The following is a 71,280-nucleotide window of genomic DNA, read 5'->3' as shown; positions in this document are numbered from 1 at the left end:
GGAAAAGGAGCATAATCTGATATACCACAGTGAAAAGCTTGCTCTTGCATTTGGGCTGCTACATTCATCTGAACCTACATTAAGGATAATGAAGAATTTAAGGATTTGTCAGGACTGCCACCAATTCTTTAAGCTTGCTTCAGCAATTTATGAAAGGAATATTGTTGTTAGAGATATAAAGCGCTTCCATCATTTCAGTGGAGGTCTTTGCTCATGCAAAGATTATTGGTGATACCTAATATATAGGTGATGTTATGTCGTTTGGCACATTAGGAGCACTTAAAGCACAGAGACCGGGCAAATTTTCACTGAGGATTTCATGTCTCATTTATGTAGTCAGCTTTTGCTTTGAGCTTCAGGAAATGAAGTGAACTGAGAGGTCTCAGAATCTGCCATCGGATTTTGGGAGTTATTTCTTCTTTTTATGGATGGATAACTGGAGATATTTTAGCTTTTTTCCTGATATATCTGACATAGATTAGGATGACATGGATAAAATCCAGAACGATTTTTTGTGTTTGATACAGCTGCTCCTGCTCAGATAGAGCATTGGCTTGCTGTCGTGTTCAGAATCTTTTGAGGCACTTATGGACTTTTATTCTATTTGGGTAGTCATGATGCCAATATCCTTACAGCTTCTGGAGTTTAGTTTTCTACACCTATCTTTGTGAAAGTTTGTCCTTGATATCTGAGAAATATTGGACTTGGGCTCAACAGATCCTTTTCATTTTAGCTCTGTCAAAGGACGAAAGATTTCATGAACTGCGAATGTGTGCCTGACGAAAGATTTCATGAACTGCGAATGTGTTCCTTGGAAGCTATCAAGTGTCAGAGTCACTTGTAGTATTTTAGCTGCGTTAAGCTGATGTGCTGACTGTTTTCTATCCCTGATCTTAGGTAGTAATGGCATATCTCTGTTAGACGACTAATTTTCATGTTTGTATTTCTTGAGCACGTTAGCTGTTTTGTCAGGCGAGACACATTTTGTCATGTGTAATATGTGGATTGTGCACTCTCACAACAAGGATGTTGACGTAAAGTATCTAAATCTCTGCTGGAAAATGCGTATACCGAAGGTACGTCGGGTTCTACCCTAATTTCTCACTATGCTTCTTTTCATAAGGTCTTCAGCTACAAGTTCTGTATGACTATTGAGGGCAGAATATGTTAACAAATGCATTGCTTCTTGACCTCTTCTTGGGCTGGCTTTGGCAGCAAGGTTTTGTTAGCCCAAAAATCTGGCTGTGCCTTTTATCCCTGAATAATTCGCATTCATCGTATAAATCCTTCACTTGAGGAGCTATTTAAGTGCAGGAATCTCCAATAGTTCCATGAAACCATTATGTCATGCCTCATTTTCATTTTCATTAGGTGGCAATGTACTGAGGGGTGAATATAAAATTCTTTAATAAAAAGGAAACAAAAATTCTTCAATGAAAAGAAAACAAAAATTCTGTCATGAATATAATCATCTTTCTTACAAAATCGAGCATTCAATCTACCTTTCTCAATTTTCATAGGTAGGGATGAAGTCGAAAGTAAATATATAGAACTTCTGCTAGAAGCTAGTAAGTACTAAATAGCGGAACAAATCTACTTCAGAAAATAAATGAATTAAAATTGGTTGCACTCTATCTTTATTTATGCTTTCAGATTCAAAAAGCCTTGGGACCAAGGTGAGTGAAATGTGGGCTTTGATAAGCTGCTTGTAGCATTTCACTGTCATTGTATGAATCTCGATATGTATCCAAGTTTTTATCTGCATTTCTGAGTGCTGATAGGCAGAGTTCTTTCCTCCATTCTTCTAAATGTGGGAATCCTATGTAGTCTGCATACTTGTCACAGTACTGCCAAGGAAAATCGGTCGAACACAACATTTAGTAGGTTTTCCTAGTGCCGTGGCTTAAATGCTCAAGTCAACTTGTGACAATTGGTTTATAAGCAACTTCAATAACTTTACCTCAAAATTAGCAAGATCATGGGTATTGTGCTTTGGAATGCCAGCAACTTCTCGTGAACAATAAAATTCCTTGATGGATTGCATCATCTCATCCCATGAGGGGAGTGTTCTTTTCCCAGACAGCAGCTGGGCAATCCATTTTGCTTGTGACTCAAAGAAAGGAAAGCCTATGAGCTACATTATAAATAAGAAAAGATCTATTAACAGATACTCCATCTCTTAAAAAGGGATAATGATCTATTTATGGACAGTAATCCAAAGTAATGATAGAAGCTATTTTTTTGTAGAATATAATTATGACGAAAGCTATTTCTTAAATTTGAAATTAAGGCACAATTAATTATTGGTTGATTAATTGTTGTACAAATATGTAGGGGTTAACAGTGGGAAGTGGTTGTGGTTAGGTGGTATCCGGGAAGTATCTCTTCATCTTTAATTAGAGGTCTCAAGTTCGAGCCCGGAGAATGGAATCGCCTTTGGCAATGGGCGTTTTACCCGAAGTGGAACTTCCTGGCACGAAACCGGATTAGTCAGGTGCCATAACGTGACCAAACACCGAGGAAAACCAAAAAGAAAAAGTCAAGAAGTGGTTACCTTTCTGGGTACACCAATGAAGGAGAGAGAGGGAGCAAGAGAAGGGGGGAAGGTATGCTCATAAAGTGGGCCCACTCTATCATCATCAACTACTACCATTCCTTTGGTATCAAGAAATGGAAAGGAGTAGGAGTACCTGTACAATGCAAAAAGAAAAAAGAAAAAAAAACACTTTTATTTGTCATTATCATGTTTTCACTTTAAGACAAAACCACGTCTAGGCACTTTCTAGTTCAATCTCACTATTTCTGGTGAATTCAAACTATAAAAGTCAAATTATTTAGTAATTTTTAACTACACTCTTGGGTTGAGTGTTAGAATATCTGGTCGATGGATGAAGTTCCCAAGCTAGTTATAACATCACTTGGGTTTTTTGTTCAGCCCTGCTTTTAAGTTTTCTTTTTTACTAGCAGAGGCAAGTCAATGAGAATAGAGCATTTTACCCTGTACAGTATATGATCGTGTCTGCAACAGTTGAAGTGCCATCTACGAACGATACCTTCCCATCTTCATGTAATGAATCTATCTGCATTTTCAGCTAGATTAGTATATTATCGAATATGAAAAATGTCTTGGGTTCTATGCGTAAGGTAGGGAATCGAACCCTCACCAACAAGGTGAAAGTTCAGGTAGCCCTACCAACCGAGCTACTAAGATTTCCCTATGGGGTTTTCATGTTTCAGTTAACTGCATCGTCCAATTTTTAATTTGACATACCTGAGGACGAAGATGTAAAGTGTGGTGCTTGGATATAACTTTTGATAATCCTTCAGAAACATCAAGAGATTTGGCACTGAGATGTATCTCCTTTGCCACATCTACAAGTTCCATTCCTATATCCTGACCACTTAGTGAGTTTCCAACCACCACAACTAACTGCTTAAGTTAAAAATAGTTAGCTGAGTTGTACGGATAAGAGTTGAAGTTTGTTTCAAAACAAAGTCTACACTTCTTTAAGAGAAAACTTAGATGATGTGGTCATCTGGTCCAATGTTGGCAATTCTGAATTTTGTTTTATTTTTTTGGAATATATGACATGCACTGGATTTTGAATCATGACAACATGAGATGTCATAACTTATAAATTAATTATGTTTCTGGATCTTGCAACACAATTATTATTTAAACTAGAAGTAGTAAAAAGACATCCTGTCGACTATCATTCATCTCTATGATTGTAGAGATTTTTGCATTACCTCATTCTGAAAGGGTTCTGGAACCCTGTAAATGTGGCTATGCATCTGTTTTCTCCTCCATGCATCCATTCCTTATCAAATTGAACAGATAAAAGCTTTTAGTGTCACTCTTATACTATTGGGTAAAAAGAACAAAAGTAGTTTGCAAACTCTAAATTATGTGTTTACGCAAGTATATAATACATGCTGTATTTAACTTTAAAAAGGTCTTAGGATTTTCTTATTCAACTGTACCTTGACATGACCTGGTTATGAAGGAATTGGTTTGATTGATAAGTCAGTTGTAACTCCGGGATCTTTTTTCTACGTCATCAATGCAATTTAATTGACTTAGTTGATTATTATTTTATTTTCCTGGTTGCCATACTAAGCTTGTTATGATGATCAGTTACCTGTTGTTTTAGATCAGCTTTATCTGGTGATATTCACTATCATTCTATCAATGTACAAAACTTAAACTCGAGTGAGAAAAGATATATATGGAGAATTTGACAAACCTTTAATGTTAGGCAACCTTGGTTGAGAGTAATGACCAGTTGCAACAACCACAGCATCAAAAACTTCCTCCACCCCTTTCTCAGCTTCCTTCTCTTTGCTCTTCACAATCCATCTCAAGTCCTTGCCAAATTCAGGATAATTCAGCATCCCCACATACTCAACCTTAGTATTGAACCTTATCATCTCCCTCAATCCAAAATATTCACAAAAATCTTGTAAATACAAGAGAAGCTCCCTATGGCCAGGAAATCTCCTTGGATCCCTCCCTTTCTTCACCACAAAAGGAAAATCAGTAAACCCCATGATCTCTCTTGGTGAAGTGAGCCTTAATGATGCATAAATACTGCTATGTACATTTTGGACATTAGTCCTTCCTAAAGGATCTTCATGTTCAACTTTAGGTTCATATAGCCATTGTCCTCCCACATCATGGTTCTGTTCAAAAACCACCACATTGTGCCCTTCCTTCCTCAGCTCCCTAGCAGCCACCAACCCTGACGGTCCAGCGCCCACTACACACACATTCTTGGACAAATTTCTCTCAGAAACCATGGTTGATATTAGGAAAAACTTCTGGAAGCAATGCAGTATCTTTCTTGTGTTTTATGTTCTTGAAAGTTAAAAATGGTGTGTGTGTGTGTATCGGGTTGGGGGTGGGGGGCTAGGAATGAGAAAAATGAGACTGACTAGCTATTATATATACTACTATCTTATAAGGGAGAGTTTGCTGTGGAGATGATACACGTGACCAAGTAATAATTATTAATTTAGTTGGCGTATGTCTCCATGAATTCCCATTCTGGAAAATATACTCTTGTTTCAATAAAAAGTTTACCTGTTCATTTGATTTTTTTTAAAGTGGTAAATACCTACCGTACCTGGTGTTTACACCAAACCGAACAAATTGACCTAGTCACATATATATTAGACGTGAATAGCAAGCACTTAACTATGGTTGAGTGATAACTATGTATACATGCAAGAGATATATATGTCTTGCATTCGTTGTTTTGGTTAAAGTATAAGCACAATGTGTGGGTCAATATTTACCTCTTTTAAGTTGCCTTTAGTTTTGAGTCATCTGCCATTCTTATTTTTTAGTAGTTAAAATAGAGATCAATTCTTCTACCTTCTACCTTAAATTTTTCTTTCCAAGTCTTCTACTTTAATTAAAAGAAAGAATTGTTTCCACATAATGCATGTCAGGGGATCTTGGCTTTAAGCAGAAGACTCCCCTTTGGATAACTTTCATCCAAAGGTGGACAAATCTACCAAAATAATTGACCACTTGTATCTCTTAGCTGTCTTTATGATTTCTCACTAATAGTTCTGTATGACGTGCATGGGGTGCGACCTATTTCTTTTATATTACAATAGTAATATCTTTAAGACTTGTTAGTAGGTGATTTGGTTTGGTGGGATAGTTTAAACATTCCTTAGAGTCTTTCTAAATTACACTTAATAAGTAGTTGTTAACTGACACATTCACATCTAATATTATATAAATCAACAAAACTGTATTTGAGACGTTTGCGGTGACGTAGATATATATAGTGAGTTTGATTTAAAAAATATAGATTATGTTTATATGTTCTAATTTCCTAGAACTCTCGAGCCATGGGATATATAGGTCTACTGTGCCATTGCTGCTATGATCATGAAGGAGTTGTGATCATTTCTGGAGCTCATGAGCTGCTATTGTCGGTTAGAAAGGAGTACTTTGTTGCACTCATGAGATGAGTGACCTAGTGGTCAATGAAGTGGCTTTGAACCTAAGGTCTCAGGTTCAAATCCCATAGTTTCCTAGTGTTGATGAACAGAGTTTCTTGGTATCTATTGCTGGTGGAGGTGAGAGGTACACTTGGATTTAGTCGAGGTGTGGAAAAACTGATTCACACACCACAATCATAAAAAGAAAGGGGGGTGGGGTGGGGTGTTGTATTTCGCCATTGATGCACCGTCCTTGAGAGTGGACGAAGAGCTGTCCAAGAGCCTTTGAAGAGTTGAATTTATCTAATCTATATACAATACACTTTTTTAGTGGAAGGATTTGAATAAACTCCTTGCACCCCCACCTCTGTCTCGGGGGTATAATTAAAAAAAAAGGAAGAAAGCGAAAACTTGACTCTCTCTCTTGTTATCATATCAACTCATTACTTTCATTTCATATTAAAACCTCTAATCTATCACAATGAATATATTAATTAAATTTATAAATTCTCTATAATAAGACCAACAAGAGAGAGTGTGTAATCGATGCTTGACTTGGAGGCTTGGACAAATAAAAAAGGAAGGCATTAAAGCTTCTGTTATGCGCAGGGTTCGGGGAAGAGCCCTACCACAAGGGTGTAATGTACGCAACCTTATTTTGCATTTTCGTCTGAGGCTTAAAGTATACATTTAAAAGGACAAATTGAACCTATATAGTATTACTCTTACCCGGTTAGTGGACCAAATAATTTATGCTTAACTTGGTTAAAGTAATAAACTTCTCAAGTATAATTACCTACGTGTAGACCAGACTATATTTTTAAGGCACTCATAATCAGCTGTATTTGACTTGCTCACTAATTTTTAACTCCCCACCCCACCCCACCACACATCATGGAAAGATTTTAAAATTAACTTTCCATATTGACATGCATGTTACCGGGTGGTTTATTTTAGAGATAATACGAGTTCAATATAATTGGGTGATCTAACAAAATAGTCAGAAAAATATATAAATTTTTTGTGTGTATATATAGTTTTGTATATTAACGCTGGCATTCGTAATTAAGTTTGGCTGACGCTGACGGATCAAAAATGAAAGCAGCTCTTAATTTTACTTTTTAAAGCCTCACACATCACATTTTCTCACGAGATAATACAATACTTAAGCAAATAAACAACAGAGTTAGTTGCTAAACATAATTAGGCTATTATATATAGTTACTATATATGGGATCAAATAAGAGAAAATGATGGTAAATGCCAGTCTTTTTTTAGTCAGCATTTGATTTCCCCCCTTCTTGAAGCCAAGGGAACAATTATAATCATGGCATGGTGTTACCAATTCACCATGCACGTTCATCATTCAAATTTTAGCCTTTTTATTTTTGTCCTCTTTAAACAAAAGCTAAGTAAAAATAATTTTTAAAAAAGGGTACATTTCCATGACACTCATGAATCTTCTAACTTCTTTTTTCTTTTCTCTCGTGTACTTATTTCGGGATCCAACTAATTCAGATTTGTATAGTCTATGACCCAATAAAGTAAAAGGGAGAAATTTACTAGATCGAGATCTCTGATTAAAGATGAAATGATTGATATTCATTTCACTATAACTTTAATGATAATCTTCCAGGAGAAAGTGATTTCAATTAATTTTATAGCTAGTGATATTTCTTCTTGGGGTACAATTCAAGTTTAACAGGACTACAAGTATGACTCACTTAAATAAAGTGAAAATTAGTAGGACTAGTAAATTATGAGTCATTTGGTTGGAAACTTTGGAGACAAACATCATTGGTCGAGATGATGTGGAAAAAGGCAATTATATAGAGTACCATCTTTTTAAATATACTTCCAACACCAACTTTACTATGTCACAAGGACCATATTTTTGTTGAATTGAAACTTAGAAAGCAAGGTTCCAAAAAAGGCTGTGTCACCTTTCTCATGCAAATGTGTAATTATTGAAGTCTCGAGCCTTGGAATTTAGTTTCTTTTATACTTGTACAGTGTACTACGCTTGGCCTACAAGTTAGAAATTTTGCATTATGGAAATAATATTTGTGACATGGGATGTTAAAGTTGATTTTCTTTTTATTAATAACTTTTCCTTTTTGTGTTGGGATGTTATTATTTTAATCTTTTATTTTGCTCTTTTGACTGGTTATTATTTTATTCATACATTTAGACCAAGCAACTTGACTTTTTGGTAACTTCTCACTATGAGCTCTATTCCTCACTAATAATAGTGGAATCAATGGCGCAGAGTCAACTATTAATAATCAATTCAATAAATTTGCTTATTTTATAAAAAAAAAATATTACTATATGATTTCTAATTGGGATATAGATTAAACACAAACAAATTTCGCAATAATATCTCAAGGGAATTGTACTCCACAATATGAGGTCGCAAATATTTATTACTTAAGCAATCCTCTTTTGTCGATCGAGCAACTAACTTGATATCCTTTTTGGCTAAATTTGTGGATACCAAAAGTTCACATGATTTATAAAGATATCCACTTTTAACACTGTTGTTTAACTAAAATATAACCAGCATGCACAAGTTAAAGCTCCAATTCTATTTGGCAGAAGGGTACTAATAGAAGGATCTATTTATTTAGGAACTTATTCTTTTTATATGATCTTTTTATGAACGAGAAATACATTTGGAGTCAACTCTTAGGACCAACCGCAACCCATAACCAAGATTTTATCTCTATTTTTTCGTAGTGTCAAAGCTTTATCTATATCCGTTGCATTAATCACGCTTATTCTTACAATTACAAATGTCTATGAATGTTAAAATCTTATTGTTTTCTCAATTTTTTTTCTTTCTAATTTTGCTTGTCTTTCTTTGCAATTTCAGAAAAAGGTATAATTTCAACTTCGACTTTCCACCAAAATTTCCTTTTTTATTTGTTGATGTTAAATGGTTCTTGATTGTGTTCATTGATCTCTCTAATTGAAGATGAAAAAAATCCACGTTAATGAAATCTTTTCAATTCTTGTCTGTATTTACGTTTTGGTTTTGCTTCTTGACGTAATATTTGAATGATACAATGTAACATTACAGCCCCAACACGAATTCAACGTACCTTTTAATTAAAATTCTCTTTCAATAAGGTGAAGGAAACACAAATGTCTAAGGTACTATTATCCCCTGAATTCGTTGCAGGATAATGGACATGATAATTGGTATGTAATATATTGGTGTAGGAAGTAAACATATTTATTAATTTGGATCAAACGATATTAGGGAATGTTTTATTAACGAAATGCCTTTTCTTTTTCTCATCGATTCTCATAGGTTTCTATTTTTGTATGTATAATAATGGAAAAGGAAGTCACAACTTATTTTCATTTCTGAATTGTTTTGTTCAAATATATTATATGTGCCAGACCTCTATATATCTCTATAATCATATGAAATTTAGTACTTATGTGTTGATGAGAATTTTCTCTACATTAATTTAGGTAATAGGAATGAACAGTACATTTTGAGGAATAATGAGATGGAGGGAGAAGCACAATAGCATTAAATTGTTGAGGTAAGTACTTTCATTCTTTTACAATATTGTTCAATTCAATTGTTGTCTTGTAACAGCACAATAGCATATTTTGTTTAGCTTTCCAACTGTTGATCATATCCTTTGAATTATCTTGATTACCATAGGTATTTTAATCTATGTTTCTCACTCTGACAAAAATGTTGTTGAACACGTGCCGGATCCTCCAAATGCACTACCTCTGGAAGATCCAATAAACACCCATCAGCAGCATTTTTGAAGAGTCCGACAACATACATATTAAGTACGGGTGATGGACTGGTTATGTTTAATCATATACCGGAAGAGAATGAATAAGATTAACTGCCACCAAATATTTACCTTATTAGAATCAGTTTTCTCACAGGTCCTTGTTTTTTCCCCACTAGGATGCTGCACTTGTGAGGTTGAGGTTTCAATAAAAGGGTCTGCTTGTTATCACTTTTTCTCAGTAAGCGCTCGAGTTTAACAGTTGTGAAAACATAAAAGGAAACAAGCAAGTTGAGATTCTTTACTGAACTTCTTTGTATCTCATGGTACATCTGCAGTGGTGCTAGTTTCATTGCTCTAGCTCAAAATGGCTGATATGGTTGTCGCCGTACCTGCACATCTGGAGAGAATTGAGCGTGAAGGTCGCTTTTTGAGAAGGAACTCAACTGGCAGCTTAGGCATTCCAATTGCTAAATCCAAGGTCTTGTCACGTTATCTGAGTGATCCAAAAGGTTCTTGTCATGACGTTTGCAAAGGTACTGAACGTGATCTTCAAACATCAAAAGCAAGGACTTCCCTGCTGAGTAGAACTGTAGCAGCATCAGAAAAGATCCCAGAACTGGTTGCAACTGTGCAGGTGCAGATAAGGAAGAAACCACTACGTTCGAGTAAGCTACCTGTGAATTTCAAGAGGTGTACAGCTGGTAAAGCCCAGAGACAGGAAAACCCAGCAAACACCAAAAGATTAGCTGTTTCTGTAGAACAACAAAATGGTTTGAAGATGAAGTCTTTGCAGGAAAATGCTAATTCTATGTCAAGAAGCTATAAGCTGAGGATAAGAGGATACAGCAGCACTATCATACCAGGGGGATCATCAATTGCTTGGGATTCTCCATTGGATGGTGCAACCAGCACACCGAACAAAGGAAGAAGGATGGACAAGAACACTGGATCTTCTAAGTTAGGCAACAAGAAGGCTGTTGGAAAACCTGCAAACTTGGAGAAAATTGAGCATGAACTCAGTTATTTGAGAAGGAACTCAACTGGAAACTTAGGTATTGAAATGGATGACTCCAAGGTCTTGCCACGTCATGTGAGTGTTCCGACAGGTTCTTTGCTTAATGCTAGCAAAGATGGTGCAGAAAGTAACTGTAAAACAAAGGAAAGGACTCACGTGTCCACAAGATCTGTGATATCATCAGGAGAAAATTCAAAACTGGCTACAACTGTGAAGTGGCAGATACGGAAGAAACCACTACGCGCAAATAAACTACCTGCAAATTTCAGAAGGCTGAAAACTACTCATGGAGAGCATATGCAAGCACGCACCAAAAAATTAGCTGTTTCTGCATGTCATCAAAATGATTCGAAGTTGAAGCCTCTTGAAGAAAATGCTTATTATGTGTCGAGAAGCAACAAACCAAGCAGAAGAAGATACAGTGACAGTCTTATAACAGGGGGTTTGCCAACACTTCAGGGGTCTATATTGGATGATGCAATCACCAAAACAAACACGAGAAGCAGGATGGATAAGGACATTGCATCTTATGAGTCGAGCAAGAAAACGGATGTTGGCATGCCAGCAAACCTGGATAAAATTGAGTCTGGAATTGGCTATTTGAGAAGGAACTCAACTGGCAGCTTAGGTATTGAAATGGGTAAATCCAAGGTCTTGTCATGTTCTCTGAGTGTTCCAACATGTTCTTGCCAGGAAGTTTGCAAATGCAAAGTGGAAAGTGATCTTAAAACAAAGGCAGGGACTCTCCAGCCGACAAGACGTGTAACAGCATCAGGAGAAATCCCAGAAATGGCTACAACTGTGAAGATGCATAAAGGGAAGAAACCCAGCCCAACAACTTTTCGAGCCCAGGCACAGAAAAACCCAGCATCCACCAAAATAGCTGTCAAAAGGGGATCCTCCAGATTGAGCAAGAAAAAGGATGCCATAAGTATTTCCAACTCTACAAGAACTTCTGTGAAGAGGGCATCAGGCGAAAAGTTAACTAACAATTCCATGAGAATGGTATCTCAACGAAATAAGAAGATTAGTCTTCCTAGCAAAACAGGCAAAGTGATTCATGAAGATTATCCAAACAAGGGATCTCTAATTGATAATTTGACTAGACTTGCACGAACGAAAAAAGTGCAATCAAGTCATGAAAATTTTCCAAACAAGGCACCTCAACTGAGAGAATTGGCTAGTCTTAAACGAGGCAAGGCGGAGCCAGGAAGTTACGGGGGTGTTCCAAAGGGGGCATTGTACATCAGAGAATCAAAGACTAAAAGCCAGACCAGAAAGATCACTTCAGAAAATCAGAACCCCAGAGTCTCGTCCTTAGATAGGCATGGCCCAATAAGAGGAAAGAGATCATCACCTCTTCTCTCACCATCATCTTCCCAATATTCTGATGGCAGTAGCTCCAGAAACATTGGCAACAGGAAATCCTCCCTATCATCAACTTCTGCATCCGAGTCTGTTAATGGTGATGCAATAGTCAGCAGTTCCAAGAAAAGTGGAACAGCAACTCCAAACCAATATATAAAAGCTGGAAGGGCTGCAATTGGCAGTCCTAAAAATCTCAAGTTCAGGAAAGGAAAAATAATTGATTTTCAGTCTGAGAAACTCAGTCCAAGGAGACTAAAATTCAGGCCCGCCAAAATACTAGAGAACAACGGAAATGAAATTTCTCATGTTAGAGGAAGAAGCTCTCGGAGACTTATTGCTTATGGAAAGTCAAATTCTGCAAAAGATGAAACTATGAAAGTTAATCTTCGGCACCAATCTAGAGGAGACAAAAAAGAGGCTCCAATCTTGTTCAACAATGTGATCGAAGAGACTGCAACCAAGCTTGAGGAGACCCGGAGAAGCAAGGTCAAGGCTTTGGTGGGTGCTTTTGAAACTGTAATCTCCCTTCAGGATCCGACATCCTCACCACCAATACTTATTTGGAGATGATAACTATGTGCTTTGACAGAAGGAGTTTGTATATATTATATTAATAGATAAACCGAGTTACGTAACTGAAGCAGTAGGTGCGAGATTTCAAGCAGTACTCTGCTTGGTTATATATACTTTCTAACTGATTCCATATACTCCGTAAATGTCATTGAAAAGGTGTAATAGAGCAGTTGTAAGTTATTTTTGCAATGTGACATTACATTTTGCATTTCTGCACAATAATCATACTTGTATATTCTTTGTCCAAGACAATTGATCATAATTAGAACATCATAATTTGTCCTCTGTTGCAGTTTAAAAAGATAACACTCATAACAACAGGATTTTATAGATACCAATGAACACTAATACTGTGGTAGATACAATCAATAATGGTTTCTTAACTCTTTAGATATTCTCCTAGAGTTGAACAACAAGGAACATAAACTAGATTTTTCACTCCATCATTGCTTGATGTCTCTAATGTACAACAACATACACAATATTAATCCTAGAAGCGGGGTCTGGATAGGGTAGGATGTACGCATACCTTACTCCTACATTTGTAGGGTAGAGAGGCTGTTTCCGCAGACCCTCGGCTTGATATCTCTAATGTATCATCTACAAGCAAGGGAATAGTAACTGAGTTGTATCCAGATGAGCATAACTATATTAAAATACATAGGAGGTGCTTCACATAACCAAAACAAATGAGAGCTAAAACAAAAAGGGCAGAGAAACATGCTTTTCCTCCAGAAACTAATAAGAAGCAATTGCTGAACTTATTTATTCGGATAGATTTGGGTGCAAAATTATCACGTTCAATCAAAGTCGACGAAGCTGAAAACTTACCTATAGTAAAGTATAAAGTCATCTAGCCAGCAAAAGAGAGTAAACTGTTTTTATTTCTATTAATTACAGAAAAACAATCTTCACCCTTATTATTGTTATTTTTTGAAGAAAAAAGAAATCATAAAGAAGTCTTTACATTACTTGATATATATGAAAACACAAAAGTCTTACAACATTATTTCTAGCCATCAGACAAAGAAGGGCTCCTAAATCTACAAAGCTAATAAACATTAGAAGCAGTGTCACTCAGAATTGCTTTAAAATGGAGAGATTTCTCTACAAAATCAAGACTTAGCTTCCTTTGGGTGTGCATTTTTACAACAAGAAGATGCCTAGTGAACTCCCACAAGTGAGGATTAGGGAGGGTAGAGTATGCGCAGACCTTACCACTACCTCAGAGAGGTAGAGAGACAGTTTCCAAAAGACAGTTGGCTCAAGTATACAAATCCAGGTACAAACAAGAAGGAAATAATGAAGAAAATGCAGCAACTAATAAGAGAACAGTGCAAAGTCTAAAAGAAAGAAACAATAATCAATCACAAAATAATGTAATAATCGTAACACAATAAACAATACATAGATATCAGAAGTAGGGATCAGCTCCACCTCCATATTTATGACAAAACCTTAAACTATCATACTATGACTAGTGCACAACAAACACCAATAAGCTTAAAACCTCAAAAAGCGACACACAACACTCCACCCAATTATCACTCTATTCTAATACGCGTCCTTCATACATATCCTCGATGACCTGAAATTGTATCATGTCCTATCTAAATAAAATTAGTGGGAGCAGTAACAATTCTAAAAATTCAGCAGGCAAGAAATTGGAGCAAATAGGAGGGGGCAATTTTCCTCTTTTGATTAATTAATTTGTTGCTTAATTATACTCTACTGTTTATATTTTTTATTTTTTTGGAAAATCAAATCATGAGTTCAGTGGAGGAAAGAAACTTTAATGGTGTCTTTGATCTTTTGATATTTTTTCAATAATTGAGTGACTTTATTGTAATAAATGTTAAATTGTTTTTGACTGTTTTTTAATGTGAATCAGTGAATGGGCTTATGATTTCATTGAACCTTGGATTAGACTCACTTTAAAGAATTAATTCATGTACCTCTCTCTTTAGAAAGTACTCCCTCCGTCCCAAATTTTCTAATTTGATTTCCCATTTTACTTGTTTTTTTTCATTCATCAAGAAGAAACAAAAAAAATTTTCCATGTTAACCCTTTGCATTACTTATTTTTTCTTCAAATTAAAATGTAAACATCATTTAATAGAGGTATTATGGTAAACTAGGCATGTTATTAATTATTTTTCTTAATCAATGTGCCATCTCAATTTGTGACGGGTAATTTGGGACGGAGGGAGATAATTTATTGTATTTTGAATTAAATTTACTTTTCTTTTATAGATTATATAAATTTACAATAGTTTGTATTTTGATAATTTATTATTGCTAAAAAAAAAAAAGAGGTTGGGGGGATGAGGCCCTCAAGTTCGGGGGCCCAAGAAATCACTTTTTTTTTTTTTTATAAAAGGGTAGAGCCGCCGCCCTTGATCATTGGAAAAGATATATTTTGGTTAGAAAAACCTTTTACTCACATAGAAAAGGAAGAATTCCAACACTATAAATTTCAAATTTTGATAGCAGAATTAGGAAGTCAAATGCACTTTGTCTTATAAAGATAAAGAAGAAAATTTGCATATAGTTTAGATAGAAAGTTTTGAATCGATCAATGGCGGCACATTCTCATGGAGAATTTTTGAACGGATCCCGCTCCCCATCACCTACTCTTCCCTTTGCCCATGAAAGATCACCATCCTCTCCAAAGACCTTTTCACCACCAAAATCCTTCTCTACAAAACCCTCATCTCCAAATTCGTCCTCGCCAAAACCCTCCGATTCCTTGAATTATAGTTGGAGCTCAGAGGAGGAGGCAACTGCAGAGACTGAGAACCCTCCCCAATCAACCTTTTTTTCACCAGCGTATAACTCGCCCAACAATGAGGATGATCTTTCCTTTGCCATTATCCACAAGCCCAAAGCCACCCATAAACCTAAGAACTCTGTCACCCCCACATCTCCAGTTCGTATTCATCAAACCCGCAAGCGCACAACAGAACTCAAGGTAGCTGCCGAGTCAAGCAAAAGGGCGAGATCCTCAGAGACTAAAGGGGAATATATGATTGAGGAATCTGAAGTGCCCGCTGAGATTGAGGACGACTCTGAGCAGGAGAAGTATGTTCCTACTCATCCAAAGGTAAGACGTTTTAACCGAAACCTTGAAAAGTTTCTTGCTATGGGTAAAGATGATTACTATGGTTCAAAGTCTGTGCTGAGGGGAAGGGTCTTTGACCCTAAAGTTATGAGCAATCCCATTGTTCAAAAGTTGTTAGATAGGCTTAACTTTCAAGGATGGGCCCATTTGTTCAGGGATCTTACGATAGCTGTTTATGAGGAGGAGGTTGTTGAATTCTATGTCAATTTGAAAATTATTTGTGAATCAGTCATTTATTCTTCAGTTGGGGGAGTAGAGATTGTGTTCGATTCTGCTAAATTAGGAGAAATTCTGCAGATCCCTGCAGAAGGACTGGAGAATTACACATGGAAGAATGATGAGGATTGCACCCTCCCCAAGAAATTCTCTGGGGAGAGAGTAAAGAAAAATCATAGGAATGTTTCAAAGAGTAAACTACAACCTTTTCATAAATTGTTATTTGAAATTGTGAAAAATGTAGTGGTTCCAAGAGATGAGAGGAGGCAGGATGTATCCTTAAGGGATATTGGGATCATGCATGCAATTGAGATGAATTGGAGGGTCAATTTGCCAGCCCTCATGATCAAACACATGAAAAGAATTACCTCTCCTGAGATTGGTCCTCATGACTTGGCCTATGGATTTTTACTGACTACAGTGTTTGAGAGCTTTGGGGTTAAGTTAAGAAATAGAAAGGTAGCCACAGAGGGTGACATGATTAATATAGAGACCCTGATAGAGTGTAACTGTTTGACCACAAATCTAATCACTCAACTCATGTTTGACTTGGAAGCTGCCCAGGACGAAAATGCTAGGCTCAAGGATGAGACAACCAGGCTGCAAAATCAGCTAGCAACTTCTCAAGCTGAGGTGGTTCAGCTAAAGGAGGTGGTTCAACTAAAGAATGATATGCTCATGCAACAAAATGCTCATCTTGCTGGATTTGATGCCATGATGCTTCAACTAAAGGATGATATGCTCACACAACAAAATGCCCATTTTGCTAGATTTGATGCCATAATGCAGCTTATTCCCAAGTCCCCCCCTCCCCCATCCTAGCTATTCCCAAGTCCCACCCTCCTCCATCCTCCCCTTAGCTCTTTATGGCCCTTGTCACTCTCTCTTCTTATTTTGGATCTGATTGATGTCACAAACAATTATTGTTGGTTTTTGTGACTGCTTAACTCTTTTTTTTTTATTTAGGGCCAATTTGGCTTAAACTCGTGCATGCTTTGAATTCTTATTGCTCCTTCTTATGTTGATTGTTTTAGTTCCATTGTGAGATGGCTGATATCCTCAGTATCTATAGATTATTTCCTGTTAAGTATGCATTAGTGTTGCCTCAGTGGTCATGAACATTTATCATTGCACTTTAATTATGTCTTTGTTATATCCTTGATTACCTATTTTTTATGATGCTAAAAAAGGAAAGCATGATATTGTTGAAGTTATGATGAAGTTTGTTGTTGTGGTGGTGAATTATGATTTGTTGATCTCATTCAGTACTCACTTATTAATGCGTTATGAATTCATTTGACTTTTAGTTTATTTCACGCACACACGAGTTTGTCATCATTAAAAAAGGGGAAATAGATAAGTGTAGCAACTTGTGTATGATTAAGTGTGTTTACTCTTGATTGTGATTTTGATTTTGATTTTGATTATAGACAAAGTAAACTTAGCTCCTAACCTTGCACACGTGTGATTGTCACGTGAAGTGTCAAGTGTAAAAAAGGAAACAAATCAAAACATATCACTATGAGAGGAAACTAAATTGCATTAGGACTTTAGTAGTTTTATCAATCAAGGAATGTATGACCTTATCTGTATAACTAAGGTTGTGGAGCAACATCCCACAATTAGCTACACTCAGTGGCGGAGCCAGGATTTTCGTTAAGGGTTTCAAAAGTAAACATAAGAACTAATCGAAGGGGGTTTAACCTCTACTGTATATATACGAAAAATAATTTTGACTATGTATAAATAGTAAAAATTTTTGCCGAAGGAGGTTCGGATGAATCCCCTCGGCCAAGTGTAGCTCCGCCCCTGGCTACACTATATAAGGAAGATCTATGTCAAATAATCCGCCATATATTGCATACGAGAACAAGGTTTTATTCAAGGTAGTAGAGCATCCTGGCAGCTGTGTGCGAAGTACTGAGAACCTTCAGAGTAATTGATTGTTCTTAGTAGGCGTTTGGCCATAAGAATTTTTCACTTTTTTTGGAATATTATTTCGCTTTAATGAAAAAAGTGAAAATAGTAGTGTTTGACCATAAGAATTATTTCACTTTAGTGAAAATTATTTGGAAAAGTTTTCACTTTTTTTACTCTTATTTCTCTTACAAAATTTCAAAAACAACTTCAATTTACGTCATGGCCAAACACAATTTTCAACTCCAACTTCAACTTCAACTTCGACAAAGGCCCCTTCAACCGACAAAACGTGTAACACCATCAGGAGAAATTCGAGAAATGGCTACAACTGTGAAGATGCATAAAGGGAAGAAACCCAGCCCAACAACTTTTCGAGCCCAGGCACAGAAAATCCGAGAATCCACCAAAATATCTGTCAAAAGGGGATCCTCCGGGTTGAGCAAGAAAATGGATGCCATAAGTATTTCCAACTCTGCAAGAACTTCTGTGAAGAGGGCATCAGGCGAAAAGTTAACTAACAATTCCATGAGAATGGTATCTCAATGCAATAAGCAGTTTAGTCTTCCTAGCAAAACAGGCAAAGTGATTCATGAAGCTGATCCAAACAAGGGATCTCTAATTAATAATTTGACTAGCCTTGCATGAACGGAAAAAGTGCAACCAAGTCATGAAAAATTTCCAAACAAGGCATCTCAACTTAGAAAATTGTACATCAGAGAATCAAAGACTAAAAGCCACACCATACAGATCGCTCCGGGAAATCAGAAGCTCAGAGTCTCGTCCTTAGATAGGCATGGCCCAATAAGAGGAAAGAGATCATCACCTATTCTCTCCCCATCATCTTCTCTATATTCTGATGGCAGTAGCTCCAGAAACATTGGCAACAGGAAATCCTCCTTATCATCAACTTCTGCATGCGAGTCTGCTAATGGTGATGCAATAGTCAGCAGTTCCAAGAAAAGTGGAACAGCAACTCCAAACTAATATATAAAAGCTGGAAGGGCTGCAATGGCAGTCCTAAAAATCTCAAGTTCAGGAGAGGAAAAATAATTGATTTTCAGTCTGAGAAACTCAGTCCAAGGAGACTAAAATTCAGGCCCGCCAAAACACTAGAGAACAACGGAAATGAAATTTCTCATGTTAGAGGAAGAAGCTCTCGGAGACTTATTGCTTATGGAAAGTCAAATTCTGCAAAAGATGAAACTATGAAAGTTAATCTTCGGCACCAATCTAGAGGAGACAAAAAAGAGGCTCCAATCTTGTTCAACAATGTGATCGAAGAGACTGCAACCAAGCTTGAGGAGACCCGGAGAAGCAAGGTCAAGGCTTTGGTGGGTGCTTTTGAAACTGTAATCTCCCTTCAGGATCCGAAATCCTCGCCACCAATACTTATTTAGAGATGATAACTATGTGCTTTGACAGAAGGAGTTTGTATATACTATATTAATAGATAAACCGAGTTACGTAACTGAAGCAGTAGGTGCGAGATTTCAAGCAGTACTCTGCTTGGTTATATATACTTTCTAACTGATTCCATATACTCCGTGAATATCGTTGAAAGGGTGAAATAGAGCAATTGTAAGATATTTTTGCAATGTGAAATTACATTTTGCATTTCTGCACAATAATCATACTTGTATATTCTTTGTCCAAGACAATTGATCATAATTAGAACATCAAAATTTTTCCTCTGCTGCAGTTTAAAAAGATAACACTCATAACAACAGAATTTTATAGATACCAATGAATACTAATACCGTGGTAGATACAATCAATAACCGTTTCTTACTCTTTAGATATTCTCCTAGAGTTGAACAACAAGGAACATGAACTAGATTTTTCACTCCATCATTGCTTGATGTCTCTAATGTACAACAACATACACAGTATTATTAATCCTGGGGTTTGGGAAGGGTAGGATGTATGCATACCTTACTCCTACATTTGTAGGGTAGAGAGGCTGTTTCTACAGACCCTCGGCTTGATATCTCTAATGTATCATCTGCAAGCAAGGGAATAGGAACTGAGTTGTATCCAGATGAGCATAACTACATTAAAATACATAGGAGGTACTTCACATAACCAAAACAAATGAGAGCTAAAACAAAAAGGGCAGATAAACGTGCCTTCCACCAGAAACTAATAAGAAGAAATTGCTGAACTTAATTTTTCTAATTGATTTGGGTGTAAAATTATCATGTTCAACCAAAGTCGACGAAACTGAAAACTTACCTATAGTATTGATTTGGGTGTAAAATTATCATGTTCAACCAAAGTCGACGAAACTGAAAACTTACCTATAGTGAAGTATAAAGTCATCTAGCCAGCAAAAGAGAGTAAACTGTTATTCTTTCTATTAATTACAGAATAACAATCTTCACCCTTTTTTTTTAACAAAAAAAAAAAGTAGTAATACAGAATTCTTTACATTACTTGATATATAAAAACAAAAAAGTCTTTTAACAGTATTTCTAGCCATCAGACAAAGATTAGAAGCAGTATCACTCAGAATGGCTTTAAAATGGAGAGATTTCTCTGCAAAATTAAGACTTAGCTTCCTTTTGGTGCACATTACTACAACAACAACATGCCTAGTGAAATCCAACAAGTGAGGACTGGGGAGTGTAGAGTATACGCAGATCTTACCGCTATCTTGGAGAGGTAGAGAGACAGTTTCCAAAAGACAGTCGGCTCAAGTATACAAATCCAGGTACAAACAAGAAGAAAACAGTGAAGAAAATGCAGCAACTAATAAGGTAACAGCGCAAACTCTTAAAGCAAGAGACAATAATCAATCACAAAATAGTGCAATAACACAATAAACAATATCAGAAGTAGGGATCAGCTCCACCTCCATATTTATGGCTAAACCCTAAACTATCATGCTATGGCTAGTGCACAACAAACACCAATAAGGTTAAAACCTGAAAAAGCAACACACAACACTCTACCCAATTATCATTCTATTCTAATCTGCGTCCTTCCTACATATCCTCGATGACCTGAAATTGTATTATGTAACGTCTAAATAAAATTAGTGGGAGCAGTAACACTTCTAAAAATTCAGCAGGCAAGAAATTGGAGCAAATAGGACGGGGCGGGGGGTTAGGTCAATTTTCTTCTTTTGATTAATTAATTTGTTGCTTAATTGTACTATACTGTTTATATATTTTATTTTTTGGGAAAATAAAATCATAGGCAGTTGAGGAAAGAAACTTCGATGGTGTCTTTGATCTTTCGATGTTTTTCAATAATTGAGTGATTTTATTGTAATAAAGGTTAAATTGTTTTTAGCTATTTTTTAATAGAAAATGACAGAAACAACACTTCAAATTAAACTATTTTTATGAAAATGACCATGAAATTTAAGTTTCACTTTCTAATCATTTCAACTTATTAGCTTGTTGTATATTATTTCTACACACCTTATGTACAATTTTTATACAAATCTTATGCATATAAATATTCTATACGAAAATTATACAATTTTGATAAATAATTTATACAATAACTATATTTTTTTTTACACGTTTTATACAATAATTATATAATGTTCATACACTTTCTATATATTTTTTATATATATTTTATACATATACATATTTGATAGAACTATACAATTTTTATACATATATCTTATATAGATACATATTCTATTTAACAATTATATCGTTTTTATATAATTTAATTATTATTTCTTAACAATAAAAAAAACAGAATATTTGATTAGTTAAAAAATTTATAGCAAAAAAAAAAATTGAAATATTTTTAAAAGGGTCGAATTGCCCAAGTTGAATATTGTATCAGTATTGTATACGGACTGCGTAGGTCAAAAAGGACCAAAATTAGGAATGGCTATAAAGTGGAAATAGTATATCCGACTGACCACTTTTTGAAAAAAAAATAAATTTAGGTTATTTGCTTTAAAAAGTATTATAGAGTGGTCTTTTCCCTTTTTTTTTAAAATGTGAATGGGCGTATGATTTCATTCAACCCTGGAGTAGACTCACTTTAAAGAATTAATTCATGTACCTCTCTCATTAGAAAGTATAATTTATTGTATTTGGAATTAATTTACTTTTCTTTTATAGATTATATAAATTTACAGTAGATTGTATTTTGGAAATTTATTGTTGCTAAAAAAAAAAGAAGGTCAAGGGAGAAGGGGGGAGGGGGATGAGGCCCTCAAATTCGGGGGCCCAAGCGGTCACTTTTTTTTTTTAATTTATAAATGGGTAAAGCCGCCGTCCTTGATCATACGAAAAGATAGATTTTGATTAGAAAATCCTTTTACTCACATAGAAAAGGAAGAATTCCAACACTATAAATTTCAAATTTTGATAACAGAATTAGGAAGTCAAATGCACTTTGTCTTATAAAGATAAAGAAGAAAATTTGTGTATAGTTTAGATAGAAAGTCTTGAATCGATTAATGGTGGCACATTCTCATGGAGAATTTTTGAACGAATCCCGCTCCCCATCACCTACTCTTCCCTTTGCCCATGAAAGATCACCATCCTCTCCAAAAATCTCTTTACCGCCAAAATCCTTCTCTCTAAAAACCTCGTATCCAAATTCATACTCGCTAAAACCCTCCGATTCCTTGAATTATGGTTGGAGCTCACAAGAGAAGGCAACTGCAGAAACCGAGAACCTCCCCAATCAACCCTTTTTTCACTAGTGTATAACTCGCCCAACAATGAAGATGATCTTCCCTTTGCCATCATCCACAAGCCCAAAGCCACCTCTAAACCTAAGTACTTTGTCACCCCCACACCTCCAGTTCGTATTCATCAAACTCGCAAGCACACAGCAGAACTCAAGATAGCTGCTGAGTCAAGCAAAGTGGTGAGATCCTCAGAGACTAAAGAAGAAAATATGATTGAGGAATTTGAGGTGCCTACTGAGATTGAGGATGACTCTGAGCAGGAGGAGTTTGTTCCTACTCATCCAAAGGTAAGACGTTCTAACCAAAATCTTAAAAAGTTTCTTGCTATAGGTAACGATGCTTACATGGTTCAAAGTTTGTGCTGATGGGAAGGGTATTTGACCCTAAAGTTATGAGCAATCCCTTTGTTCAAAAGTTGTTAGATAGGCTTAACTTTCAAGGATGGGCTTATTTGTTCAGGGATCTTACAATAGCTGTTTATGTGGTTGAGGTTATTGAATTCTATATCAATCTGACTATGATTGATGAATCAACCATTTATTCTTCAGTTGGGGGAGTAAAGATTGTGTTTGATCCTGCTAAATTAGGAAAAATTCTATAAATCCCTGCAAAGGGACTAGAGAAGTATATGTGGAAGAATTATGAGGACTACAGAGTAAAGAAAATTCATAGGAATGTTCCAAAGAGTAAACTACAGCCTCTTGATAAATTGTGAATTGAAATTGTGAAAAATGTAGTGGCTCCAAAAAATAAAAGGAAGCAGGATGTATCCTTGAGGAATATTGGGATCAAGCATGCAATTGACATGAATGAAAGGATCAATTTGTCAGCCCTCATGATCAAACACATGAACAGAATTATCTCTCTTGGGATTGATCCTCATGACTTGGCCTATGAATTTTTACTAACTATAGTGCTTGAGAATTTTAGGGTTAAGTTAAAAAATGGAAAGATAGCCACAGAGAGTGACATAATTAATGTCAAGACCCTAATAGAGTATGATTGTTTGACCACAAATCTAATCACTCAACTCATGTTTGACTTGGAAGTTGCCCAGGCAAAAAATGCTAGGCTCAAAGATGAGACAACTAGGCTGCAGAATCGGGTAGCAACTTCTCAAGCTGAGGTGGTTCAGCTAAGGGAGGTGGTTCAACTAAAGAATGATATGCTCATGCAACAAAATGCTCATCTTGCTGCATTTGATGCCATGATGGTTCAACTAAAGGATGATATACTCACACAGTAAAATGCTCATTTTGCTAGATTTGATGTCATAATACAGCCTATTCCCAAGTCCCACCCTCCCATCCTCCCCCTAGCTCTTTCTAGTCCTTGTCACTCTCTCTTCTTATTTTGGATCTGATTGATGTCACAAACAATTATTGTTGATTTTTGTAACTGCTTAACTCATTTTTTTTTATTAAGGGTCAATTTTGCTTAAACTCGTGCATGCTTTGAATTCTTATTGCTCCTTGTTATGTTGATTACTTTAGTTCCATTATGAGATGGTTGATATCCTCAGTATCTATGCATTATTTCCCGTTAATTATGTGTTAGTGTTGTCTCAATGGTCATGAACATTTATCATTGCACTTTAATAATGTCTTTGTTATATCCTTGATTACCTATTTTTTATGATGCTAAAAGAGGAAAGTATGATATTGTTGAAGTTATAATGAAGTTTGTTGTGGTGGTGGTGAATTATGATTTGTTGATCTCATTTAGTGCTCACTTATTAATGCGCTATGAATTCATTTGACGTTTAGTGTGTTTCATGCATACATGAGTTTGCCATCATTAAAAAGGAGGAAATAGATAAGTGTAACACTTGTGTATGATTAAATGTGTTTACTCTTGATTGTGATTTTGATTATAAACAAAGTGAACTTGGCTCCTAACCTTGCACACGTTTGATTGTCACGTGAAGTGCCAAGTGTAAAAAAGGAAACAAATCAAAGCATATCACTATGAGAGGAGACTGAATTGCATAAGGACTTTAGTAGTTTTATCGATCAAGGAATGTATGACCTTATCTGGATAATTAAGGTTGTGGAGCAACATCCCACAATTAGCTACACTATATAAGAAGGATCTATGTCAAATAATCCGCCATATATTGCATACGAGAACAAGGTTTTCTTAGAGCATCTTGACAGCTCTGTGTGAAGTACTGAGAACCTTCTGAATTGAATGTTCCTAGCTTTTTTTGCCTAAGTTGTGTAATAAAAAAATAATTGAGTTGTAAATTTTCTATTATGAATGCGTTAGGTGTGATTTGTGAGGACGGTACGACAAGAGGAGTTTACCTTGTTAGAAATTAAAGTTTGTCGAAACAGTTGGGAGTTAGGGTTGAGTTGAGGAACTACTAGATTTAGTCCTTTTGGTCATAGAGTTTTAATCAAAAATTATTCTTTGAAGTTTGTGAAAGTTTGGTCGAAAGTACTACAAGCTATAGGTTGTGGCTTTTACTCTCTTGAGCAAGGAGTTTAGTTTTTTAACTTTCTTGTTTGTTACTTTTCACAATAACTTGGTTCTTGTGTTCAAAGTTGGTACTATTTCTTTTCAACAATTCCTCAAACATCAATGCTAATACATTTAATACCTTACTCTTATATCATACTTTTCAAACTTTACTTGTACGATTATTGGACATGCTATGTTGTTGTTAAAAGGCCCTAAGTTGATTCATGATATCAAGCCTTTTTGAAAAATCTAAATATTTGAAAGAGATGACTCGTCCAATTATTCCTAGGCATGCAATGTCAAACATTCATACATAGTCCCCCGATACAATAACGATGGAGAGATCAGACCAGCAAAAGATGTGGTGTGATGGATGAGATTGCTCCTACCTTTATTATAGATCTTGGTTTCAAGTTTTGAATATGAAAAAGTTCTTGACAAGGAGTGCTTCTCCCAAATAAGCTATACGCGTGATATGAATTTGAATTAATCAAACTCCAATATGAATATCCAATAACAGATGATTTTTTTTTTTTAAATAGAAATTTCCTTTCAAATAACGCACACACAAAAAAAATTCAATCATTTGTATTAATTAGGTCCAGCCTGTTGACAAAAACGCATATGGTCCAAAATTATCAATGGCCTCAACTTCACCTTCATGTTCATTCATTAAATCATTATTAAATACTTAAATGGACAGGAAGATTTAGCTTCATTTCTTCAATTTAATTTATCCCAAGTAAGTGATTTCTAGATAGTCCTATCGTGTCAAGTCATGACAAGGTTGCTTCGTGTAGAACCCACAAAAAATCTTTGTTAAATAATGTATCAATATCACTATTCACTAGTCCTCCTTTTTTTTTTTTATTTATTTATGTTCTATTGGTTTTCTTTTATCACTTCCTTTCAAGGGAGATCGAGGAGAACAATTTAATTATATTATGTTGAATTTTCATATACAAAATCCAGCGTTGCAGTGGATTGATAGAATTCATCCGTTGTTAATCATATGTCTTGATTTTGAGTTTTGAAATAGAAAAATACTAGCAAGAATTAGCACTCCGTTTAATAAGTCAACACATAATACGAATTTGAATTAGTCAATCGAATCTCTGATCCAAAGTGAGTACACTGAATGTTGAAAATAGCTATTACGTCGGGTCCACCCATAATGAATGCTAATCAGCCCATTAACTTGCACCTTTCCGAACCCTACTTATATGGTACAAATAAATTACTATTATGAGTCCTTAAAAAAAATTCTTTTCATAAAATAATATGATGGCTAGGGTTTACACAAAATACAACATCTCCTCTATTTTATGAACAAAGAAAATCCGTCTAATTCCTAAGAGTTCATGACGATCGATGACATGAGTCATGACTCACAGTGGCGGAGCCGCATTGATTCAGGGTTCATCCGGATCTCCTTTGTCAAAAAATTATACTACTTTTATATAGTAAAAAATATTTGTATGTATATATAGTAGATGTTAATCTGTATCTCAATAAAAATTCTGGCTCCGCCAACTGTGACTCGTGATTATTACAAATTTGCTTCCGTTGAAAGAGAAATCCTCAATTCAAGATCTATATTACTTAATATTTTATGATTTAATACCTACAATGGGAAATCGAAAGAAAAAATATTCATATGGATGACTTCGACCTATATATCTTTCGCTGACATATATAATTCTAAAGTCGCAGATCTCGTTTGCAAAATTAAATACTATAATATGCTTGGTGGTACATATTTTTCCACTGGAACACAGTCTTAACCTTCGATGGAGGGGTGGGGGTGGGGCATCGACTAAGCCTGCCTTTTCAATCAATCTCAAAGAATTGATCTCTAAAAATGAATAATGCTCGTTTTTGTCCTACGTGCATGTATCTGGTTTAAGATGTTACTATTAAATAGAAACATACTTCCTCCATCCCATTTTATTCATCCCAAATCTCCTAATCTGATGTCTTATTTTACTTTTTCTTTTTTTTCCATATTTATTCTTTGCATTAATTACTTTTTCTTTAAATTAAAATGTAAACATAATTTAATAGGGTACTATGATAATCTAGTCATGTTATTTATTATTTTTCTTAATAGTTGTGTCATCCCAATTTGTGATGAGTAAAATGGAACGGAGAGAGTATATTAGAAAATATTGAAGTAATGATCGGTTAAAAAGTGAGCGTGATAGAAAATATATTCCAAAATAGAGAGTGAAACACACAGGGTTGGTTGAGAAAATGAAATGGGAGGCGACAAAAAAGTCATTCATTTAAATTGTGATTAAGTTAATTGTGGTGTAAAGTATATTTTTTTAAAAAAGTCCTCCAACTTCAAATTTCAAATTTTACAATTTCCCCCCTTTTTTTATTTTTCAATCTTTCTTCTTTTATTTTTCTTTCTCTCTCTAAATTTCTTTCTCACCATCTTCTTCTTATTTTTTTCTCTATGTAGATTTTCCGCTTCTTCTATCTTCTCTTCTTCTTTTTCTTTCTTTTTTCATTTTGTTCTTCATGGAATATTTTTTTAAAAAAAATGAAAGTTTGAAAAGAAATTTTTTGATTTTTTTTAAAAAATGAATGAAGAAATAATTCAGCAAATTCAGCAACTACGAGAGTTGCTTCAGCAACTAAGATAATTGTTGCAACAACTACTATTAGTTGTTGTGTTACAACAATTATCGAAGTTGCTGCAGCAACTTCGATACTTACTTAATTTCTGAAAAAAAAAAACTAGTTGGAGGAGGAGCCCACAAAAAAGTGATATTTATGATAAAAATGAAGGTGGTGGTGTTGGTAGTGACGCCTAATGAGAAGATCACATTTGTTGTGGTATTGATAGCGATGATGGTGGAGGAGGAAAAAGAAAAATAGGCGATAATTATGTAGAGGAAGGAAATAATGGTGAATCTAGAAGAGGTGACATTGATAGTGATAATGATAGTGAAGGAAGAGGAGGCGGTGGCGGCATCAAAAAGGATGTGGAGGAGGAGTGGTGGTGATGGTGTAGGGATCTTTGTGTAAATATGATGTAAGAATCTTTGTATAAATAATAAAACTTGAAGGTTTTAAAATTAGTGTCATTAACATTAATCTTAAAATTATCACCTGTACTCAATATTTTGTGTCACTCTATTTTAGTTTTGAAACTTTTTTGTCACCCTTAATTAATTTGCCCGGGTTGGTTTGTACTTGTCACTTATTAAAAAAAAAAAAACATATTTTATTATGTTATTAGTTACTTATTCTTCAAATCATTTCTTGACCTAAGACTACATCAACTAATATAAAAATTATTGCAGTAAAATACTCATATTATAATCTTTTTAAGAGACATACAAAATTTAATATGGACAAATAAAAATGAATAAGGAAGTAGTATACAGATTGGAATGGAAAATTAAAAGAATAAGTTTTTAAAATATCCCTAACAGGATGTACGGACAACGATTTCAATCAAACGGGACATTATCAATAGACTAGTCAATCAAGAGTAATGTTTTCATTAATTAAATTTGATATATACTTAATTCTTGTGAGTGGAAAAAGAAAGAAATAAAAGATGGAGAATTCGTGGAGAACGAAAATCATTTGGTTATTCAAAATTGTGAAGACCCATATCGTATAAGTTGATAACTTGGAGGCCATTTTGATAGGCGGAATGGAATAAATAAGAATATTACATGGATTGAAATCGTACGTGCTGTTTTAATATAAATAATAAATAAAATAATTTTAAAATTAATAAATATCCATAACCAAATGGAGGAATAAAATAATCACTTATACTATTATTCTTGATTGTTTTGGTTGAGAATGACCTTCACCAAACTCATTTAAGAATACCTTCTTCTCACTTGAAAATTTATTACTTTAACTAAGCTTTGTCGGCATAGTATTTCTGATCTAATTGTCTCGATGAATTTCAGATCATTTATTAAGAATATATATTTGTTATTTCCTCTTTAGAAATTACAAGTAATATTTATTTCTCCTATAGATGAAAAAATTTATTTGAATTCTCACGATGTAACAATTCCACATTGAAGATAGTAAATGATAATATTCTAATTTCAAAGTCATAGTAACCTACTATTTATCTTTTTCTATACTTTTAACATGAAATAATGTGTCCCGGTTTGCTTAGTTTTGCTTTTAAATTGCTTCAATAAAATTCTAACTGTCATTTTTTATGAGATGTACTTATTTCTTTTTTATAAGTTAATTTTTAATTCGCCTACAAATTAAAAACTCATTTATACATATGGTCTATGTTGTATTATTCTCACATAGTTTCTATTGAAATCGGTACACTTACGTACATGCATTAAATATAAAATAGTATCCAACGTTTATACAACTACAGATTAATTCATATACATTCGACGATAACCTTGCAATTCTTTGATACAAACAATAATAAGTACAAATAATATAATGGAATAACAAAACTTTCAATTTCTATTCTGTTTGGTCACCCTGGTTCAACTTGCTGCCTGTTATCTGCGTAGATTGATTAGCTAATTGCTGTCGATACAAAGCTGCCATGTTGTTGAAGTACTCCATGTCCATCGACTGTACGTCGTGCCAAAAAAAAAAAGAATCAAAATTTAAACATAATAGATCGTCCAACTTAATTAATTTTGTACGCTAACAATGTTAACTTTACCTGTTGCAACAGATTGTCTGTCTTAATTTTTTTTCACTCTAGACTAGTTAACTAGCTTAAATGTTATAATTGGTGTAGTAGTGTATAGAAAAAGTCTAATTTGAACCAAGCATAGATTACTTACTTGAGGTAGATACGCGCTATAGGGGTTAGTAAAGGGGGAGGGATTGGTGGTGGTACTGGTGGCGGCAGGGCTAACAGTTGTAGCCCTCACGACAGTATTTGCTTGTGTGGCGGAAGGAATATTAGCCGGGGCAGGAGGCAGGGCGAAAGCTCCTGGTGGGATGAATGGGATATTAGTGGGAGCTGTCATTTGATTTGGATGAATGAGGGGATGAGTTGTAAGAGACTGAGGGGTAGTTGTGGCGGCAGCAGCAGCAGCAGCAGCGCGAGCTAAAGCAGTCATGTCAAACATTCCCATGCCCATGCCAAGACCAACTCCAACGCCCATTCGTGCTAGTAATGACATCTGAATATGTTGATGCATTCCAAGAGGCATCATCATTTGTGGTGCCAGGTTTCTTGCACTACTGCTCATGAACTGAACTTGTGCTTGTAGCTGCTTTAAGTAGTCTATGACTTCATCAAGCATTGATGCTTTATCTGTCTGCAACATTCAGCATTAAATTGTATCAATTATCAAATATGTTTGTGCATGATGAATGAATTTTCACCATTTAGGGAAAGTTGAATTATTTTTTTTGTTGTTGTTACGTGCGTGTAGAAAAAACACACCTTACTTGCATTTGGTACCAATCTCTGCAGAGCTTTCATCCTTTGGTTAATTCTGTCTCGACGTCTCTGGACCAAATAATAAAACAACACAATACATGCTATTAGTAGCACTCCACTAGCCATGCTATTGGTTAGACGTTAGTACTTCACTAGCTAGCCATGTTCTAGCCAGAGCCATGACTTTTACTAAAGGGACCAAAATATAAAGAAGTAAACATATAAAAAAATCGAGAGTCAACTCTACTGTAGATACATAAAAAGAAATTGATTCTCAATATATGCCGGCATCTCCTTATCTGACACTCTAATCTGGTGTAAATGATGCAAATTGTACCCGCTCTGACTGGTTATGAACAGCTGCTGCTCGGCTGCGTCTTGATGAGTTGGACCTTTTTGTTTCATGTTCTTCCTCCTTGTTTTCCTGGTACAATCAATTCTAGCTACATGACAATTTTTCTATGAATGACAAAATCTTTAATTAAGGAAGCATGTATTATGTATATGGGGTGTATACGTAGTTAAATACGAGTTAAAAGTCTGTTGTAAGAAGAGATTAATACAAGCATTTCTCTAATTTGTAGTGGTAAGAAAAAAGAATTACCGAGCCACCACCATGACAAGCAGAATCCTCATCACAAGCCGTTTTGGACTTGATGCTACGCGAAGACTCATCAAAGGAAGGCCATGTGACCATGGTGGTGTCGTTCTCTCTACAGAAGGTAGCGCTGGCACTTGCACACGCGCTGCGTTCTGTATACCCATGATCTTCAGCTCCGCCATATTGGGGGTCAGATTCTGATGGTCTCATCCTCTTTTTTGCCAACACTGTTGCTCGAGGAGGGGCCATATGTTGCGAACTCTCACCCCATTTTCCTCCACTACACATCCTGAATTTCAGATCCTGATCATTTTGGTCATAATTTTGAAGTGAATCCTGATTTTGCCCGTGGTGTGTAGCTTGATGCACGATGGACTCTAATGTATCGCCGGCTCTTCCCAGTGTCTGTTTTGCTTGTGAGATGGAGAGGATGCCCCCTAGTCCATGCATTTCTAATTGCCCCTTTTCCCATGTTAGTTCTGCTACTTCTTCAAACTTACTAGGCCTGAAATTTTTTGATAAAATTAAGCATATGTAGTCACCACCAGGAGGAAAATCTAATAATATTGCTAGGAATATTTCATTAATAATAAGACATCGAAATTAACTAAACAGTGTAATTCATATCAAACCAGTAAAGGGAGCTTCTCTTCTATTGATCGATCGATAAGAAAACAGAAGAAACATGATTGAAGTTATGGTTCTATATATGTAGTTTTTTTCTAATTCACTGAAAAGCAGTACAAGAAAACTGTTTGATAAAAAAAGTCATACATGGGCAAAAAATGATTGATTTGATTCTGCTGGTTATGCACGTGAGGATATTTGTTAGCCTCTTCTGTATCTACGACTCGTTCTTGTCTTTGGTGTCTTGGATTCCATGTTGGTACCGTACAATGACTCATGATGATGAATTTGATTATTCAGTAATCTATTCCTTTTATCTGTGCAAGAATATTTGATTCTGCTGCTTCTTCTCTCTTTTATATATACTAAAAACAATTATTCTTATTGCTTTCTGGTCCCCCTTTTGAATTGTCACATTCAGCTGACTAATTATATGCTGAAACACACAACATGTGACATAGCAAGAATGCCTGGATTTCAAATGGATATGTTTTAATTTGGCTTCTCTCTCTCTCTCCATATATATATATATATATATATATATATATATATATATATGTAGTTTCTTCTTACCTTCATTAAGAAAGCCTTGACGTAACTAGTAATGTTGCTGCGGATTTGAGTTATGGAAATAGCCTCTTGAAGATTGTGGTCCGCCCCTTCCCGGACCCACGCATATTGTCGGCTTAGTGCACCGGGTTGCCTTCTTAGCTTCATTTCAATTAAGATTTCTTGAAGTTAGGTGGGGTTATAAGCACTCAATGCATTCAGATTTCTAGTGTCTCATTGAATTTGGACCTACATAAATAGTACTACAACTATTCCTCCACCACAAGCTACTGGGGCCGGGATCCATCGAATTTAATGTGAGAACAACATCCTGCTAGGATGGGCCTTAAAATTTGAGAGAGATGCCTTCGATCATGGAGAGCTTGTAATCGCGATATTCCTTAAGAAAGATGATTTCAACGCGAGTTACAATATCTCTTTTCTTAAGCCTGAAATTAATTAGTTTCTTTCATATTAACCGATGCATACATAATTCAATCAGATCTGAACGCGCTATGCACTCACAATAATAGATCTCAAAATATGATTTATTTAGTTACATGGCCTTAAACTTCCCCGAAAGAAACATTGATTTCTACTATTATGTTGCAGAATTGGTGGACCAAAGTGTTATTCTCTTCTTAAATACGTAGCAAGTACTACTGATTAGACAGTTGCCAATAGTGGTGACTCTGGATTTTGGCTGCTCTGACTTGTGACCAACAAATATATAGTATCCAAATAAGTCGACTGTATTAGGAGTATATTTTACTGAAGCTTCAATCATTTAGATGTCATGTCCATACCATCCCATACTTAGCTCCAACAGTCTAGCCTGGAAAATCCTCTATCCTTTTTCTGAGTCAGACACTGCAATAATTAACTAGGCAGAATATCTGACGATCATCTGAAATTTGGCTCATTTTATGCAAATCCCCCTAAACTATCAGTAATCTTAAATACCTTGAACTTGGCTATTTGATAATTTTCTTGCAGTATGGCTATCAAATAACCAAGTTCTAAGGGTAATTAAGACTAGTGATAGTTTAGGGGATCTAAATAAAACACGTCAAATTTAGGAGGGTCTTTAGATATTCTGCTTTAACTGCATAAGTCACAAAACAGGTGGATCCTGTCATGCCTCACCCAGGGGCGGAGCCAGCCGAATCCCCTTCGACAGAAAAATATATTATTTATATATGATTAAAATTATTTTTTATGCGGTTATAGTAGGTGTTGAACCCCCTTCGATTAAGTTCTCTTTGAATATGAAATCCCCTTAGTTGAAATCCTAAGTTTTCTTTGAATATGGAACCCCCTTCGTTCTCCTGGCTCTGCCTCTGACCTCACCACCAGCAACATATCCCGTGTATTTCTACAAAGTGGGGTCTGGAAAGAGTAAAGTGTGTACGTAGTCTATACCACTACCTCAGATGAAGTAGAGAGACTGTTTCTAATAGACCCCACGGCTCAGGACAAATATAGCAAACATAAAAACAAACAACAAAATGGGATAACACTATACTAAAACAAGACACTCACAGAGTAATGCTATAAAACTATCTATCTGAAATCACAAACATTACAAAAACACTACGAACAAGAATCTATAAGACACACGTGTAACACTACAACTACAGGCACAACAACAAACAAGGACTCCTCACTGCCTCACCACTTTGATATATACATATCTATGGTTATGTATGTCTGGTCACTCTCCTCACTGCTTTCTTGCAGATGACGTAAAGATCTCACCATATAAATTGAGAATTCTTTGTCAATATTCTCTTAAATCAACTGAGAATCCCACTGTGTGCACGAATAAATTTATGCGTTTAATACTCTATTTAACCCGAGTTCCAAAGGTTTAGTTATGATTTCTTTTGGGTTTACTCAAGCTAACTCAACATTGATATAGCAGTGACCATCAGTTGCTAATTAGGGACGATGTCCATAAATCAATCCTAAGGTAATTGACTAGGTTATTCTAGGATTATCAGAGATTACTCAGGAGTGAGGAATTATTTATTTATTTTGACAACGCAGGTCCATGTTAGCTTGTGCACGATTATTCTATCACGTACCTGATACCACCCACAGTACATATATGAAGTGTCGGGGTAACTCTGATCACCAAAACTTCGGTAGATAGAAACATGTAAAAATAACTGAAAATTCCTAATAGGTAATAATATAAAGAGGAAGATTACAAAGGCTGCTTACAATGACTTGCCAGCTTAGACACCAAGAAGAAAGAGAGACACTCTGTAAAAACTAGCGTCCATCCTTGTGGCTAAAACTTGTCAAGTAGATTGGCAACATTTTGTCATCAAGTGCACGGTTGGCTGATAATTTCATAGCTATGAAACCTGACTATTTAGGCTGGTCCCCTGTCCCTACTACTATTTCCAATTTTGCGACATGTTCATGCATCACATTCCAGTCTCTTCTGATGGATAAATTTTGAAGTGATGCTTTTAGCCAAAAGACCCAACATTTCCACAAATGTGTGCGTGTGCGGTATGTCATGGTGGGCACCTCATAATTAATTCCAGTTTGTATTCACATTTTCGCAGTGTTTCCAATCATCTTTCTTGGACTGGTATGACAAAGATTCTTATATTTGTTGTCCATAGTCTTAATCTCTTGGTGATAAGACAAGAATCAAATACCTCGTCTTGTTCTTGCATCATGTTGAATTCTGATCTATCTTATCTAGAAGCTTACAACGGTTGAAGTTATACTCCACTAGTAGAAAAATAATGATGGTATCGTTCACCAAATGGGATTATTGGACTTCCCGTCGCTGCCATGCCGACTTGAGGAGAAGCAAAGTTTCATACTTCCATTTTTGTGTATTGATGGCCGTCAGTAAGCATGTGACATTTTGGAGTATGTGGTAGTAACATTTTGTTTGACTTAAGCTTGTATGTCACATGTAACAGGGGTCATCAATAGACAAAACTGGGACTAGATGTGGACTCTGCATCCCTCATTAGAATACACAGTTTATCAACTGAGAACGACAAGTTTGGAGCTTTGGGATGGAGTTGTCAATTGGAGTTAAAACGAATGTCAACTAGAGAGGAGCGACGATAGATAATAGATTTATTCAAATTTTGACTTTGTGTTGTTAGAATCTGCATTTGTTACGTGTATTTGACGTAGTGAAATTCATTACGCTAACTGCTTTATATTTGAAAATTCTCATTTGCAAGTTGATCATTCATTGACATTGCAGCTGGAAGTTTTACGATTCAGAGTGGATGATGGCTTTCAAATGTAACATGAGTGGACTTGCACAAACCTTTTTCAGACCATTTAAAATTAGGCTTTTCCGCCCAAGAATAGGTGAGATGATGACTATCATTTCAAGTGTAATTAGAAACAAGTTGTATCAATACGAATTGTGGAATGATACGCTCTTAACTAGAGTTCTCAGGTTTGACCTCTAAGGTCCCGTTTAACCATGAAAATCATAATTTTTCGGAGTTAGAGTTGAGTTGAAATTGAAGTTGGAGTTGGAGTTGGAGTTGTGTTTGGACATGATTACAAATTAAAGTTGTTTTTGAAATTTTGTAAGACAAGTTTGACTTGTTTTTACTTTTTCAAATACAATTCCGAAATTATATTTGGAATTTTCATGGTCAAACACTTCTTGTTTTCACTAAAGTGAACTAATTTTTCGTAAAAATATAAATAATTCTCATGACCAAACGGCTACTAAGTATCGAATCGTTTTTGTTAGGAGAGTTTTACCTCAAATTCAAATATCATAACAACTCCACAATGTGGTGCTAGTGTCAAAACTTTGACAAGTGAAACTCCAACATTGTTTAGGAGATTGAAAAGTTAATGGGGTTATCACGAAAAGTTAACCATGGATTTTCATGTAATTTGAATAGGTTATACGTATCATAAGTATGTAAAATAATGTTAACTTCAAGGCAAGGTTTTGAATTTAAACAAACTTAGCAATAAAATTTACAACAATGATAACAGAATTCTAATATTGGAGTAATATGTTGTAGTTTCACAGTTTAAAATTTTTTGTACTCCTAATACACTTTGAACTCCTAACTCGTTATATTGGAGTCTTTTTCTTCTTATTTTAGATAAGAATATTTCCATCCAATTGTTTTTTCAATAAAAAACCACTACACATTAAATAAATTTGAGATTATAACTAAAATTAGTTAATCCAAAAAGGCACTACTTACTGTAAATTTTTTCATATTATTACGGTAGTGTTTGGCCATAAATACTAATATTTTAAAATATTTGAATTGTTTGTCAAATAATGACAAATCATACTACCAAATATTACTTTATCAAGTTTTTGGGTCCTACAGTTCTTAAATCAGAATCCCGAAGGATCAAAACCATGGAGCAACAACAACAATAATAAAATATCTTATATATTTCTAGAAAGTGAAATTAGATAAAAATAAAGTATGACTATATAAGTGATTTCATAGCCCAATCCCACCAAGATAAAGTAGAGTGAATGTTTCTCAAAGCACTCGACTCAAAATAAAAAACAATATAAAAAATTCAAACCCACGGAGTGCGGTTCAAATTCTAAATTTGAAAATACTACCAGAAATAAAGAAATCAAGAATACAAGAATGCCGCGCGGCTTTCTTCTTCAGTAGTTCCTCCTCACCCATCGGGAAAAATGGAAAATGGAGAAGAAGAAATCACGGAGGAGCAAAGAAATCGAGCGGAAGCCAATCGTCTTGCGGCATTAGCAAAGCGCAAACACCGAAATTCCGAACCCAATAACAACAACAACAACAACAACTCATGGAAGCTTTTCAAATGCAGAAAGCTTTCAGGTAATGTTGATTTCCATAAGCCTCCTCCTATCAACCCACCTCCCAAACCCTTCAAACCTACTCCTCAACAACAAAGATTTAAGGCCAGGCTTGAAATTTGCTCCCCGGACTCATTCTCCGTCATTCCTGTGCCACTGCAAGGGTTTACTTATCCCGGTGAAAAGAATTGTATGGAGATACTCAGAGATTGCCTTTCTTGTGTAAGAATTTTTCTCAAGATAGTATGTTAGTTTTTACTCGTAGTTCTTGTACTTCGATTTCTGCTACTATTTGTTACTCCCTCCGTCCATCTTTATTTGTCTACTATTGACTTGCCACATACCTTTAGAAACAATAAATAATAGGGGCAATTTTACTATATGCCTTGGGAAATGCATTGAGTGAGGAATAGTGTTTAATAGCACAAGTAAAATGGATAGAAAAGTATCTATTGATTTTTCCTACTAGACAAGTATTATTGAACATATTGTACCTCGATTATTGTTCTACCTTTGTGCCATTTTATGCATCACCATTTGACTTACTTGGTATTTGTGAAGAAAAGGAAAGACTTTTGTAAGTTATGGTCTAAAAACAATCCTTAGATATTTGTATGGCGGTAAGTCATTTCATTAATGGTAAAAGGGGAATTTTAAATTTAAGTTGTCTCTAATTATAGTAAGGTGACTTTTTTTGGGACGAACTAATAAGAAAAGGGTGCCACATAAAATGGGACGGAGGAAGCATTGTTTTGTTGTAGTTTTTGTTCTGTTACTATCTGCTACTTTGTTACTGTTTGTTTTTTCTTGTACTTCCGTTACTTCTTTCTCGAAATTTTTTTGGATTGTTTTTCTTGATCCGGGGGACTATCAGAAACAATCTCTCTACCGTTGGGGTAGAGGTAAGGTCTGCGTACGCTCTACCCTAACCCCACTTTGTGGGATTCAATGTTCAGGAAAACGTGATGCAGAAAAAAGCGGCAAGGCTCTGCATCACGCATTATGCGAAGCGTGAAGCAAGCGCATCATTGAAGTAAAGCGCAATTTAAAAGAAAAAAAATTAAATAGAGCATCCAACCAGCAAGACAGAACTGAAAAGACCACAACAACTATATAATCAACAATAAAGACAATATATATAAGCAGAAGTTCAAATTAAACACCAAAGTCACAGGTTTGATCATCGAAACACCTGTTGCGAAACAAACCAACAAATCAATGCAGATCACAATAGCAAAACAATTCAACAAAATAGCAAAACAAACCAGAAAAAAGAAGAAAAAAGCAGTGGGGGTCGCAACAGTGAAAAAGAATAAGAAGAAGTTGCAGCAATGGACTTCAAAGTTAATCCTAGAAAATCGCAGCAGTAGACTCTTTTTCTTAGATTTAAATTGATCATATATAAAATCAACATGAAGTGACTTTTTTCTTAAAATTTTAAATTGACCCTAAAAATAAAATCACCGTAATGCGCTTGCATCTCGCATAACCCTGTGACATTCCCGCTTCTGTAAGGTTGGCTCGCATCATCCACACGCAGCGAGAGGGGCTTGCATCGCTTCGCATAACACATTCCTGAACACTATTGGGATTACAATGGTATGTTGTAGTTGTCGTTGTATAGTATGTCTTTATTGGGGTTATAGTTAATGTGAAATCATACATTGGGTTGCAAGAATCAGAGATTGTCTCTCATGTGTAAAATTTTTTCTCAAGATAGTACATTTGTCACGACCCGAACCGGGGCCCTGGCCGTGGAGAGTATTCCCGAACTCGAAGGCCCGGAACGCCCTCTGTCTATCTGGTAATCATGCACATAATTCATATGATCAAAGTAATACGAAATAGACACAATAATACGAAAACATGGTCAACAATTTAAAACAGTTAAAGGCCTGAAAACATGCCCAATAATATTTAATAAACATCTGCAGCAGTCTGCGAAATCTCTACTGACATACTATCTGAATAACTGGGACAAGGCCCCCAGCAGACCAAAAGCCATACTGAAATAAATACCTAAATGATTAGGCCTTCCGAAGCAAAGAAAGCTCATCAACTGAACTCTGAGACAACCCTGTCTGTAGACTCTACTGAGGATCTGGATCCCTAGACTGCGCCTTAGTACCTGGGAGGAAGGGGGGGTCAGCACAATTGTACTGGCACACGAAGCAATCCAAAATAGAGTAATTGAATATATATATATATATAAAATACGTGAGAGCAAATGTTCATCAAACATTATGCATAAAACAGTTTCTGAAAAACACATGGGCACCTTTTGAAAACATGTAACCTGTCTGTAAATCTCAAACTCTGATCTGTGTATTACTTCTGAGTTAGGTGGTATCCCCTACAAGTCTGATATTCCACGAACGATATGAAATCCGCCATTGACTCGGCAGGGAAGCCTCCAACCCAAGTATGCCGCAAGGGTTGGAGTTCCTGAATCTGATACGCCACACGACACTTAAGTCAGCGTATAATAATATACTCGGGTCGGCAAACCACGGTTTTAGGCAATGAGTTGCTTGAACTCAAGCCCTCTTCAGGGAACCACCTAACATCTCTGTATGCCCATTTTTAACCTTTTTTGTACATGCAACATTCTGAATGTCTAAAATCATGATAGTCTGAAATGTCTACTAGTCTGAGTCTGATATGGCATTGGTCTGAATTGGTATCGTCATACCAAGACTTGCAAGTCATGATTTCTGAGCCATAATACATTAAGCTAAATCTTTCATTTAAAGCATAATTTAGACCACCAAAAACATGCAACTGATATAGAAGATTTCATGTTTCGAAACTCAAGTCAAAATCATGCAAAAACTTCAACATATGGTGGTCTAGTGCCTTTAGCAAATCCATGCACTCTTTCATTACATACATTATGAACATTAAACATTCATGCTAGATTCCCTCTTTAGTGTTTTAAAACCACCTTAAAATCATAACAAGAGTTCAATCATTTCATATAGTGCTTTTCAAGGACGCATTGCAAAACAATTCATATGCTATGAGAAATCTGAAAAAATTCACTAAAGAGAGAATTCACCGAAAATCATGCTCTCAACAAGGATTCATTCTTAAATACATGGTTTCATACATTCATATTCTCAAATCACTTTGGGGAAGGTCAAAAGACCAAAACAATGATGTTAAAACATGTAATACATGAATATATACATAGATTCAAAAACCCCATTCTAAAACATAATTTTTCTATGCCCATGAGAATTTAGGAAAACCCCGTGTACCTCTATTTCGGAAAATAATGGGTGCTTCTTGAAGCCTGTGGATTGGGGATTTCAATTCTCTAATCAATTTTGAAAACCCACGGTTAAATCTTGATTTATTTGGGTTTTTAGTTTGAAACCCTTGGGAGTGTTCTTGAGAATTTTTAGATGAATGTGGATGTATTTTGGAGAATTGGGGACTGAATTTCGTGTTTATGGGTGAATAAGGGTGGGAAAAGGATCATTTTGCCCCAAAAACGGAGTGTTTAAGTCACTTGAAACCATAAGATATGCGCCGCATATGATATCGCATATATTTACATAGGCGCCGTATATGATATCGCCTATATTTACATAGGCGCCGCATATGATATCGCCTATATTTACATAAGCGCCGCATATGATATCGCCTATATTTACATTGGTGCCGCATATGCTATCGCATATGCTTTCCAATGGCCATGTGCGATTGGTTAGGCGACGCATACTACTTTGAAAGGCCATAACTTCTTGCTCGGGTGTCGGATTTTAGCAAAATTGGTATCTTTGGAAAGTTAACTCGAAGACCTATCATTTGACACATAGTAGGCTCTCTAATTCGACATATACAGAGAGTTATGGTCGATGGAAGCTGACACAAATTACAACGTCCACTAAAACTTAATCAATCGAAATAGTTTCAACTCGTCCTTGAGTTGAAGGACCTCTATGGTCTAAATTCATGCTCAAATGGATTCACATACTACATAAACATGCCAAATTGGCATAGGATTTAAGGCTCTGGGATTATCAACGCATCAGAGTCATGATTTTTATTCTAGCCCGAAATGCGGGGTGTTACAACATTAGTTTAGCCTCATACAAGCATGTATTCATTGGGGTTATAGTAGTTCTAAATCATATGTTCGGTTGCAAGAATCAGAGATTGGCTCTCATGTGTAAGAACTTTGCTCAAGATAGTTTATTAGTTTTTAGCCTATGCAAGTAATTCTTCTTGGGGGTATAGTTGTGTGAAATCGTATGTTGGGTTGCAAGAATCAGAGATTGCCTCTCATGTGTAAGAATTTTTCTCAAGATACTAATATGTTAGTTTCACCTATACAAGTACGTCGTTATTGGGGTTATAGTAGTGTGAAATCTATGTTGGGTTGCAAGAATCAGAGATTGCCTCTCATGTGTAAGAATTTTTCTCAAGATGCTAATTAGTTTCACCTATACAAGTATGTCTTTATTGGGGTAATAGTAGTGTGAAATTATATGTTGGGTTGCAAGAATCAGAGATTACCTCTCATGTGTCAGAACTTTTCTCAAGATAGTATGTTAGTTATAGCCTATACAAGTATGTCTCCGTTGGGGTTATAGTTAATGTGAAATCATATGTTGGGTTGCAAGAATTTCAACTGATAGAATGGGCCTGGGTTTGATTGTATTTTTTGCCAAGTTGATTTTTTTCTTCTGTTCATTTGACTTTGAGGTTATAGTAGTGTAATTCAATGTTTAATGTAAGTCAATGTTTAATCTGTTGGGGGTTAATTTACTCAAGTTAATGGATAAGAGTATGGCATTTTTGGCCTTTGAAAGCATTGACAAATTTTGCAGGAGGGAATTGGTGTGTCTTTAATCCTATGTGTTCCTTTCTCTTTCTTTCTTTAAAGGCACATTCTCTTTTAACTCCTAATTGAATTGAAAGCTTCTATGTCGTAAATCGAGTAATTGGCCGATTAAGTAATTTTACTGGTAATCTGTTTCTAGTTTTAGCAGTCATTGTTTCAGCTCTCTGGGTTGCCAAGATTTATCAAAGAACTCAACCATGTTAGATTTTCTGATCAGGTGGTACTGTTGCATTGCACTCAAACGACCTGTGGGGGAAAGGCTTGTGTCTATCAACTTAGAGACTATGAAGCAGTTCTGAGGTCTCTAAAGAACTCTAAAAGCATTGAATGTGAAGAGATCCCTTGGGGAACGCTCAATGTAGTCGAGAGACTATCTAATTCCTCAGCCGCAGGTCGGTGGATACCTTGTAGGCCGGAGCATCTTCCTGATGAGAAGGTTGATGAGTTGATCAGTAAACTTCCTAAAAGATTGTTGGATACACTTCATCCTTTTCAGCTTGAGGGTGTTCGATTTGGATTGAGAAGGGGTGGTCGATGTCTCATTGCAGATGAAATGGGACTAGGGAAAACTCTCCAGGTAATGTTACTGAAATAGATAGCTGATATTCTATAGTGGCAGACTGAGAATCCTGCTATTTCATCTTTGCTGGACCCTTCATCTTGCGTCCATGTAGTCTATCCTGCCCTTGTTAGGAGGCAAGTAGTTTATATGGATTTCTTCATGTTGACATATGTTTGAGGTAATAGCTGTTAGAAATATGGCCAATCTTTATCGTCGAGTTCACTTTTTTATGTATTTATTATTTAACTCATTTTAGTCTAGATTTTTCTCCATTCAAATGCTTGATGAATAACTACATTTCTAAAATAATGTGTTCAAGTTCTGATACTTGAGTTGGCTTGATTCGACAGGAATAAATTTGGTAGAAGTTACGCTTGAACAGAATATCGCAAAGATTAAGGAAAAAAGTTTAGATGCTCGTAAATCAGAAATTTATAGGAACTTAAGCATGGCTCTAGGCTGATACTAAAGATGACGACTTCTGGGATGTGGTAAATTCTTCCTTGAAGCTCTTGGTACCGTAGATTGGGGTCAGGTTGCAACAATGGTCAGCTGTTTTTGTGGATATCAATGAATTCGGTTGTCTATATTGGTGTTGCTCCTTTTCTTTTTTTTATGTGTCTTAATGTGTGTGCGTATTAGGAAGATCTGGAGGACGCGAATTAGGGCAGAAGGCTAGGGTCAGTTTGGGTCGCTAGTGTAGGGAATTAGTTGGTGGGGGTATTATTCTTGTTATGATACCTTGTTTCATGCTTTATTACGAATCTGTTTACTTTTCTCTGTTTTCTATTACTTGTGGGTGTCGTATTTATGTTATGCCATCTTGTTCCATGCTTTACTATGAATTTGTTTAGTATGCTGTGTCTCGAGCCGGGGATCTATCGGAAACAACCTTTCTACTTCTTTAGAGGTAGAGGTATGGACTACGTACATCTTACCCTCCCCAGACCTCACTATGTGGGAATACACTGGGTTTGTTGTTGTTAATGTGTGTGCGTCTCCCTCCGTGTTTTTGCCTCAAACTGTTTGTTTTGGAAATCTAGTATTATTCTATATTCTATACCTTCTTCTGGAGCTTACATTTTATGCAAATAATTTCTCCTCTAATATTCTTTATCGAAGAATTCCCCCTGTAATATTAGCTCAAATTTTGTATTCAGGCTATCACTATTGCAAGTTTTTTCATGAATGAAGGCCCTATGCTCATTGTCTGCCCAGCTATTTTGAGATATCCATGGGCTGAAGAACTGGAGCGCTGGCTTCCTTGTTTACCTTCTGATATTCATCTGGGTACTGTTTTCAAATTTGTTCACCACCAATAAATATTGCTTTCCTTTTATCTCCTTTTTTTCCCTCTGAAAAGTGATCACTAGAGATGAAGCATAGTGAAGTTATAGTCATATGGTTTTATTTATAAAAGCTGTTGTCATTTATCTGTTGATTTATAGATCCTGAAAATAGGTGCAATCAACGTTGGTGTTCGAGCATATCATTCTTGGGGTTCATTAACTGTTGCATGACTGCATTTGTGTATTGTTGACTTATCTTGTCTCCTTAAGAATCTGAAGAGTGGACCTTTCATGTTCTTGCATTTTCCCCCTTGCTTTCTTCCTCCTGTTTTCAGTTGTCCCTCACTCGAGGTGAAGGGTGGTATTGGGAGACTGAATGATTGTTTCTCATCCTTGTTCGGATAACTTTTCTCTTTAAATGGCCTTAATGAAGGGTAAGATTCTTGGGACTATAACTGGAACACTGAAACCGTGATTAGACTCGGCGTTGCATGACTAACTAATTATGGGAGATTGATTGCTAGATATGGAGTGACAGACCTCTTCCCGTTTTAATGTGTAAAAACAAATAAATCACTTGTTGATCTCAACCTAAAGAAATCATAGAACATGATTCTTTTTCATTTGTATAATTGCGTTAACTATTGGAAACAACCTCTGTACTTCTTCGGAGGTAGCGGTATGCACGTACATCTTACCCCCCCAGACCCCACTTTGTGGGAATACACTGGGTCTGTTGTTGTTGTTGTTGTTGTGTATAATTGCATTAAATAACTGTTTCTTTCATATCCTTGTACAATCTATTTCTCCCCCATGCTTCTATGGGGTCTCTTATATCAAGTTCTGCTTGAAAACAGCTGCGTGCTATTAACTATATTTGAGTTCATTACAAACAACAAATATATTGTTGGTTTCCTCGTTTTAGAATTTATTATCTAAAATTTATGGATTTCATTCATCTAGAGCATTACTGACTTGGCTTTCCTTATAGAATTTTTTTTCATTTTCTGGTGTTAGGTCTGACATTCTTTTTTATGTTTTCATCTAGTCTTTGGTCACCAAGATAATCCTGCACGTTTACCTAAATGTCCAAGAGTTGTGGTGACATCATATACAATGCTTCGTCGTTTGAGGAAGAGCATGTTGGAACAAGAATGGGCCACTTTGGTTGTGGATGAATCACATAATTTGCGTTGCACAAAGAAAACAAGTGAAAATGAAGAGGTACAAAGTCCTCTCTGAGAAAAAAATAGAGAATCTTTAGATGGTCAAGTTATTTTCTAACTAGTCAAAGCAGTGTTTACTTCAATGTTTGATTTTTAACTTCTTGTTTAACTATTTACTGATTGGGATAATACCAACTGGTGGTTAAGGTGAAAAATGTTGGGGTGTTGATCCCTAAACATCTGTTTAGTAGTGGCATTAAGAACCTTCTGACTAAATACTACTGTTTCACGAGTCTCTTGGTTGGTGAAAGGATGAATTACTATTAATGGCGCTACACACAAGGTGGCAAATAGCTATCTGTTTTCTTTGCTTCTTCGTGCTTCGTATTTCCACTGCCTGTAATGTAGGCTGGAGACCACCTTTCTCTCAATAACTTCCCCTTCATGACCCCCCTTTCCTGATCTTAATGCTCTCTCTGCATCCCTCCTCTCCCCTCCCTCTCTCTCTCTATTACCCATAGAGTCTTCCTTTATACTGCATGTGCAGATGTTCGTATATTCCTAATTTCCAGTTTAGGCACTTCTAGATAAAGATAAACTGAGTGAAAATCTACTGTGCAGTTTATCAGTCTTAAAGTAACAACTTTTTGCTACAAACACAAATAAAATAATTGAACCACACACAACATCATCTAGTTTAGAGTTGCTCTATTTTCTAGTGATGATAGATGTTGGTGATGCAGAGTCAAAACCTGTAAATAGATTCAAGAGAAACAAATTAACTGGATACTTTCCAATAATTTGGTGTATGAGTCAAAGCTCCTAACTTTTGAGGTTGTCATAGATCAAGCTATTGCTGGATATTTACACCTTAAACCTCAAGACCCACTTGATGGACCTAGAAGCAATAAATGAAACCGCTACTTGTCCACAACTTCTGTTTAGTTGCTGATAAATAAGGAGATAGAGAGTCCATGTCAAGTTTGGGTGGAAGTCTCAGTCTTGCCATCTTGGTTCTCTGTCGGACACTACATTTGCCAAGAAATAGATTTTCATGGAGGTTAGAGAAGAATATAGGTAGAGTGAACTTTTGAGACACAGGAAAATCTTGATTAAAGAAGGTGTGGTGCTTTCTCTTCAATATCTGTTCCTCAAGTTTTTGAGGCATGATGCATGATATTGCGACTTCAGGTTGCAATTGAAGAAAACACGTGTTTTTCTTGGTAGTGCTTTGGACATGAATTTCATTAGGAAAAAAAGTTTTAAGTGTAGTGAGCAAACTATTATTTCTTGGTGGGGTGGTTATTCTTGTTATGCCACCTTGTTGCATGCTTTATTACGAATTTGTTTACTATTATTTGTTTATTATTCATTGTGGGTGGCGTATTTATGTCTTCTCATCTTGTTCCGTGCTTTATTACGGATTTGGTTATTATCTCGTGTCTTGAGCCGGAGTTCTATCGGAAATAGCCTTGCTACTTCTTCGGAGGTCGTGGTATGGACTGCGTACATCTTACCCTCCTCAGACCCCACTATGTCCCATACACTGGGTTTGTTGTTGTTGTAAATGCTCCTCAAACCGGTTTCTGAAACTTCAAATTCTCTATTTCAATTTTCAAGTAGCAATTGAAATAATGAACCAAATTGAGAACCAAACATTAATTCGAATATTTGAAATACTGTGTGTCCAAAAGGAAGCCTCATTTTTCATGATTAGTTACTGTACATACACAATAGCCTCCAGGACTTTGGTCTAGTGGTCTGTAAGACCGCAACACGTGATGTGTGGGTTCGGTGGACGCCACGGTTCGAACCTCACAGACAAAGCTAGGTTTTAAGTAGAGAAGGGTAGAGGGTCGGCCCTATTATCCACCGAATCTCGAGTCGCGCTCCACTAGCCTTCGGGATTTTGTCGGTCATAAAAAAAGTTGCTGTACATACAACATATACAATAATTATTGTTTTACTGCATAAGCATAAGTTCTCTTTTGATGTTTGACAGATAACAACTGTACTTGATGTTGCGACTAAGGCCAAGCATTTAATTCTATTATCAGGGACTCCATCTTTGTCAAGGTTGTAGCTTGTATTGGAACTTTTACTGATTCATGGTTTTTAAAGTTTAGTTATCCTCTAAAGGCATCTTAACATGCTAATGTACTTCATTATTTTTTCTGTTATGTCAATTTTCTGCATGTGTCAATTGCATTCTGATGCTTGTTTCCTGTTTTCCTAAATGCTATCAGACCATATGACATCTTTCATCAGATAAATATCTTATGGTAAGTTCCTTGTTTCTCCATTTTCACCGAGTACCTTCTACTCTGTTGGTTTTAAATGATCATTTATTTCTGTTCCCATACTTATTTCACCTAGGCCCGGGTTACTTGGAAAGACTAAATATGACTTCGCAAAGACTTACTGCAATGTTAGACTTGTTCATGGCTGCCAAGGGAAGGTTTTCCAGGTGATTCTTGTTCCTTCACATATAGAATGAGAGGCCATCCCACTGGAAAATGTTCATGGTTTTGTCCTCACAGGATTTCTCGAAGGGGGTTCGCTTGGAGGAGTTAAATGTGTTACTGAAGCAAACTGTTATGGTATGACCTTGTAGCTCCTATGTTGCTTCAACTCTCAGTACATTTCATGATGTACTTTGTTTTGTCCTCAGCTACTTGTGTAAGTACATGGTGTCAAACAGCTGATGTCACATTGCTGTTGATTGGTTAACTATCCACTATTTCATTTCGACGAACCGAAGAATTGGTGTTCAGTGGAGTTTGATATTTATGTTGGTTTATAAGAGTTCACCACAGGGTTAGGGACCTGATAAGTGACCAGGTCTCTAAGTAAGAACGCCAAATAAAATTAAGAACAGCACGTAGACTGCAGTCAAGGACAAGTACCTGATCCACTACCTTGTCCTTGTATAGAGAATAACAAAGAACAACAAGCAACAAGAAGAAGAAAGCAGTAAAATGCACACAATTTTAATGTGGAAACCTCCTTGCTCAAGGGAGTAAAACCAAGATGTACCCCAGTAGGATTTTTCAAATTTCCACTTAAACACCGAGCAACTTTTAGATTACAACCTCTTGCAACCTAGGAATTAAACTCTTAATCTCCCACCCTTACAATAATTATATTGTAAGCACTCTCTACAATAACTCTATTGTAGATAACCAAGGCTACCTCTAGCCCACACTATCAACTAATTCTAGCTGATACAACCTCAGCTAACTCTAGCCCACAACTCAAATCTTCAAGATAAGAGAAACAATAAAAGGCCTACACAAACTTCTTAAAAGAGGAGTAGGTTTACAATATTGAGAGCAAAAACAAAGACTCAACAACCTAGAGCAAGAGGTATATTCAGTTGAAGCAAACTAGTCCCTCAGTTGTTGGAGCTTGCCTTGAAGGAGTCACCTGGAGGCTTTTGCTGTGAGAAATATCAATTTAGGATGTGCAAAAATTAGGTTTTCATCCCACATAATGATATGGGTGTGGGAGGGAAAACCTTGAGTGTTTCTTATTGGTTGAGAGGGAAGGACCGCGGTACTGCAAGCTATCAGAGTTGGCAGCACCTTTACAGCTGTGGATAGCTGTCAGAGTTGACTCGTACGGATCGGCCTGGTGGTCCTACCTGGTCCCTATGAAGTAAGAATCCCTATCAATCATACAACTTGTTCCTTTATTCCCCTGAGATCTTGATTTCCCTGTTCCCTCTGAGATCAGCAGGTTTGTCAAATAATCAAAACAAAGCATAGTACCATAATAACTATGCATCATCAATTTTTCCCTTTTTGACGATGATGACAAACATATGAAGCAAGTTCCTCCTGAGAACCAGATTCTTATACATTTGGCTTTGAGACATGGATCAGGTTCTTTAGGCAGCATATCTGGTCCCTCAACAAGTTCTTCAAATCATCAAAACGAGGAATAGTACTATAACATCTATGCTTCATCAATTTAATATGAGCCAGATAAGCTTATATATCTTTATTTTGAAACCAAATTCTCTCGATTGCACTTTTAATTGGTAAAACCCATATTTTGTGATTATATTTTCCAATATATCAAGATCAGCTTTTGCCAATGACAACCAATAATAATAACCGGATATATCGTACCTTAAAATTCTCATGATATATATCCCATCCTAGCATATTGATTAATTTTGTCTCAACTTACATTGATACATTTATATTCTGTATCGTACATGATATACTTTCTGACATATACATTAGACCTTCAAAACAAATAGTAATTGTCCATGGATGGGAGTAATAGGGATTCATGTACACAAGCTCTTGCCATTTTATGACAGAATGCTTTCTCTGAGACAACGAGCATCTAGTTAGATAAGCCGCACTATTAGAATTAGAAATGCGGCACTATCATTTCTTTGGTTTCCTGCTTTTTCCCTTTCCAGATGTTGAAGACTTAGCTCTTATTCTTCCTTTTTTTTTTAAATATCATTCAGATACGTCGTTTGAAGGAGCATGTGCTTTTGCAGTTACCCCCCTTGCGACGCCAAATTATAGGTTTGACTTTAAAGAAATCAGATATGCGTCAGGCGGTGGCTACCATAGACTTGTTGAAAGGCAGAAGATCTGGGAACAGTGGTGCTAAAGAGGCTGAAGGTGTAACCAATGATGATTCACGTGCTAAAGATGTTGCGAAAGCTTTTGAGAATTTAAAGTTTGTTGCTGAAGATGTGCCAGTGGAAAGTCCTGAAAGAGTTGATGGTATGTTTTAAATGTTGCTAGATTCTTCGGACTAGATTCTGTTGTTTGGTGCTATTCCTTGTGTGCTTTCATCCATTTTCCCAATTGTTATGTTTTGAATGAAAAGCAACTAGCAATAGTCAATGTTACTTTTTAAGGATACTAATATTTTTGGTCCCTCAGTTATTGGTAAATTATGTTTTTGGTCCTTGTGATATTTAACCTTCAATTATTTAAAATCTTTGATTTCGTCCCTTTACATAGGAAATTTGTTATATTTGGACTATCATGACATGTGGGTAATTAAATAGTTTAACATTCAATAATTCTAGAAATTTGTGGATATTCACAAGCAAATGGATCAAAAAAGGCAGGTTTAATGTGTCTAGTCAAATATCACAAGGACTAAATTAGAATTTTACCAATAATTTAGGGACTAAAACTGCTAGTAGCTTTACTTTTGATTTAGCTAATTCTTAACTTATAGAGATGACCCCGTTTGAAGGCAACAGTAGTTCTCTGCAAAAGTTAATGATGAATTGCATTATAAGTTTTTGTTATTGGTGCAGCTCAGAGTATATAGATGACCCCGTTTCTATTGTAGACATCCTAGGATCCTTTTAAGAGATATAGGATTTAGTGTTAGTCTACTGTTTTTTTTTTTAATTCTTTTGGATGTAGATTCAATGATGTAATTTTGGCTTCCAACTTTTGTGTTGATGGTTTATATACAGAGTCCGTTACATTGTCCAAAAAAAAAAAGAAAATCTTACCTCATACATGGTATCTGTTTGCTTCTTTAAATGGGAATACTGAAGAGAACACATTTGTCACCAAAGCTAAAATACAGATACATAGGCCACCCTTTTTCGATAAGGTCAATTTTTATTAATAAAGCACCAAGATGGTACAAGAATTATATACATAGGTCACTTTTGAAATTTGAATCATGTCCAAAAAGAATAGTAAACAGATAAAGAGAAGGAAAAGAAAAGTAATTAGGTCCGTCGGTGAATTTAGGGGCATATAATGGCAGCGCTAAACTAATTGAAACTGCTGTGGATTTTCAAAGTGGAGGAAATACAACTGGAAGAATGTTATAATGGTTAGAAGATGAGACATCATAATTGTACTATATGGACCTTTTGACAATAAAGTAATTATCAAGACCTTAATTTCGCATGGGATTGCAGCACATTTTGCAATATAGGAAAACGAATACAAAGGTCGGGCTATTTGACTAGCTTGAGTGTGATTCATGGATTAGAGCTACACGGTTAAGAATCCTCAGCATGATGATGTTTAGCCCTAGCTCTTGTGTGGGTAGTTTGGAAGGATAGAGAGAGAGAGAGAAGGGTATCTGAGGAGGAATAAATTGTTTGTTGCTTGTGAGGAATAGCCTCTTGTTTCGGGTTTCCAGTTCCTGGTCTGTATAGATGATTGTGTGACTTTTGTAAAGAAACATGTTTATCACAGGCTTTCTACTTTTTAGTGTATTGCCTGTATATGGTGATTTCCCCAATATCAATAAAATTATAGACCTTGCAAAAGAATTGCCTGTTAGGTTTGTTTTTGTTGAAAGGGTCTTAACATGCTAGCACCTCTTTTTTTCTTCTTGTCAGATGATACGGCCTGTTCCGGAGCTTTAAGAGAGCTCTATGACGAAGCGCTTGGCATTGCAAAGTTGCCAGGATTCTATGAGTGGCTCTCTGTACATCCAATCATTACAGAATTGGATGGTGAAGAAATGATGGAAGCAAGCCACAGTTGTCATAAAATGATAATATTTGCTCATCACCATATAGTTCTTGATGGTGTACAGGTGGAATCCCTTGCAATGCTTGTTAAAATAGACGCCACATATCTATATGCATGGACAAATTGCACGCTTCTTTTCGCTGTACTAACGAAGTCATTAAATTTCTCTTGATTTGACTCGCTCTCATCATTGTCGTTCTTTTGTAGGAGTTTCTTTGTCAGAAAGCTATTGATTATATTCGTATTGATGCAAATGCATTACCCAGTGACAGACAGTTGGCTATTCAATCATTCCAATCGGCGAATGAGGTTCGTAAATCCTGCTCTACATAATTTGGCATACGTCATTACTTGCCACAAAGGCAGTCCAAACAAATTCCTCTGCCTGCCCATGTGATACTAATTAAAGGCTTAAACAGCATTTACAATTTCATGAATGAAATGGATTTCATTGGAGATAGATCAGTTTCTTTCTTTTATATATTGGTGTTGATGGCTCTCTGTTTCTGCCACTAATTTGGATGTAGTTATGCAGTTGAAAGGAAGAAAATTTTGCTGATGTGTTTTGATTTTGATAACCAGGTCAAGATTGCGCTTGTTGGAATACTCTCAGGGGGCTCTGGACTTAACTTAACGTCAGCGCAACATGTCGTGTTCTTGGAGTTGCCAACGAAACCAGCTCACATGCAACAGGTGAATCTGTTATACCCCCAATATCACATGTTGAATCAGTGAAGAAAATGATTTACTTAGAAGTCTAATCTACTTCGTACTCTTTTTCTTTTGCTCTCGTTCTATTCAGTAGTTGCATTTGATATGCATGTAGCGTTATGTAAAGAAGCTAAGTTGTTTAACACTTGGATTTGGCTCTCCATATATGTTTTACCTGTTGATTTTTTGGTCAAATTGCGCTCAGAGGCATCTCCAGCCTATTAGGCTGAGGTGTAAGTTGGTAATAATCTTTCACTGGAACCCTATTTTTCATTTGTTTCCATCATATCTTTATCTCACCTCCCTAAAGGAAGAAGGTTAGCGAGGTCATTCTAATGAAAATCAAGATCTCTCTTTCTGCTTCCTCGTCCCCTTTCTTCCCTGCTGCACTATGTTTTGCCTTTTTTCCCAACTTTTCTTTCTTCTCCAGCAAATCTAAAACTGCTCTAAATACAATATTCTGTTGCAAGGTCGAAGGTTCGATCCTTGTTTTGAACAATATTAACTTAAACTGCTGTATGAATTCAAAGATGGTACACACACTTGGGATGTCCCTGTTTACTGAAGCATGAGAGTTGTATATCTGACCAATGCTGAGCTTTGTTTTGTATGGTGCAATGAAGCTCTGTGGTAAGACTTTCGGGCCAGATGTGTAACATTCTTTTCCCTTACTGAACTCATCATTACATCTTTCTCGGGAATGCTCAACCCAGAAAACAAAATAGAGATAAACATCAGTTAAGAACTATTGGCAAAGAATGAACTGATCTATGATTTTATAACATCACTTTGAATCTCTTACTTCACTTTGTTCTGTGCACTTGTTTAACTGGTGAGCTGAAATTTAATAAGATTGTACAAATATGTGAGGCACCAGCACCAATAGAATACTACAGATAAAACTTGAATTTGTCTAAGCAGTTCTAAATAAAATAGGTTGTTCTCAAGCATGAATGGCATGCTACACAGGGATCCTGTGCATTAATGAAGCCAGATCATAAGCTTTTATGTCACAGAGGTTAACATGGTAATCCTAGGAAAGGTAGCCCTTAAAATTTTCCATGTAGAGTGGAAGCTGAAGTATACTAATATTAGACACGTTTGTCAATAGTGAATGGTCCTAACATTGTCTTCTTTTTTTATGTCAATTTTCCTTGCTGGTGGTCACATGTTTTGGGTGCCAATTATTCTCCATTATTTGTTTCAATATTTAGCGTCCCATACTGGCCTGTCCATTTTCTGCAAGCTCTTCAAAATGCTGAAGTATTGTCTTGTCTGATTGTTTGATGCTTATATGCAGTCTAAACATTTGTAGGCCGAATGTAGAGCTCATAGACAAGGGCAAACAAAGGGAGTAAATGTATATATTTTCATTGGAAAGGTGACTTTCTATTTAATATATATTGCGTATTTATGTTAGAGTTTCACTTGGAAATACTTTTTTTGCTAATTTTACTTAATAACTTCTTCCAGGATACTTCAGATGAGATTCGGTGGCAAAAACTTAATACAAGTTTGCGTCAAGTTTCATCTACAATGGATGGGAAGTATGATGCTTTGCAGGCAATAGAGGTATTATTGGAGTAATCATTCATTTTTGTGCTTTGCATGGTTGTTCTTAACAATTATAAAATTTTCTATTCAAGTCAAGCCTTGCAAATTCTAAAATCCATGCTTTTTCTTTACTTCAATTTAAAAGCCTACAATTTTAGTAGAAAAAAATATTGTATCTAGAATATGACACAAGTCAACTGTTGTTTTTGTTGTATATCACATTAGAAGTCTGAAGTAATAATTGAAGTCCTAAGATGAGGTTTTCTTCGATATAGCCTCACTAAAGAAAAATTGCCATGAAGACTCAGGTATCCTTGAGAATATCAGATGAATTTGTGGTTCTGCTTCTTTAAATAAATTAAAGAACAAATCTCATTCTTGTAACTTATTGATAAACTAGGTGCGATTGAAGGTTAAAGTTTTTGTGGAAAATTTATACAAATTTTGATCAAACAATAAATTAAAATGCTTTGAAAAATAGTAGCTAATGAAATCTTCCAATTTGGTGAGTGGTGAATTTATGAATCTATTGTGCACGTGCGCTCCATTGGGTTGTGTAGTTAGGCTGTCTCGACTGGCTTTTACTAGTCTCAGCATCAACAGGAGTGTAGTTTTTTCTACTGATGCTGTTTTTCCTTGTTGGACTTATATAAAACCAATTAAATTAAAATGTCAACCCATTCCTGGATGTTAGCATTGGGGTTCTCCTTACTGTTTATCTTGTTCCTGAGTAAGGATTATGTTGATAGCCATGTGTGTCAGGTTTAACTTGTATCATATATTTATTGATGTATGGAGATTATTTTATCCTCTGAAGGTATTTGTTCATAGTCTGGTCCCCCTTAAGGTGCCTTTAATGATGCGCTTTTTAGTACTGTTTTTTAACCTTAAAAGGTATATGCAACTGGCACCTATCTTGTGTAACTCTTGAGATTATTGTTTGCTGTATTTCTCTTAAAAACTGACAGGAAGGTCTTTTACCTCCTGTTTGACTTTATTAGCACAACTTTGTTCTTAACCTTTGGTGAGAATGTTGTGATTTGCTGTTGACGGTAAGCTTGCTCTGGCAAATAGGTTAGTGATGTTTCTTGCCTTGAGGAATTGGATGTCGGAGAAAAGAAGAGTGATCATTTAACTGAGAATGCAGAAAATGGTGAAGTTGCTGGAGAAGAACCAACTGTAACTGAAGTTCAAGGCATTCATCTAGATTTAGATCCTTTTGAAGCTCATTGTGATACATACAGGATTGATGACAAACAGGATGGAACTAGCTCATTCTTATCGAAATCAGACCTCCGTTATACGGTAGGTATTGCATCTGACGGGTACCAATTTATGTCTATACTACACTAAAGCCCACAATACCCTAGAGTATCTACCTTTGCACTCTACTCATATTTAGCCCATGATACCTTTATCCCATGATTCCAGCAGCTTCTTTTTTTTTTTCTTTTTAGTTTGAAAAGATTTTTAAAAGTTACTCCACTTAGATTTAGCATATGATTTTAATCTTAAAGAATTAATTCAAAAAATTGCATGCTCTGCAAAGCGTCACTTACATTTTCATGTGACCAATCTAGCGTTTTGATTTATTCAACATGCGTCTTATTTTTGATTTGCTTGATTTGGCCTTCTTTGGCTTGTCTTGATAATGGGAAGCCCACTACTTCCACCATAGGGCATGAAGAATCTTCTTGCAGAGCTGAAGTTTTGGATGATGACTTTAGCTCTTCACATTGTATAGATGTTAATGAAGCCAAAGAACCTGGATCCTATTCTTAAATCATTGAAATATTAATCATACTTCTAATCTTTTATTTCCGTTCTCACAACCCTACCCTTTTTCTTCTTGTTTTTTGAACGTTTGTATGGATCCATACTTACTCTGTTACTCATGAATTTGAGAATGTAGGAAAAAGGTGCATCCCCTGAATCAGAAGTAAATAGCAACATACTCGTAACCAGCAGTTCTATAGAATCACTCCGTTTTGAGGTAAAATTATATAGATTTTGTATTTGGCTATCTCCTTATCACTTGTTTTTCCCTCCAAACCAGCTGAAATGTTGGGAAGGAGTGCAGGGATAACGGTTTGGCTGTTACCAGAATCACAATGTTCCAAGTTGATGAATATACATATCAGCATAAAGCTCATCCTCGTTGTCATTAAAGTGCTTGCTGCTTGATATGAACTGACCTCATGCACTTTCCTTATTTAGCATGTGGTTATAATCTTGGACTCCTTGAGTTTTGTTTGTTCCTCTGCTTTTTTTAAGATCACTTTTGGTCTTAAAGATGGTATAAACAGCATAACAAATTGGCGTTGGCGTAGATGAATTCTGAGGAAACCCCTATTCGATGAAAGTCGTATGTACGCCTTGGAGGGAGATCTTTCATATCTTTGTGTGTGTGTGTGGGGGGGGGTATGCATCTGCAGTTTGCGTCATTGAAGTTGAGTTTTGATTTTGTTGTGTGCTTGGATTTCTATGGTTTCAGGTCAGCCAATATACAGGAAGGATTCACCTGTACTCTTGTATTCCTGGAGTTGATTCCAGGCCAAGGCCACTTTTTAAGAATTTCCGGCCAGAGGAAGTTGCTCTAGAACTGCTCCCTCTCAAGGAAGTTGAGAAAACAGCTTGTAATAATATCAACGATGATATGAGTTGTCGGTATGCTCTAGTGGAGTTCCTTAAAGAATGGCACAAGTTGAATGCAATTGAACGAAGGAAACTGATTGGAAAGGCCTTGCAACTTCCATTATGCGTTGAGTTATCCTATTTAAGTGAAAACCTTAACCACGATAATGGGGTATGTTATTTGTTTTTCTTTTGTCTTTGGGTTTGTTCCCGAATCATTAGCTTTTCATTAGTAACCTACCTCTGGTTTTTATCTGTTTTTGGCTCAGCAGGATTGGAAGGTTGCATAATTTTTAATGTGTATTGGTGATTTTATTTCAGGGACTGCTGAAAGGTAGAAGTAAGAGGAGGACTACACCGTTGCACGAAATTACCTACCCCTTACCACCAAATGCTGTTTGGAGGAAGGTCCATCTTTGTAATGGGAAAGGGAAACAAGAGAAAATGTACATGCAGGGGTGGTCCGACAAGGATGAACCACTCTGCAAGCTCTGTCAAACTCCTTGCAAGTGAGTTCAAATGATTATTTTTGTAAAAAATGAGGAGAGTGTTTGGGTCACTAAAGTTTTGCTGACTTTGTGTCCAGGAATAGCAATGCTAAAACTCCTGACTACTTTGAGGATCTCTTCTGTAGCTTGAACTGCTGCGAGGAGTATCACCTTAGAACTAATAATAGATCAATCCGTAATGTATGTTTTCACTTATACTTTTACTTAATTGAGTTATGCTCATGCAAGAAATCCTTTAATTGTGGAATGTTGGTACTTCTAGGCGCTTTTCAAAATTGAGCGTGGCATTTGCACAAACTGCCAACTAGACTGCCACAAAATTGTGGAGCGCATCAGAGCATTGTCTTTTGAGAGTCGTGAAGAGTATATCATCAAAGTAGCACCAAATTTGGCTAAGCGTAAGAAATTGTAAGTCCACCAATTAGAATAACATGCCATTCATGCCAAGATCTTATGTTTTTCCTCAAATAGTTTTTTTTCTCGGTATGTAAATATATGTGAAATCAATGCATGTGTGAGGCAATTGTTTTTAGCCATAGTTAAATATATACTGATTATCTCAAGAAAGAGAAATTAAACCAGCTTTCGTTTGCTGTTCCGCAGTGCTCTATGTATTTGATGGAATATCAATTAATTGTTTGCTTTTGGCAGATTTCAAAAGCTTGTTCAGGACCCTATTGAAGGCAATGCATGGCATGCGGATCACATTATACCTGTGTATAAAGGGGGAGGTAAAAGAAGACTGAAACCCTTCTTTCTTTTTGCAAATTTTTTGTTCAAGGGTGATCATCCTCTTGTAGTTTTTGGTAAGATTTACTCAGATAATTTCTGGTTCTGTCTGCTCTCTTTTCTCGTTTCTATATTTTGTGCTAGCAATTCTCCTTTCTCTTTCCCCTCACCCTCTAGTTTTCTTTTTCTACTGTAGTCTTTCATTTTTCTGAACTTATGCATTATGTATCTAGTTTTTTCTCTTGAAAAACCACACCCCCATCTTCTTGTCTTTTGAAATTCTTGCAGGTGAATGTAGGCTAGAGAACATGAGGACTTTATGTGTTGCTTGTCATGCTGATGTCACTGCTACACAACATTCAGAGCGGCATTTGACTAGACTTGTGGCAAAGAAGAAACTCAAAGCTGTCATGAGCAACCTCAAAACTATCCATAAACCCAAGCAGAATGTGGATGAACCAGAGGTGTGCTTTTGTAGATTTTCGTTGGTTACTTGGGCGTGTAGCTTTATTGACTTTGCTCCATTCGTCAATAGATGTGACAATAACGCGGTTCTGGGTTGTTGGCATTGTGTGCTGCTACCATGAGATTAAGTTCTTTCCCCTTTTGCTGTTTATTTCAGGGTTCACGGCATTCTAAAGTTGAAGAGAATAAAGATGAGGATGAACTACTAGTGAATGTTCCAGGAAGTGCATATTCTATTCGCACTGCTAGTCAGGAACGAGGAAATTCAGAACCGAAAACTAGCGACAGTGATGTCTTGGGTGAGCCGGGTTGCCGCCCACTGCACAGAGCTTACCTCAGTCATGAGAACTAACTGAAAAAGTTTTGGAATGTAACGAGATTTGGTTAACCATTGTGTTTTAGGGCGCATTTGGGAAAATATCCAGGCTACTTTGTGTCAAGTTTTTATATATTCAACTTCTTTTAGGAAAGAGTTGAGGTACAGAAAACCTTGTGTATTCACTACTTAAATTACTGATTTGGTTTTTCAATTGCTTAAGCCGAGTTCTTATGTATACGTGCAATACAAACTGCAGTGACTAGTTCCTTCACATCGTGCTTCAATGCAAAGGTAGACTATCCTCCAGTTGGCAGATGACGATGATCAGAGATACTCCCACCAGCCATTACTGTGTTTATATGTAGGAAGTTCTGGCTGTAGGAAAGACGACGAAGTTGCTTTTAAACTGCCACATAAGTATTATAAGCTTTGATGGGCAAGTTCTTTTTTAGCAGTAGTATCTCACCGTAGAGAGGATTACAGTGTCATATACCATACTTATTTGGCATTAAGCACTCAAAAGAATGGATACACCTAAAAGCTATACAGTAAGTGAGTTCATAGTCCTCCATTCTCATTGCAGGTGACTGCAGCAAAAAACTGTTCCGCTTTATCAAGTACGTCAGTAGATAGTCTAGAGTGCAACATGTATGTGACAGTGCTATCTGGCACAGATGAATTGCTCTTCAGACTCTTGCCTTCGCAAGGCTTCACCACTTTGTTCTCTTTTAAGCTTCGGATCCTGGCAGTTCTATTAGTCGGCAATGAACCGCCTTTCTGAGAAAGGGCCCGAGCATTGCGTTGACTGTTGCGGTTTGACTTCAAGGGGAAATCAACTTGAAGGTTTTTAGATTCAGGCCCCAACTGAGCAGATGTGCCAGCCTCATCTAGTGGCGGATTATTAGGTATTGTAAAAGAATTATCAGAGGGAAGACTACTTCTACAAGCTTTCAGCAAAGAAAGGAGCATATCGGTGCTTAGTTCTTGCTGAATGACATCCTTGTTCTGCTCACATCCAAAGCACGCAGCAACCATAGTACCCGCCAAGACTGGCATTAACTCAGGATCACTAAAGAACATAAAAGGAAGGTCGCATACCTGTTCCATACAATCCACAGTTAAATTTTGATTTTCAGGCGAAGTCTAAGTTGAACGAAAGATATAAGCACCTTGTGAAGAATAGTAGGACTCTTTCCCCATCGAAGAACAGCTTGGTTTTCAGGATGGAACAATGAAAAATAACCAAGAAGGGGCAATGATTCTAGCAGCAGCAAACCGATCTGTAACATAAAACACCCAAATGAAAAAAGAATATAAATTAGTCCTCTACTTTGTCAAGAAGGAAGTAAACCAGAAAACATGTGGAAACATTACAGCTCGACAAAAATACAAAAACCATTAACCGCTAATGCTTCTCTCAAATCAAAAAATGCAAATATTCTCTACTAAGAACTTGTTTCCGAGGAACATTCTCATGCTATTCCTGGAATCCAATAAATAAAAAGTCAAACAAGACTGAGATACCTAACCATCAGCAGGGACTTATTAACTTGTTTTAATGAGAGTGTGGTGGTAATTAGGGACAGTGCTACAATAATGAGACAGCCAATCACCAAGATCCTTTTGTTGTAGACCATGTATGTCTAAGATCTTTTATATTTTATGCAAGTATAGACGTCTTCCCAAGCAATTGTCCATAAAATTTCACGATCAATCTTAATCAGAGAAGTTCAAAAGGCTCTTTGATTGCAGACCTGCTGTTTTTACCATTCAGACTTCAGTCACGTCAGACAAGTTGCAGAGGGTTCCAAACAAAATATGGTCTATCTAATTCAACCTGTTGCAACTTTCTAAAAGCATATTTGATGATATAACCTAGAAGTTCGTTAATAATGCTGAGTATCAATTCAGGCCTACGTGGAGAAAAAGATTCAAGACTTGTCTTGTCTTTTACTCAATTGCCGCCATATGTTTTTAGGAACACCACATTTTCTTATATTAATCTACATATCGTTACCAGAGAAATATAATCTATAGAAGAAAAGTTGGTGATGCATGACAACCATGGAGTTATAATACTGAATTTTTCCTATAGTGCATCAGCTTAAACGATAGGAAAATGTGAGTTAGGATCTCTTTCCAAATGAATTTTTCTTGTACTTTTCTTCCTTCCAACCAAAAACACAGTGGCTTTCCAAGACTAGCATAAACACTTGAACAGCACTTCTATGTTCACTGAATCATAAGAGATGTTCAAGCTGAAGGCCAAACATAAAAGCAAAAGCACCAGAAAGTCACCTGGTCAGTTGCAGTGCCCCACTGGCTTGTGCAGTAAGAGAGAAGAAAACTCATCAAGTGAAAGAATTCCATTTTTAGATCTGGCCGGGCCTGTGAGAAAATAGAGAGTTCTTTTTAGCATCTAGAGCTTTTACAAGAGAAAGTTGATACAACTAGTTGCAAATTAACTTACTAGCATCTTCTGGATAAAAGATATGTCAATTAATGCTAAATTGTTCAAAACCTTCAATACACCAGTTGCCACATCTTCAAAATTGGATGGAAGGACATAGGAGGCCTGCAAAGAAAGGCAATCAGATAGGTTGGAGATACACTGATACTGAGCTAAGCAAACGATGATCACAAGTAAGCTCTAAGGTTAGGTTTCAGTTTACTTTTTACAAAGTTAGAAGCAACCAACTTTATTGATAACATAGGAATAGTTTCAAACAATTACTTCCCGGTAATAGAATGACTCAATGCTACATGCATAAGATAGAGAATTAATAGAGAAGAACATAAGTAGCAAACAAATATGACGTTGATGACATCCTAATATAGACGATGCACAGCAAGATTCATGAACTTTTGAAATTGCACAAAATCTGAATCCTGCAGAAAACCTAAAAGCTAGATTTTACGAACAGATTTAATGGGATCCACAAAGTTTACCTGCTGTTCAGAACATCGATTATTAGCCTGTAATAGTACAGCTGTCAACATGGATGGAAGACAAACTAAGCCAGTCTCGGATATGGCAGAAAGAAGAAACTTCACAGCTGGCTTCATCCCGGATTCATTTCCACCAATAGGACCTTTACTATTATCTTCAGATTTCTTCTCGTCTGTCTGTAGGTTGTTGTATGTCACATTGCTTGTAGATTCCTGCAGTACATCTGCAGTTCCCGTACTAGCAGCAACTGAGTCAACTTTGTCAGAGCTCAGATCATTTACAACCGCACCCTGATGTTCTTTTACTTTAGCAGATTCATCCAGGGGGCTATCCTCCGGTACATCCGGTAAAAACAAGCCTACACCTCCATTTACTCCAGGTAATACCAATATACCATCATTTCGGCAATTATACAAAGGAGAAGAAGACTTCAAGTCCGCAGTAGGAAAATTTTTACATGTTAATGAAGACACGTTTCTGAATCTGGATGTAAGGACTGCCAACAGATTTACACCAAGAAGAATTGATGAAGGGAAAGGAGAACCTTCTACAGGAGGTCTATCATACAGAGCAAAAAGATCCCGTAACCGGTGAATAACTTGGTATGCAATTACAAGCTCGATTAAACCATCTTGTAGTTGAAGGGCACGTTCATCCATACTTGTATGACCAATAATTGCTGCTGCTGTCCAAAGGAAACCGTCCAGAACCTCAGACATTAATTCCAACCTTTCAGTTGATGCCTTACATGTGACCAAGTTGGCAGAAGCAGAGCCATTAGATGAGGCTGCAATTTTGATGTAGGTTTCAAGAGCTGCTGCCAGCATGGGGATGATGGGGGGCAGTAGATTCTGAGCAAGAAAATAAGACTTGTTTGCAGCTGCTGAAAGAACAACTTTCAGAAGCCTTAAAAGGTAGACTGTAACCTGGCAGCTTTCTGGTTTTGATGTGTGTGATGCGGGAAGTGCAGAAGCAATAAAATCAACCAGACCAGCTTGACGAGAAGCCTGTAGCTCAGCATCCCTTCCCTCCAAAAACTAGTTATGACACAATGCCAGAAGCAGTCAGTAACAAATAATTCATGAAACAAAATTGAACTATTAAAGACAAAACATTTTCGAGAACTTATTCTAGTCAAAATGCTCTCTGTAGCAGTTCTTCACAGCGGGATAAAGTAACTATTTATCTTAATGCAACTATATCGGTCATTGTGAACATTAATGCAAGTGTAATATATCACCTTAATTATTTCAGCTGTTATTAGTCCAAAGCTCGCAGCCCCTTCTTTTCTTGCTTGGCGAAGTCTTTGAAGTTCTTGAAGCCACTTCCCAATTTTCACCCTTGCAGTTGCCACTGCAGTTCGATATACAAAACCTGCATTTTCTGTACTGATTGAAGGTTCAGGAAAATCATACTTCAATGCCATAAGTCGTTGGCGGATTTTTTTGATCCTTCGTTTTAATGAGTGTTGAGTAGTGACATGGCTAGTAGCAAGCATAGAGCCTTCAGGAACAATGCCATTGTTTTCGTTACTATCCTCACAGTTACTGATCGGCGTAGATCTACCTTGACCCTCCTTAGCCACAGAACGACGAAAAAATGGTGAAGACTGATCTCTGAAATCCATTGAAGCTTTTTCCCGTATTTGCTCCAGATAAATTTTGCGACGCTGTTCGCTTTCTCTGAGTCGTTCAGCTAACTTCTGGGCTAGAAGTTCAGCTTCCTCCTGTTGAGCTTTGGCTCGAACCTCCTTTCTCCGCATCTGTTCCATCGTCTTCGCTTCGCGTGCGGCACTTGATGCTTTGCGCTCCTCTTCCCTTCTTACTTGTGCCTCTTCCTTTTTCCTCTGTGTCTCTGCAAGGCGCTGCAACTTTTCTGCTTCAATTAATTTCTTGCGTTCCAAGACAGCTTCTTCCCTTGCCATATCTTCTTTCTGTTTAGTTTTCAGCACTTGAAGTTTCTCAGCCCTCCTCAACTCAGAATCTTGGAGTTTCTGGCGCAAGATGAGCTTTTTGTTCTCTTCATTGAGTGAAGTAATGAATCTAACTTCATTTACTTTTATGCTTTCATCACCTGCCCTTCTTACTACTTCAGCTAGGTAAGCTTCATGGCGGGATTCACCACGCTGGTGCCTAGCGTGCATCACCTCTCGCAATTTCATACTACGCACAGTTTGCCATTCACTTACACGGTTCAGCTTCTCAGATGTTCGCTGTAGTTTCTGAACTCTCTCATTCTCAAGTTCGGTTCTAATTCTCATTGCACGTGCATGCTTTTCTTCCGCTTCTTTTTTTAAGTCAATAGCTGACTTCTTCTTTTTCTCAGGAGACATGAGTTTGTCGTGCAAAGTGCGTGCACGCTCTACACTTCTTCTACTCAAGCCAGGTGAATGCGAGAAGCGAGATGAAACTCGCTGTGGTGTGGAGAGTACATCTTCCCAGTTCCTCTTCTCCTTCCAAGCATCCATTGATCTCCAGGAGCTTCCATTTCGCTTTTCCTTGTCTCTTTCGTAATGTTTTTTCAAGTGATCTATAGGCTTTACATTTTTCTCATTGTCTCTCTTGTTCTTCCCACTGACAGATGTGGAAACCCCCTCCTTAGGAGGTAATCTAGATGCATGAGAGGCAGACTTGCCCAAGTCGACGTGCCTCTTCTCTCTACTCAAATTTTCCTGAGAAGGATTCAACACATTACTCCGCTTCCCACTCTTCTCTAATGATTCATGTGAACAGCTTTTTTTGTCACCTTTCTCATTAAAGGTCTCCAGAACACTAGTACTACCACAATGATGATCATAACAATTAGGTCCCATTTTCTCCACACCTGCAGCTGACAAACTAGCTCTTTCATGTTGAATTTTTCGAAAAGCCTCCAAAGATGAAGCCAGAATTTCTGCCCTGTGCGGTGAAGTTGTCATCCGGCGGACCTGCAGACGAAAGATAGATTTTGTGAACTTGAAAACGGAGTCGATAATCAATTTATCCACTGTCTTTGCGTGTATGATATGCATTGATACTCCTAAAAGATGCTGCAATTGTCCAGGCCCACAAATGAAGCTAACTACCATATTGCTTTGAAAGCCTTACCACAAACAAAAGAAGAGGAATTGGAAAAGGTTGCTTATTTAGTTGGTCACAAGAGGTTTATAACTTCATTTAGGATGAGAAGCTCTTTGTTTGGTCTAAAGCCTGTTTGGGGTTGCAAAAACTGCTTATTTGAGAAGCACTTGTATGAAAAAGCTTTTCAGAGAAGTGCTTTTGATAAAACGTAATTTATGTTTGGCTGATTCATTATAAAAATGCTTTTGGGAAACAAATTACGAAAAAGGACATGTATCAATAGACTTTTACTACTAAGATTATTTTACAAAGAGAAATTACTTTACATGTCTACTATAATATTTTAAATAATTTTTATTTTTATTACAAAATTTTCAATCAATATTTATATACATAGATACATAAAAAAATATTAAATATTGATATACTATTAATATAATGGTTTATCATCAATGATGGCTTTTGGCTTTTGGCTTTTGGCTTTTAGCTTTTAAATCACTCAAAAAAAGCTAATCCAAACACCCTCTTAGCTTTTCCTTCTATAGTTCTCATTTCCTAAAAATGGCTCATATTTCCTTGCATGTCCTTTTCCCACATAGCTTTCTACTGATTATCAATGACGTAAAAGACATTTCCTACGCAACACTACAGAAGGAAAGCAGCAAACTGTAAACATCCAGAAACACCTGCACTTCATCAGCTTGTGTTCCTATAGTTTTCCACCATGAAAACACCACACAAAATCTCAAACAGGTCAAGTTTAGTCTGTGTTCTGCTTCACCAATTACTGATCAGAAAAATAGAACTTCAGGATGGACGTGAAGCACATTTTCAATTTTATATGCTAAATAGATGACTGACGTCTATGCCAGAATTACATGTTTTTTTCTTTTAGCTGGTTTCAGCCTTCTTAGAAAAGCTAGAAACTCCTCCACATTCAGGCTGTGCATCTTCCTTGATACACTTTTCAGGTCTTCTTTCCTTCATATCAAAACCACTGTATATTCATTAAAATGATGTCAACATATCCAATCTTCTTTTTTTCCCTCAAGTTCTCTGTCCATCCTCTTAAACTAACTCTTTGTAAGTAGATTATAATTCAACAGCTTTCTATTAGTAGCGAGAGTTGTGAGTTCCTAATATTGGCATCCATCACTGTGCTCATTTTTTAAGCTAATTTCTGTTTTTGATGACATACGGTATTTCTATACCTAATTTCTTTAAAATTCTATTGCAGTTTTCTTGTATGTGTGTGTGTGGGGGGGGCGGGGGGGGTATCTTGTCCTCTGTGTGAGAACCTCTAAAGTCATTTAGCCGTACATGTTTGCAATACTCCATGTGTAATTTCATGTTGTCCATCCCTCACGGTAAATAAACGTTGGACATTACTGAGCCAGGGAACTCCAGATATTGCTCAGCTAAGAATAACAATCATGCAAGAATAATCCCCACTTCACCAGAACAAATAACGGAAATGTGTGAACAAAAAATCTTTCCTTTAATAAGATTCCAAAGAGGGTGGCCCTTTCATGATTGGTCATCCAATATTATATAATAAGTAGGAGTGAATTAAAAGGAAATTACAGAAATATGAAAGACAAGATAATTCCACCATTTGAAGAGTTGAAGGACTTCCCAGAACCAAACTCTGTGTGCTGCAGTGCCCAAAACAAGGTAAAAAATTGCAAAACAGTTTATTTAGCGTCAACAGGTATACACATTATGCCTGGGAAGTCAAAATAATAATGAAGCTGTTTTAGATCTGCTTGCATGTCAGAGATTGATTTGTTAATGTGATATTGTTTTGGGGTATCAATTTGAAACATTGAAAGAAGAGACAAGATAGAGTACTGACCTCCCATGACAGAGCATGTGGTCTGCGATGGTTAGACTTCATGGCAAGAGGTGTTCCATCAGTCGCATGAGAACTGGATTTTTTCAGTCTCTCAAATTCCTCCACTCTTGCACTCAATTCTTTAAAATCAGATGTGGCTTCTTCAAGCACAAGAATAGATTCTTTTGTTTGCTCCAGGTCACATTCCAGTTCACAGAGTAGGTAGAGTTCATCTACTGCCCGATTAAGATTCTCAAAGAGAAAGCACCAGAGGCGTTGCCTGAACCTTTCTTTACTTTCACCAGTGTCTTCAGCATCAATACTGCTCGAACTAGTTTTTGATAAATCTTCAATGATTGAATTAACTCGTTTGTTCCTAAACTCTTCATTAGAAGACGTCAGAAAGGACTGCCCAACATTTGCTGATCCTCCTTTAGTCGGTGATAGTGACTCGGGATCCTGGGAAACAACCACTGTTTTTATATTCTTATCAAGACTAGGCACTTCAGGGATTTCCGTGCAAGTTTCTTCAGATTCAACATTGGGCACACCTGCCCCACTAGGCCCTTCTCTGGCAGCACATTTAACCTTTTCGCCAGGACTCTTGCAAGTGTCACCTTTTTCAAGCTGGGTATAAGCAGCAGTAGCATTACCATCTTCTGAAGATGGCTCCTTCATATTTGGAGACAAAGGATGGGAGTCGAGAATTTGATGGTTTTCATCCTCAGTGGTTGCAACCAATCTATTTTGCTCTAGATCAGTTGTTGAATTGTGTGCCAAAGAATCTTTTGTTTGATCAGTTTTTCTACTAAGTAGATCATGATTTTGAATGTCACCAAACTTAATTTCTGCTTGGACAGTACTTCCAAAATGAGATGGTAGAGCACTATCATCCAAGTCACCCCACTTGATTTTTGGTAGGATCTCATGGTTAATTCTTTGAGGATGTTCCCGGCCGATTCCTTGATTGGAATCCGTTGAAAAACCTAAACTAACAGAAGTACTACCATGACTAACCACACATTTATCGTGTACAATCACTGCATCTTCCTTCAGAACTAATGTTACATCATCATGTATAATACAAGGGTGACTTCCTTTTGAATTGCGAACAGCAGATTTAAGATCCTCGCTTTTTACAGCCAATGAAGGCTGACTGTCTGGATGACCAGAAGCAGTTCCTCGAGATAATCCTCCAACCCAACCATGCAGTGAAAATTTAGAAGTGTTTCTGTGCTTCTGCAGAACAAGTTAGCACATTGATTAACAAATAGATTAAATGATCCAAGAATATGGAACTAGCCTGGCTAATTCACCATTTTCTTCACTAAATCATCTGTTAGTATGCCCAATTCTAAATCAACCCACTGATCCAATTACAGAAACATATTGAAAATGATTAGTTTTATCTCAACTCACTAAAATGTAACTAATACATCTACATGAATTCAAGAAAAGTCCAACCCTTTGATACATTTTAATTCTGAGACATAAAGAAGCGTTACAGCCCAGAAGAATATGAAACTAGCTTTGCTAATTCACAAGTTTCTTCGCTAAATTGTCCAATAATATACCCAATTCTACGGCAACCCACTAATCCATCTACATGAATTAAGGAAAACTCCAACCCTTCAATACATTTTAATCCTGAAACAGAAAGAAGCATATTACAACCCAAAAGATTACCTAAAACACCATTACTTTCTTGATTTAACCTCATGGCACAACTTAAAACATGTTTCTTGATGATTTCTATTTTAATAATAATCCCATTTTTCTCCATCCTCTTTCAACTTGAATATAAAAAGCAAAATAATTCAATTTAGAAAAAACTGAATTAACATATTATGAAATGGATTTGCAAAAAGTTCACACCTTTTTCACTTGCATCCATCCAGAACCACCTTCTTGATCATCCCCTCCTTCATTCCTCTCCATCAACAACACAATCCCCACCCCCAAAATTACCTTCACAATTAATCACTAATTTTGCACCCCCAAAAAAGAAAAAAACACAACAACAAAATAATGTGGTATTTTAAACAAAAGCTGACGCCTTTATTAACCTTTATTATAAGATGAACCCATAAATATATACACAACCTATAAACCGATTTAACTAAATATTTAAAAAAAAAAAAAAAAACAATACACGATAAGATCAATCAAAACGTTTTTTGACTTCAATAAAAATTACTGAAATTTGAGTAATTAAACACAAGTTTTAATGTAAGGAAAAAAATTAAGGAGGGGAATTTTTCCAAAAATTATCAAAAGAGCTAAACTACTGAAGGGCTATTTTTCTTGTTTTATATAATATTTTGAAAATGTAGGGTTTTGGAAGGGTGAGGAGTGAGGAGCTCCATTAAAGAACCTAACTGCATAAAAGAATGTGTTAAATTAATTTTTTATTAAGGAGCAATGTTATTATTTGTGAGGAAGAAGATGGTGTTTTTATTTTCACTTATATATTCTCCTATTTTTTCCATATTGACATTGATGTCCTTTTGCTTTTTCCTTAAAAAAAAAAAAATTATATTGTATTTGATTAATTAATTTTTAAAAATATTTTTGTCAATATATATTAGTAGAACAATATATTGTGTTTAGGCGATATTAAAAATGCTTCAAGAGAAAAAAAAAAAAAATACTTACTTCTTTTAGCTTTTGAAAATAATTTTTGACTAAATTTTTAATATAAACACTTAAAAAAAACTATATTGTACTTTTTAACTTCCCAAAATTAAACCAAATAACCCACAAGTTTTTCATATCCCGATATTCCATTCATCTTAATTTATGTAGTACTATTCTCATTTTTTTAAATAGTTTTCTATTGATTTAACATGTTTTCTAAGGAAGTATTTATTTTGTATTTGTTTTACTAAATTATTCACCTTAAATTAAGGTCCTTAATTATGCTTAAAAAAATTGATTTGACTATTAGTATCTTATGTTAGTGCGTTACTTAATAATAAAGAATAGTGTTTCAAAAAAATAAGAATAAATTTCTTTTAATTTATTAAAATAGTCGATTCTTAAAATAAAATTAAGCTATTATTTGAAATGAAACCAAAAAGTATCACTCCTTCATTTCAATTTATTTTATTTTATTTTATTGGTCACTTAAAAAAGATTTTAAAAAAGAAAATCTTTAATTTTAATTTATTACATGTCGTACTTAAGATCACAAGATTAGAGCATATTTCTATTATATAGAAGAGGTGGTTTAGACCATCTCTCATGCAATTACTAAAAAAACCCCTCCACTCCCACTTAATTGCATACCATGGCCCAATATATAAAAATTTTATTATTTCATCATAATGGTTTAAATATTTAATATATTCTATTAATTAACTATAACTACATATTGGAAGTAAAAAAAAATTATTTATTTAATTGACTATCATGCTCAAAACTAATTTGTTATCATGAATCACAATAATTAATAACTTAAAATATTTAAAAGACATATAAAAATTTTATTGACTCTCATTATTTTAGCAATGCCACATAAATTGAGATACAAGAAAAAAGTACTGCAAATCATAATAATTAAAAAACTTAAAATATTTAAAAGATATATAAAAATTTTAGTTGATTCTCAAAATTGTATCGAAGCCACATAAATTAGGACACAAGGAGTAAATATATTATTTGATAATTACGTAAAAAATATTATAAATCACAATAATTAACAAGTTAAAATATTTTAAAAAAAATAGATAAAAGTTTTATTCAACTTTCGAAATTTTATCGGTACACCATAAATCATGACAAAATAAAAAATTATCTTAATTAATTGCAACTAAATATTTAAAGTAAATCAATTTTATTATTTTAATTGACTTTTATATAGACAATTAATCTTTTAATTTATTTATTTATTTAAGTAAATTTAAATTTTAAAATTATTTTTTTCTTATATAGAAATACTAATATTTAAACTTAACTTTAAATTTTTAAAGTACAAATTAATAAATTTAATTTAATAAAATAAATTCTAATGAATATTTTCTTATAATTTGTGTTGGGTCAGTATGTATCAGGTTAAAAAGAAATAAAGAAAAATATATAGTAAAATTTTATTATTGTGAAAGATAAATATAATGCACTATCCAATAATATTTAATAATACCATATTTTGCATATGCAAATATAGCATCACATATTTAATTAATATACTATTTCGGTGAATTATCGACGATTACTATTGGATATGATAAAATTATATTAATTTTTATAGTAATAACATAATCAATCGCTCATGATTAATTATTATGAGTCATCTAGGTATTAAGAAAATAAATAATATTTAATAAAAAATAAAATAGACATAAAATGTGAAATTAACTCTTAATGTTTTAAATTAAATTTTCATCTTTCGAACAATGATTTTATTATATCACTCCTTATTATAAGTCATTTATGTATTAGAAAAAATAAGAATAACAAAATGATATGTTAACATAAAATATTTGATTGACTATCAAAATTATATTAGTGTCACATAAATTGGGATGAGACAGAAGAAGATATAAAACAACATATATTATTTGAAAATGAAATAAAAAGTACTGCAAATAACAATAATTAAGAAAAAATAAATAAAAATTGACTGATTTCTGCTGCTTCAATCGTGATTTTAATGTATCATCCGCAATTAATTATTATAAGTTACTTATTGTTTGAAAAATTAATAATATTGAATCCACGATTTTACTATATATATATATATACTATCAATAAAAAAATTTATGATATTTTTTTTTAAAAAAAATAAAAATTACTACATATACTCAAAGGGCAAAAGAGTAAAAACACACAAGAGATAAATGTAGAGAAATCAGAAGCACCAAATAATTATTAACATTCGTAACATTCAACAAATTTCTAAATGTTTCCAAGTTCTTCTTGATCAACACATACACATAATAAAAATAATAAATAATAATAATTACATTTTACTATATCACCCCTAATTAATTATTATGGTCATTTAAGCATTGTGCCACATAAGTTGAAATAGAAAAAATATTATAAATCACAATGATCAAAAATTTAAATTATTTTTAAA

General features: G+C 35.7%; 5 protein-coding genes and 2 long non-coding RNA genes across 11 annotated transcripts in view; 3 read left to right on the top strand and 4 right to left on the bottom strand.

The window, feature by feature from the left end:
- LOC107862302 (pentatricopeptide repeat-containing protein At2g02980, chloroplastic) overlaps window positions 1-232 on the top strand; it is a 1,719-nt gene extending 1,487 nt beyond the window's left edge. The window contains exon 1 of the mRNA XM_016707828.2: window positions 1-232. This exon is cut by the window's left edge and continues 1,487 nt beyond it. Within this exon, the coding sequence (XP_016563314.2) occupies window positions 1-232 (232 nt within the window).
- A 1,202-nt stretch (window positions 233-1,434) lies between these two features.
- LOC107862304 (flavin-containing monooxygenase FMO GS-OX-like 9) lies at window positions 1,435-5,230 on the bottom strand. 2 transcript variants are annotated; one of them, XM_016707832.2, is made up of 7 exons: window positions 4,248-5,230; window positions 3,751-3,821; window positions 3,272-3,394; window positions 2,998-3,080; window positions 2,555-2,690; window positions 1,961-2,134; window positions 1,435-1,847 (listed from the first exon to the last, which is right to left on the bottom strand). In XM_016707832.2, exons 1-7 carry the CDS (start codon window positions 4,798-4,800, stop codon window positions 1,656-1,658), a joined length of 1,332 nt encoding a protein of 443 aa, XP_016563318.1. In that variant the 5' UTR covers window positions 4,801-5,230; the 3' UTR covers window positions 1,435-1,655. The 2 variants fall into 2 exon arrangements, with proteins under 2 accessions (XP_016563318.1, XP_016563317.1); XM_016707831.2 differs by having other exon boundaries at window positions 3,272-3,430; window positions 4,248-5,140.
- A 3,536-nt stretch (window positions 5,231-8,766) lies between these two features.
- On the top strand, window positions 8,767-9,778 carry LOC124897197. The gene is made up of 3 exons (XR_007053877.1): window positions 8,767-8,839; window positions 9,442-9,515; window positions 9,641-9,778. It is a non-coding gene; the product is annotated as an uncharacterized LOC124897197 (long non-coding RNA).
- Window positions 9,779-18,866: 9,088 nt separating this feature from the next.
- On the bottom strand, window positions 18,867-21,172 carry LOC124897196. The gene is made up of 3 exons (XR_007053876.1): window positions 20,790-21,172; window positions 19,870-19,940; window positions 18,867-19,126 (listed from the first exon to the last, which is right to left on the bottom strand). It is a non-coding gene; the product is annotated as an uncharacterized LOC124897196 (long non-coding RNA).
- An 8,237-nt stretch (window positions 21,173-29,409) lies between these two features.
- On the bottom strand, window positions 29,410-32,055 carry LOC107862303 (transcription factor UNE10). 2 transcript variants are annotated; one of them, XM_016707829.2, is made up of 6 exons: window positions 31,859-32,055; window positions 31,088-31,589; window positions 30,821-30,907; window positions 30,487-30,552; window positions 29,876-30,358; window positions 29,410-29,657 (listed from the first exon to the last, which is right to left on the bottom strand). In XM_016707829.2, exons 1-6 carry the CDS (start codon window positions 31,987-31,989, stop codon window positions 29,544-29,546), a joined length of 1,383 nt encoding a protein of 460 aa, XP_016563315.1. In that variant the 5' UTR covers window positions 31,990-32,055; the 3' UTR covers window positions 29,410-29,543. The 2 variants fall into 2 exon arrangements, with proteins under 2 accessions (XP_016563315.1, XP_016563316.1); XM_016707830.2 differs by having other exon boundaries at window positions 31,717-31,859.
- A 4,629-nt stretch (window positions 32,056-36,684) lies between these two features.
- LOC107862301 (DNA annealing helicase and endonuclease ZRANB3) lies at window positions 36,685-58,923 on the top strand. Of its 3 annotated transcripts, XR_007053875.1 has the most exons (24): window positions 36,686-37,301; window positions 42,149-42,508; window positions 43,654-43,783; window positions 44,831-45,006; window positions 46,951-47,024; window positions 47,195-47,230; window positions 47,325-47,415; window positions 47,489-47,548; window positions 49,435-49,699; window positions 51,301-51,500; window positions 51,644-51,745; window positions 52,019-52,129; window positions 53,463-53,528; window positions 53,621-53,719; window positions 54,776-55,006; window positions 55,614-55,694; window positions 56,196-56,507; window positions 56,657-56,844; window positions 56,922-57,024; window positions 57,107-57,252; window positions 57,496-57,575; window positions 57,862-58,037; window positions 58,196-58,516; window positions 58,614-58,923. XR_007053875.1 is itself a non-coding variant. In XM_016707827.2 (23 exons), the coding sequence occupies exons 1-23, from the start codon at window positions 36,942-36,944 to the stop codon at window positions 58,388-58,390; spliced, it is 3,609 nt and encodes a 1,202-aa protein (XP_016563313.2). In that variant the 5' UTR covers window positions 36,685-36,941; the 3' UTR covers window positions 58,391-58,588. The 3 variants fall into 3 exon arrangements, 2 of the variants coding, with proteins under 2 accessions (XP_016563313.2, XP_016563311.2); XM_016707827.2 differs by lacking the exon at window positions 58,614-58,923 and having other exon boundaries at window positions 36,685-37,301; window positions 49,468-49,699; window positions 58,196-58,588; XM_016707825.2 differs by lacking the exon at window positions 58,614-58,923 and having other exon boundaries at window positions 58,196-58,588.
- On the bottom strand, window positions 58,753-68,329 carry LOC107862300 (the record flags this gene model as incomplete). The annotated part of the gene is given in 8 exon segments (XM_016707824.2): window positions 58,753-59,455; window positions 59,527-59,637; window positions 60,656-60,745; window positions 60,828-60,932; window positions 61,307-62,344; window positions 62,548-64,233; window positions 66,222-67,439; window positions 68,076-68,329. Coding segments are annotated over 8 exon segments (4,851 nt in total). The 3' UTR covers window positions 58,753-58,915.
- Between the last annotated feature and the right edge of the window lie 2,951 nt (window positions 68,330-71,280).

The sequence above is a fragment of the Capsicum annuum genome, chromosome 3 (assembly GCF_002878395.1).
Source record: "Capsicum annuum cultivar UCD-10X-F1 chromosome 3, UCD10Xv1.1, whole genome shotgun sequence".
NCBI classification, from domain to species: Eukaryota; Viridiplantae; Streptophyta; class Magnoliopsida; order Solanales; family Solanaceae; genus Capsicum; species Capsicum annuum.
Note: the sequence above shows the minus strand (reverse complement) of the source record. Positions and strands in the feature narration are given on the sequence as shown.

What these genes read in the sequence shown, in the direction of transcription:
- LOC107862304 (XM_016707831.2), bottom strand. Translation starts at nt 4,800, where the DNA reads ATGGTTTCTGAGAGAAATTTGTCCAAGAATGTGTGTGTAGTGGGCGCT. An exon ending in CAGAACCCTTTCAGAATGAG is followed by an intron (nt 3,431 to 3,750) that starts GTAATGCAAAAA and finishes TAACTTAAGCAG; the next exon opens with TTAGTTGTGGTGGTTGGAAA. An exon ending in ACGATCATATACTGTACAGG is followed by an intron (nt 2,691 to 2,997) that starts GTAAAATGCTCT and finishes TGCATTGTACAG; the next exon opens with GTACTCCTACTCCTTTCCAT.
- LOC107862303 (XM_016707829.2), bottom strand. Translation starts at nt 31,989, where the DNA reads ATGAGTCATTGTACGGTACCAACATGGAATCCAAGACACCAAAGACAA. An exon ending in ATCAATCATTTTTTGCCCAT is followed by an intron (nt 31,590 to 31,858) that starts GTATGACTTTTT and finishes AAAAAATTTCAG; the next exon opens with GCCTAGTAAGTTTGAAGAAG. An exon ending in TTCATAACCAGTCAGAGCGG is followed by an intron (nt 30,553 to 30,820) that starts GTACAATTTGCA and finishes TATTTGGTCCAG; the next exon opens with AGACGTCGAGACAGAATTAA.
- LOC107862301 (XM_016707825.2), top strand. Translation starts at nt 36,942, where the DNA reads ATGGAAAATGGAGAAGAAGAAATCACGGAGGAGCAAAGAAATCGAGCG. An exon ending in AACCAGCTCACATGCAACAG is followed by an intron (nt 52,130 to 53,462) that starts GTGAATCTGTTA and finishes AAACATTTGTAG; the next exon opens with GCCGAATGTAGAGCTCATAG. An exon ending in AATCAGACCTCCGTTATACG is followed by an intron (nt 55,007 to 55,613) that starts GTAGGTATTGCA and finishes TTGAGAATGTAG; the next exon opens with GAAAAAGGTGCATCCCCTGA.